Source organism: Phocoena sinus, chromosome 1 (genome assembly GCF_008692025.1).
Source record: "Phocoena sinus isolate mPhoSin1 chromosome 1, mPhoSin1.pri, whole genome shotgun sequence".
Classification (NCBI taxonomy): Eukaryota; Metazoa; Chordata; class Mammalia; order Artiodactyla; family Phocoenidae; genus Phocoena; species Phocoena sinus.
The window spans coordinates 21,171,577-21,240,457 of NC_045763.1; the positions used below are offsets into that span (position 1 = coordinate 21,171,577).

At 50.1% G+C, this 68,881-nt stretch overlaps 5 protein-coding genes across 9 annotated transcripts in view; 3 read left to right on the forward strand and 2 right to left on the reverse strand.

The window, feature by feature from the left end:
* Positions 1 to 3,012: 3,012 nt before the first annotated feature.
* NR0B2 (nuclear receptor subfamily 0 group B member 2) lies at positions 3,013 to 5,133 on the reverse strand. Its single transcript, XM_032653153.1, has 2 exons — positions 4,584 to 5,133; positions 3,013 to 3,613 (listed from the first exon to the last, which is right to left on the reverse strand). Exons 1-2 carry the CDS (start codon positions 5,122 to 5,124, stop codon positions 3,372 to 3,374), a joined length of 783 nt encoding a protein of 260 aa, XP_032509044.1. The 5' UTR covers positions 5,125 to 5,133; the 3' UTR covers positions 3,013 to 3,371.
* A 10,703-nt stretch (positions 5,134 to 15,836) lies between these two features.
* Positions 15,837 to 29,652, forward strand: NUDC (nuclear distribution C, dynein complex regulator). Of its 2 annotated transcripts, none has more exons than XM_032609346.1 (9): positions 15,837 to 16,039; positions 18,832 to 18,909; positions 25,912 to 26,121; positions 26,207 to 26,272; positions 27,051 to 27,170; positions 27,244 to 27,438; positions 28,656 to 28,739; positions 28,835 to 28,953; positions 29,387 to 29,652. In XM_032609346.1, exons 1-9 carry the CDS (start codon positions 15,959 to 15,961, stop codon positions 29,436 to 29,438), a joined length of 1,005 nt encoding a protein of 334 aa, XP_032465237.1. In that variant the 5' UTR covers positions 15,837 to 15,958; the 3' UTR covers positions 29,439 to 29,652. The 2 variants fall into 2 exon arrangements, with proteins under 2 accessions (XP_032465237.1, XP_032465238.1); XM_032609347.1 differs by having other exon boundaries at positions 25,912 to 26,115.
* Positions 16,465 to 17,768, forward strand: LOC116757487 (cytochrome c oxidase subunit 5B, mitochondrial-like). The gene is given in 3 exon segments (XM_032639120.1): positions 16,465 to 16,473; positions 17,132 to 17,468; positions 17,471 to 17,768. Coding segments are annotated over 3 exon segments (567 nt in total). The 3' UTR covers positions 17,692 to 17,768.
* Positions 29,653 to 31,999: 2,347 nt separating the features above from the next.
* Positions 32,000 to 40,025, reverse strand: KDF1 (keratinocyte differentiation factor 1). Of its 2 annotated transcripts, none has more exons than XM_032644302.1 (4): positions 39,906 to 40,025; positions 33,802 to 34,872; positions 33,215 to 33,289; positions 32,000 to 32,658 (listed from the first exon to the last, which is right to left on the reverse strand). In XM_032644302.1, the coding sequence occupies exons 2-4, from the start codon at positions 34,838 to 34,840 to the stop codon at positions 32,576 to 32,578; spliced, it is 1,197 nt and encodes a 398-aa protein (XP_032500193.1). In that variant the 5' UTR covers positions 34,841 to 34,872; positions 39,906 to 40,025; the 3' UTR covers positions 32,000 to 32,575. The 2 variants fall into 2 exon arrangements, with proteins under 2 accessions (XP_032500193.1, XP_032500200.1); XM_032644309.1 differs by having other exon boundaries at positions 32,041 to 32,658; positions 39,966 to 40,005.
* Positions 40,026 to 64,281: 24,256 nt separating this feature from the next.
* Positions 64,282 to 68,881, forward strand: part of TRNP1 (TMF1 regulated nuclear protein 1) — a 6,220-nt gene continuing 1,620 nt past the window's right edge. For 2 of the 3 annotated variants that reach the window (XM_032646263.1, XM_032646256.1), the window contains exon 1: positions 64,282 to 65,243. In XM_032646263.1, coding sequence (XP_032502154.1) covers positions 64,362 to 65,072 — 711 coding nt within the window. In that variant the 5' untranslated portion in view covers positions 64,282 to 64,361 and the 3' untranslated portion in view covers positions 65,073 to 65,243. Of the gene's footprint in view, positions 65,244 to 68,565; positions 68,612 to 68,881 lie in introns of all 3 variants that reach the window. The other variant, XM_032646273.1, reaches the window with a different exon arrangement.

The window sequence follows — 68,881 nt, forward strand, 5'->3', positions numbered from 1 at the left end:
TGGCCGGAGCCTGGCCTCCACAGTCACACAGGCCTGAGTTCAAATCCCAGCACAGATGGTGATCAGTCCAAACCTTGCATACCCTGTCTAAGCCTGTTTCTTCCTCTACCCTCTCTGGTTGATGTGACACAGTTCCCATCTGATAGTGAAGATACTGATAGTGAAGACAACCTACCACCTTTGGAAACCCTGCAGTCTCATGGAGAAAGCATTATTGCCCTTATTAAATTGTATTATAGGAGGGGCTTCCCTGGTGGCGCAGTGGTTGAGAATCTGCCTGCCAATGCAGGGGACACGGGTTCGAGCCCTGGTCTGGGAAGATCCCACATGCCGCGGAGCAACTGGGCCCGTGAGCCACAACTACTGAGCCTGCCCATCTGGAGCCTGTGCTCTGCAACAAGAGAGGCCGCAACAGTGAGAGGCCCGCGCACCGTGATGAAGAGTGGCCCCCGCTCACTGAAACTAGAGAAAGCCCTCGCACAGAAACGAAGACCCAACACAGCCAAATAAATAAAATAAATTTATTTTTAAAAATTGTATTATAGGGACTTCCCTGGTGGTCCAATGGTTAAGACTCCACTCTCCCAATGCAGGGGGGGCCTGGTTTCAATCCCTGGTCAGGAAACTAGATCCCACATGCTGCAACGAAGGGCCCGTATGCGGCAACGAAGATCGTACGTGCCGCAACTAAGACCAGTGCAGCCAAATAAATAAATAAAAATATTTTTAAAAACTGTATTATAATTTTCTCTTTAGTTTTGCTAAATTTGTCTTTATGTTCCTCTAGAAGGCTTGGGTAGGGCACAGGGAGTGACTCAAAAGATACAGACGAGAAATAGAAGTGTATCTCCCCAGTCGTGTGTAGGGGTAGGGAAGAAATTTGCAAAAGAACAAGGTAGGCTAATAGGGAAGCTATTTGGATGATGGAAACATTAGGTAAATTGAGGGAAAAGGCTGGGGTGGAGAGTGGAGAGGAGCGCTTTCTAATGCCTGCTCAGGGTTAGGGAGGGTGGGTGAGAGGCGGGAAGACTCAGTCTGAAGTTCAGAGAGGAGCAACAGTAAACTAATGGGGGCAGTTGGTGAAAGGACATGAAAGATAGAATGACCCCAAATCCCTGAATCTGCAGGATTTGACTCCTATGGGGAGATGAGTCATCTGCTCTTGAAAGCGTCACGTTGACTCATGAGTCTGCAAGGTGAGATGGGCCCAAGGGTTGGGAAGGGCAGGGCAGGGACAGGTGTCAGGGACTGAGGTCTGGGTCTGGGGTTCTGGTGGAGGGTGAAGGGGTAGAGGGGTGCAGGGCTTGTTCCTGGGCTCTAGAGGACATCTCTACTTGGGGATATGATTAGGTCCTGGCTGGGGGGGTGTCGCTGAGCAGGACATGGCCTTTCTGAGAGGAGGGTGGATATTGGGGTCGCCGTGGGAAAAGGGAGTGATTGAGGCCCTAAATGCTGGACAGAGCAGTTTGGCCTGTACTTGCAGCTTCTGGGTAGAACCTGAAGTGTACGGACTCAGGTCCCCCTACGCTGGGGGCCACTTTTTCTTTTACTGTGAAATACGGAAGGTGGAGAGCATGCTCTGGTGTGTCCCCGCCATGGGTGGAGGGATGTAGGTGTGAACGTCTGGCTTGGGGGCACGTCTCCTCTCTGTGAATGTGTTTGCCGTATGTCGCTGAGTGAGTGTATCTGGACTGTGCATTTCTGTGCTGTGTGTGGGCCGATGGACGGTCTGTTTTGTGGGTCTATGTAAGCGTGTCTGAGTTGTTCAACTTAGTGTGCCTGTGAGAGAGGGTTGTAGGTCTGAGTTGTGTGAGTGTCTTCATTGTGGGGTCTGAGCTCTGCCATTCTGTCTCATTCTGGGTGTCTGAGTGGTGAGTGGGTGATTGGGTAAGGGACGGGGTGCCCTTGCTGCTGGCACTGGGTGCCCATAATGGGTACATGGCCGGTTCAGTTGTGGTGCCTTTCTTTGTGGCTTTAGGGAAAGGTCTGAGTGATGATGACTCCTAGACTGCTGTCCCTGAGTGAATGACCTCTCACTGAGTAATAATTAACTTGGCCCCGCCGTGAGAAGAATCCAAACTGTGGTGGTGAGGGGGGTGGGGCCTGGCTGGGACAGGCCTCATTGCTGGAGAAAGGAGGAGACCTGAAAGGGGGTCCTATAGGCATGTGTGTTGTTATCATTCCCTCCTGCCCACCCTGCAGGTCAGTGACTTTGACCTGAGTGATGTTCAAAATATTTAACGAACAGTGAGGCACAGACATTGACTAATCAGAATAGACACAAGCCATGCACTGAATGGAGCAGCCCCGGAAGCCGTGGCTATGCCAAGCGTTGCCCTCTAGCTGCTGGACATGGGGATGGATTCCAGGAGAAGGGCTGGCACAGAGGGGCAGGGGAGCTCCAGGCAGTGGCTATGAGCCAACTGTCATGGAAGTGTGTTTCGGACTTTAACAGCTGGTGTGGTAACTTAGCCTCCGTCTGCTCCGGTTTCCAAGCAGCCTCCAGGCCAGCCCTAATTGCCCTTGCCCCCTGCCATTGGGAGAACTGTGGACTAGACTCCTCTGTCCGCTGAAGGAATGGGGGAAGCAAATGATCCCAAACTGAAGAAATTCCTGTAACCTGTTTCAATTTGGAAATGGGCGGCTGCATTTTCCTTATTGGCTATAATTGGCAGTTCTCACTGAGGTGAGAGGGAGGCTGGGGCAGGAGCTGAGGGAGGGGTCAGCAGGGGATTTGAAGACAGGGAGAGACACTCCCTACCCCCTAAGATAAAGGCAAGGACATGAGAGGGTCCTGAACTGACACTGCCCCCTGAACTCGGACCCACGTGAAATAAATCTCACCCCAGAAATGAAATCATCATCCCACTCTGAAAAATTAAAATTCCAGTTTCCTGAGGTCTGGCTTCTGTGCCACTTATAGTTCCTTCCTCTTGGGCTCCCACTGACAGGGGCAGGGTGGCTCGGGAGGTGAACGGGTCCCTTCCACATGTACAAATTACAGTGTCAGGCTCCAAGTGTATCACACCTTTTATTACAAAACCCAATAACTTAAGTCAGTTCTGTACAAAGTCAATAGGACTCCTGGCCCAATGAGCAGTCGAAACTTCCAACCCCGTCCCAGGAAGGGATAGGAGTCTTGGCCCAGAGGCTGTGGGACCACCAAGGGCTGGCCAGACAGCTGGAGCACTGTGTCCAAACTGAGGAAGGCCAAGATGGGGTTGGGCTGAGTGAGGGCCCCATAGCCCACCTGGCTGGGCCGGGACCAGCTGCTCATGGGAAGCCTCTGGGAACACTGGGTCACCCAGGGAACGACCAGGCCTAATCAGTGCTGCCAGCCTCCACCCAGTCTCTGCTTGAGCTGGAGCAGGTCACCTCAGCAAAAGCATGTCTTCGAGGAGGCCAGCGATGTCAACGTCTCCAATGACAGGGTGAAAGAACAGGTCTCCAAGCAGGCTGGGTGGAACAGACTTGAGAGTGGAGGCCGTGAGGAGGACACGAGCCAGGCGGCTTTGGCCTGCTGGGCACCAGGGCTCCAGGACCTCCCACAGGGCCTGGCGCGCCTCCTGCTGCAGGTGCCCAATGTGGGAGGAGGCGTGGAGGCCTGGCACGTCTGCGGGCAGAGAAGGCACAGATGGCTGGTGAGTAGCCTACTCTGACACCACGGGGCAAGACTGGCCCAAGACCGGAGGCCACCGGCTTGGTCTTTGAGGCCCCATTACTACCTCCTTCATTTATTTATTTATCACTTCATTTTTCCATCCTTTATGGAGAGGCAGTATAGAGCAATGGTTAAGACACAGGCTGCCTGGGTTTGAATCCCACACTGTCACTTATTAACTGTGTGACCTTGGACAAAGTTACTCAATCTCTGTGCCTCGGTTTCCTTATTGGTAAAATTGGGATAAATAATAGTACCTATCTCCTAGGCTTGTTATGAGGTTTAAATGAGCTAGTATATGTAAAAGTCTTAGAACTGGACCTAACATATGGTAAGTTAATATGAGTATTCACTATGATTATAATGAATTATAATAATGCATTCTACGAGGGCCTTTGGTGAGGAATTCTCATCTAGATGCTCTCCAGATTACAAAGAACACTTCCTCTATCCGTTGCTCTCCCAGCTGAAGTTTATGGGGACTCCTCCCTCTCCTCCCCTACACTCCTTCATCTTTATTCCTCTTCTCTATGTGGTCTTTCTGAACCCACAGAGTTTCACCTTCAGAACTTCCCCATGCAGTCCGCTCATGAAGGCGTGACTGAGGCACAGCTGTGTCTGCCCACCCTCCCCTTCCCCACTTCCACCTTCCCTGAGGGTCAGGGCAATTTCTTAGGCAGAGTGGCAAGGACTAGATACTGATATGAATAGACCTGAGTCCGCATTCTTGCTCTGCCCCTACCTGGCTGTGTGGCTTTCACCAAGTCAATTAGCCTCTCTGAGCCTCTTTTGTGAGATGACTACTTGGTGATAATCAGGACCCAAAGTGATCACAGATGTCAAGCCCTTAGAAGGCGCTGTCCCTGGCTGGGCCCTGCCCCCCACTCCAGCTTGGCCCATCCAGGAATGTCTGGGAGCTCACCAGGGTTGAAGAGGATGGTCCCTTTCAGGTAGGCATATTCTTTGGGGCCCAGCTCCAGACTCCAGAAGGACTCCAGGCAGCACTGAAGCCACTGCACTGCAGCCAGTGAGGGCTGGGGCCGATCCAACACCTGGCCATTGCCTGCACCGCTGGTGGGCTCCTCCAGCAGGATCTTCTTGAGTATGCTGGGAACTGGGAGCTCAGCCACCTCGAAGGTCACAGTGTCTTGGGCCAACCCAAGCAGGAAGAGGGGGCCCCAGCAGCACTGCAGCAGCTGTCGCCGATCCTGGGGGGGCAGCTGGCAGAAGGACGGCAGGTTCCTGAGGAAAGCCAACGTCTTGGCCAGAACATCCAAGGCCTCCCGGCAGGTGCGATGGGGAGTACACAGCCGGACGGGCCGGTGCTGCCTGCACAGGCAGTGGCCACGGGCTGGGGGCACAGAGGGCCAGTCCCTGACGCTGGGGCTCAGAAGTGCATACAGAATGGTTGGGCGGCCTGCAGCACCCTGGCATGGGCAGGTCCCTGGCTGGCTGGAGCTCATGGTTGAGGATCTGTTCCTCCTTCCTCCAGGCTCTCCCGCCCCCTGCTTTGTGCTGTGGGTGCTATTTATATCCGCAAATGGGGGAGGGAGGGGGGAACCGCCCAACAACCTTGACTCCAGAAGTCATGTTCATTGAAAAAAAAAAAAGAAACTCACACTGACCCTGGCAGGACCGGTGGGGAAGTGGCGGGGGAGGGAGGCCTGGAAGCTCCACGTGGCCCTGATATCACTTCAGTCAATGAAGCAGCGGGTGCAGGGCACAGGGTCACCTGCCTGCTGGCCCTGCTGCCCCTTATCAGATGATTCAAGTGGATAAACAGGGTCATTAACCCAGCCTGTACCAGGGCACCAAGGCCTCAGGTGCACGATCAGCAGGTGGCCATGGCAGGTGGCCCTATTTGTGCCTGCAGGACTCTCGCTCAGCCAGGAAGCCAGCCCCAGAGCTGGACAAGCCTTGAATACAAGGCCCAGCCTGGAAGCGCCTTATCTCTCACTTGTTTGCCTAACCTTGGGGCCCTACTCCTGTTGTTGGTGAGGAATAGGCTTCGGGGAAGGGAGCCAGGATCCTGGGGGGCTGGGAGGACTTTGCCCACTGTGCAGTCTAGGAGGCTGCCTTCCTCTTCCTCCAGTTCTGGGGGGCCCTGCACGAATAAGGTCCTTAAGAGCTCTTTCTCCCCAGCCTGGATTCCTGGAGCTCCTGAGGGGCCATATCTGCTGAGAAGCCCTTGCAGAATGACAATGAAATACTGCTGTTTACTGAGCACCTACTATGTGCCAGGCACTTCCCACTCTAATATTCAGAGCTTCCTTATGAGGCACGATTCTTACTTTTTGAGACTCAAAAGGTAAAGTGACTTGCCCAAGTTCACACCACTAAGAAGAGACAGAGCCCACACCAGTCTGACTCCAAAGTCCTTGCTTTTTCCCCTGGACCCACTGCCCCAGTTGTGCAGCCAGAGCTGTTGACTACCTGGGCCCCTGCCTTGCTGCTGCTTCCTGGTCTGCTGATGTTGCCCACTTATGATCTGGGCAGAAACGTTGCTCTGCCACCAGCCATATGGCTCCCCTGTCCCAGGCATCTGTCTCAGATGCTGGGGCATGGGTTGTGAGAGCTGGTGGGAAGGTCCTTGGCTGCGTTATGTCTGTAGACCTTGGCAAGCCCAGCCTGGCAACCCTTCTGCTAACACACTGTTGGGCAGCCATCACCATCCCTGGCATCTGCTCCTGGCTCTATCACTTTTCAGTTATGTGACTGTGGGCTGAACCCCAAATCTCTGTGGGCCTCAGAAGCTTCATCCGGGACAACGCCTGCTTGCAGCGATGCTGTGAGGACAAAGTGAGATCCTACGTGTTGAATTCCAAGCAGTTTCTGGCATACAGTAGGAGGACTTTGCTCTCCCTTCCCTCTGACTAAGGAAGTAAGGCAAACAGGCCCCAGCAGACAGGCACGCATCTTTCATGCAATTACAATTGCATAATAATCTTCATTCTTACGTTTATAAAGTTCCTTTAATGCCCTTTTATCTTACTGGGTCTTCACAACATCCCATGGAAGGAGAGTTTACAGTCAGACTGTCTGGGTCCAAATTCTTCTTCATCACTTAACTGAGAGACCTTGGGCAAGTCTCTTTATATTTCTGTGCTTCAGTTTTCTCATCTTTAAAAGGGTAGTAAGAAAGCCCACGCATGAGCTGATACAATTTTGTAGGGCCTTCATTAAGAATAGAAAATCAGGTGTGAAAGTGAACATTTAATAAATGATAAAACAAATCAGTACAAAGTACAAACATCACAAACCCAGGAGAATAACAAAGTACTTTTTTTTTTTTTTTTTTTCGGTACCCGGGCCTCTCACTGTTGTGGCCTCTCCCGCCGCGGAGCACAGGCTCCGGACGCACAGGCTCAGCGGCCATGGCTCACGGGTCCAGCCGCTCCGCGGCACGTGGGATCCTCCCGGACCGGGGCACGAACCCGCGTCCCCTGCATCGGCAGGCGGACTCTCAACCACTGCGCCACCAGGGAAGCCCAACAAAGTACTTTTACTGATCAATTGCCTGACAATATTTGCCTACATATTTTAGCTGCACACTCTTTGCTCGCCTCTTCACATGTTAATGATATTTATTTTGAAACTGATGCAAACACTGAAAGGTTGCAGGTACAGTACAGGGAACTTTTTTTTTACCTTGAACGCTTTGGAAGTAAATTGCCAACCTGAGCCCCATCACCCCCAAATACTTTAGTGTGTAAAGCCTACAAACAAGGACATTTTCCTACATAACCACAACATAATCATCAACATCAGGAAATTAACATTGAATAAAACCAGGAAGTTAACATCTAATCTCATTGAACATCAGGAAATTAATATCTAATCTCTAGTTTTCGCCTTTAATGCTCCAGTGAAATCATTATAGTAAAAGGGCTCAGTCCAGAATCACACATTGCATTTCTTCGCCATGTCACTCTAGCCCCTACTGGTCAGGAAAACTATCCTTAGTCTGTCCTTGCCTTTCACAACCTTGAAACTTTTGAAGAGTTGTTATTTTGTCTCATGGCTTTCAATTGGAGTTTGTCTGTGGCTTTCTTGTGATTAGACTGTCCCTGGAAGTGATGTTGTGTTCTTGATACACCCTGATATATCAGGGAGGACACATTTCCATTTGTCCCAGGGTTCACTTGGTCACTTGATTAAGGGGATTTCTGTCAGACTCTTCTGTATACCAGTTACTCTTTCCCCCTTTTAAATGAATCAGTATTTCTTACTTTTTTTAATATATATGTATTTATTTACTTATTTGGCTGCACTGGGTCTTAGTTGTGGTACGCGGGATCTTTGTTGCCGCTCATGCGGGATCTTCCTTGCGGCATGCAGGATCTTTAGTTGCAGCATGTGAGATCTAGTTCCCTGACCAGGGATCGAACCTGGGTCCCCTGCATTGGGAGCGAGGAGTCTTAGCCACTGGACCACCAGGGAAGTCCCTGAATCAGTATTTCTTGAGGAGGTACTTTGAAACTATGTAAACATTCCTCCTCATACATTGAATGTACTTGTGTGTGTTTGTATTTAACTATGAATTCATGGTCTCCTATTTTATTCAGTGGCTTGTAGTCGTTACTATCGTTATTTATTTTGATGCTCAGATTGTCACAGACTTGGCCGATGGGATCCCCTTCAAGCTGGGGTCTATGTCCTTTTGACATGCCCCCATTACTCTTTGAACATCCTTTGTTTCCTAGTATATGAAGATATCACTTTTCCAGCCCCTGGAATCAACTAGTACTACGTGTAGCTCTGATTTAATCTTTTAGTAGAGAATAGTATTTAAAAACCATGATCGGGGGGCTTCCCCATGGGGGGCTTCCCTGGTGGCGCAGTGGTTGAGAGTCTGCCTGCCGACGCAGGGGACACGGGTTCGTGCCCCGTTCCGGGAAGATCCCACATGCCGCGGAGCGGCTGGGCCCGTGAGCCTTGGCCGCTGAGCCTGCGCGTCTGGAGCCTGTGCTCCGCAACGGGAGAGGCCACAACAGTGAGAGGCCTGCGTACCGCAAAAAAACCCCCAAAAACAAAAAAACCCCCACCATGATCTGGGTACCAGAATCATATTTAGAAACGACGATCTATTAATCGCTATTAGGGTGCCACTGCTTCCCAGCCCTCCCAGAGTTAGGGAATGTACACACACACACACACACACACATTTATACCTATGTTTATTTACACATACTGAAAAACATGAGTTCATACTATTACCTGTAATATTAATCCACTATAATGGGATTCATTCTAGTTTTCGCCCTTTCTATATTATACCTCTCTTCTCTGACACTGAGAAATCTGGTTTTCATTATTTTTAACTTATTTACGCATTGGATCAAGCCTCCATTTGTAACCAATCTGCCGTCTCCGCCACAACCCTCTCTGCTGTAAGATGCCTTCCTCTCCCCACTTGGGCTCTGATTCCTCGGGTCAGGTTGCCCCCTCCCACTCATGGACTTCTTCACCCTGCTGGGCCTGTCCCTCTATGCCAGGTCGCTGCTCTTTGAGGACACCCTCCCGCCCCTGCTGAGGCCACCGTGGTGCCCTCTTTCACTGGTGTGTGCTTTTACCTTGTTCCTTTCTACCCAATAGTTTTAGGATGGACATTTTCAGGAAGACAAAGGAAGAGAAGGAGGTAGAGCTGTCAGTGATTTTTAAAAATAAATTTCTACAGTGAGAATAGAGAGATGATTCTGTCTTTCCTCTTGCAATGTTAATTTTTTTTAAGTTTTATTCTTGATAGTAAGGAGATGTAAAACATGCCCTTTCACACATAGATGTATTGGGTTGGCCAAAAAGTTCATCTGGGTTTTTCCGTAACATCTTACAGAAAAACCCAAATGAACTTTTTGGCCAACCCAGTATTTGCTACCTGTAGTACTGCTTGTATGTTTGTAATCAGAATTTTTATAGATTCTACATTGTGTAATGCCTATGGGAAAAGAAAAACATGCATGGAACATTTATAATTGCATATGCTGCCTATTCCTTATAGGAGGGAACTTCCTTTTAGAGTTGGTGTCAATATGAAATGACAACTTAGTGATGAATGACCGAAAGAATTTTGCACAGATTTGCTTCTTGCTCCATACAAAGCCGTGTTTCTCCTCCACCACCCGCATACTTCCAGGTGCCTTGGGAGTAATTTATATTGGGAAGAAGGATAGAGTGGGAAAAAACAGTGATCTTGACCAGTTGTAGTTTAAATTTTTATTTTTTGCAAATTAAAAAGAAAAAAATATACATGTATTTGACCCTAAGAAGACATTGCTGGGACCTAAGAAGACATTGCTGCCTTGGAAGGGCCCATGCAAATGCAAGGTCCTGGAATTTGAGCTTCATTAGTTTTACAGCAAACCTGCTTCTAATAATGCGTTTCTTAGGTGCTGTGAGAACATAAAGTGCCTGGCACAGCAAGTGCTCTGTAAAAGAGGACAATTGTTATTGTTGCTGCTTTCACCCTTGTTTCCTAGAGGAAGAGGTTGAGGAAGAAGTTGAGGAAGAGGAGACCCAGAGGAGGGAGGAGAACCCTCACTGGGGGTCATGGAAAAGCTGGGCTGGAAGTTGGGATTCCGGGTTTTAAGTCTTGCATTTTTTTGCACTGTGAGGAACTGTGTTTTCTGAGCCCTGTGTGTGGCCTGAAGGCCAGAGTCAGCCCTGGAGGCCCTGGAGGGTAAGGAAAGGCCTCAGCTGGGATCTCCACAGCCTGGAGCCTGACTGGGGCCATTCACTCAGAGGGGTAGGAGGCCTCTTGGGGGAAGATGGTCCATCAGCTGCCCTCTATCTGAAGGGAGAGACACAGGAGTGTCTCCCTTAGGAGTCCCCAGTCTCAAGAGGAAGACACAGCTCTAGGAACCCCAGACCTAATTGGGGTGGCACAGGCCAGGCCCCAGAGACCCTAGTCTGATAGAGGAGATAAGCCTGGCTCTTGGGGGTCTTCAGTGTGATGGGGAGACACAGGCCAGCCCTGAGGAGGCCCCATTCTGAGGAGGGAGAGACAGCCCTGCTCCCAGTAGCTCTAACAGGGGAGCGTCGGTGGGGGGCGGGAACCCTACAGTGGAGCCATGGGGCTGAGTAGCTTGAATTTGGAAGGCTTTCTGGAGGAAAAGGTCATGACAACACTCTCTCATCTGTACAGCACTCTATGGTTTACAAAGTGCTTTCCCAGTAATTATTTAATCGTCATGTGACAACAGGACGAAGGTGTTACTATTCAAACAGGGACAACAACCATCATCATTCTAAACAGTGACACTTACTGAGCACCTACTGCCCAGTGTCAGGCATTGGGCTGGGCATCATCTGTAAATTAAAGGGTGCCCCGCAAGGCAATGTGGGTGAAAGTGCTTTGCAATCCTATGACCACGGTGCACACGTATGCTCTTGCTCTGTACAGAGGCCTGACTACTTGAGGATGCAGCTGGGAAACCCTGGGCAGCAGAGGGCCTGGGTTAAGGACTGGAACTGGGAGGCAGGGTCAGGACTAGATGCCTTTTCATACTCTGAACACGTCATGCAACTTTGTGCCTCCAAGCTGTTCCCTGTGCCTGGGATGTCTTTCTGTTACCCTTTCTGTTTGGTAAGTTCCTGGTCACCCTTTATGGTCTAGCACAGGCTTCACAGCTTTTCCCTCTCCACCTCTTTGGCAGAACAATTTGCTCACTCCCTGAGTTCCCAGGTCATCGGGTTCACCCCCCCAATAGAGAACTTAGCACATGGTGGTGTAATCACGCACTTACCTGCTGTTGATGGTGTTCAAATATAGATGGGGTCAGACTAGGGGAGGCTGACTTATCACCAAGAGGCCTTCCTGGGCAACGTTGATTATTTCAGTGAATTTACCGGGGCTCAAGATCAGGCCTAGGTCTCTCAGCGGGGAGTCACATCAAACAAGCACCTGGGTCTGATTTATAAAATCAGAATGCCAGTTCAGGGAGGCGGAACTCTGAGATGAGAAGTGGGTAAGTGTGTGGGCGCTGGACTCAGGCTGCGTGGGTTTGAATCCTGGCTCTACCCTTTCAGCTGTGTGGCCTTGGGCACATGACTTCATTTCTCTGGCCCTGTTTTCTCCTCCCCTAGATGGGGATAACAACATAGGAGCATTATGTTAAGTCAAATAATGTTTATAAAGTGTTTGGTACGGTACTGGGCACTTAAACTTTACCAACAAATTTTACCAATTTGTAAAATAAATTTTACCAATATTTATTGAAAAGTTATATAATGAGAGTCAACAGTAACAGGCACAGACCATTTATTCATTCCCCAAATATTTATTGAGGTTCTACATTTGAGGCTCTGAGCTGAATGCTCGGATGAATCAGACAGTTTCTATCTTTCTTGAAGTTTATATTCCAGGGAAAGGGGATGGATATAGAACCAAAATTTCTTTCTTTCTTTTTAAAAATATTTATTTATTTATGTATTTATTTTGGCTGTGCTGGGTCTTAGTTGCGGCACGTGAACTCTTAGTTGTGGCATGCATGTAGGATCTAGCTCCCTAAGCAGGGATCGAACCCGGGCCCCCTGCATTGGGAGCACAGAGTCTTAGCCGTTGGACCACCAGGGAAGTCCCTAGAACCAAAATTTCTTAACTGTATATTTCAATTGTGGTAAGTAATTACACAGGATGAGCACAAGGTACTTTGAAAGCAAAAATCATGGAGATGGAGACTTAATCTGTATATCAAGGTCAGTAAAGACCTCACAGAGGAAGTGGCATTTGGGTTGAGACTTGATGGGTGAAAAGGAGTTGCTGGTAAAGGCCTAGGAACTAGGACAGGGCATTTGAGGAAGTAAAAGCGGCCAGTGAGGAGGGAGCCTGGTGTGTGAAGGGGAGTGTGTGGGACAAGATGAGACTGGACAGGTGGGCAGGGCCCTGATGTTGCTGCTCCTCGGAGGCCATGGTTGGGAGCTTGGAATCTATCCTGAATGCAATGGCAATAGGGCTAATTTTTTTTTTTTTTTTTTTTTGCGGTATGCGGGCCTCTCACTGTTGTGGCCTCTCCCATTGCGGAGCACAGGTTCCGGACGTGCAGGCTCAGCGGCGTGGCTCACGGGCCCAGCTGCTCCGCGGCATGTGGGATCTTCCCGGACCGGGGCACAAACCCATGTCCCCTGCATCGGCAGGCGGACTCTCAACCACTGCACCACCAGGGAAGCCCTAATAGGGCTAATTTTAAGCAAGGGAATAACAAAACCTGGCTTATCCTTAAGAGCAATTGCTCTGGCTGCTGGGTGGAGGATGGATTACAAAGTGACAAGAAAGGAGGTAAGGAGACCAGAGAGGAAGCTGTCGGAGTCGATTTCAAGCAGGAGATGACGCTGGTTTAGACTGGAGTAGTCCCAGCATCTTGCTTCACACAGCAAGGTGAGGAGACAGAATCAAGATATATTTTGGAAGGAGAGCTAACAGGACTTACTAATGGATTAGATGAGGTCAGATTTTGGCTCGTCCAAATGCATAGATGAGCGGAGGTTTGGGCTTTTGCAAATTGGTGCTTGAAGGGGCCATTTAGCTCAATGGGGAAGAATTTGGGAGGAATTTGTGTGTGTGTGTGGGAGTATCAGTGTTGGCCATGTTGGTTTTTAAAAAAAAAATAATTCTTGAATATAATAGAATATCTATTAAGAGTTCAAATTTCAGATTGTCTCATAAAGTTATAAATTTTTTATTGTGTTAAAATATACGTAACATTACACTTATCACTTTAACCATTTTTAGGTCTATAGTTCAGTGGCATTAAGTACATTTACATTGTTGTGCAACCGTCACCACCATCCATCACCAGCCATGTGAGTTCTGAGATATCTGTTAATCGACCCAAGTAGGGCTCTCCAGGAGCTCAGGAGAGGTCTGGGCCAGAGGCATCATGCAGTCACCTACAATGCTGCGGGCAATTAAGCCTGCGTGCCGCAACTACTGAGCACACATGCCACAACTAGAGAGAAGCCTGCGCACCACAAAGAAGAGCCTGCGCGCCACAACGAAAGATCCTGCATGCCTCAACAAAGATCCCGTGTACTAAGGGATCTTAGCACTAAGACCCAATGCAGCCAGCCAAATTAAAAAAAAAAAGAAAAGAGATCACCTACAGAGAAAGTATAGATAGAGGAAAAGAGGAGGGGATAAAGGACAAAGCCCCCAACAGTTATAAATCTGAGTAAGTCAGGACACTGAGAAAGAGTGTTCGTGAGGTGGGAAGAAAACCAGGTAAGTGTGGTGACATGGAAGCTCTATGAGTGTGCTAGGGCTGCCATAACAGACTATTACAGACTGAGTGATAAACAACAGAAATTTATTTTCTTACAGTTCTCAGGGCTGGAAGTCCAAGATCAAGGTGTTGGCAGGTTTGCTTTCTCCTGAGGCTTTTCTCTTTGGCTTGCTGATAGCTGCCTCATATGGTCTTTCCTCTGCTTGCTTATGAGTCCCTGGGGTCTCTTCCTCTTCTCGTAAGGACACTAGTTATATTGGATTAGGGCCCCACCCTTACAAACTCCCTTAACTTTCATTACCTCTTTAAGTGGCCCTATCTCCAAAAGCAGTCACACTGGGAGTTAAGGTTTCAACATAGGAATTTGGGGGAAATACAGTTCCGTCCATAACAGAAGCCTAAGGAAAAAGAAAATTATTTCCAGAAGGAAGAAGGGGTCAACTGTGTCAAATGCAGGTAAGTCAGGGGTCAACTGTGTCAAATGCAGGTAAGTCAAGTAAAGCAATAGTGGTCCACTGGCTTTGGCAATAAGTAGGTCATTGTAACCTTGGTCAGAGTATTAAAAAAAGACTAATTAGAGTAAATAAAGAAGAGATGGAAGGTGAGGAAGTGGAGAAACAAGCAATCTTTTCAAATTTTGCTGCGAAAGAGAACTGAAAATTGGGGTGGTAGGAGGAGAAGGTGGGTTCATAGAATAGTAAAAAAAGAAGTGACGGGCTTCACTGGTGGCACAGCAGTTAAGAATCCGCCTGCCAATGCAGGGGACACGGGTTTGAGCCCTGGTCCAGGAAGATTCCACATGCCGCAGAGCAATTAAGCCCGTGCACCACAACTACTGAGCCTGTGCGCCACAACTAATGAGGCCCATGCGCCACAACTACTGAAGCCTGCGCATCTAGAGCCCATGCTCTGTAACAATAGAAGCCACTGCAATGAGAAGCACACACACCTCAACGAAGAGTAGCCCCCACTCACCACAACTAGAGAAAGCCCACGCACAGCAATGAAGACCCAACGCAGCCAAAAGTAAATACATAAATAAATTTATTTAAAAAAAAAGTGACATTGAATTGCGTTTATAAGTTGAAAGGGATGATCCAGAAGAAAGAAGATTGTGATGCAGGAGATTTAGAAAAGGATAATAAAAGTAGAATCCCTGAAAAGACTAAGATGATGAAATTCAATACAAAAGTAAAGTGGTTGGCCTTAGATGGCTGGGACCCGTCCCGCACATTAATAGAATTGAACGTTGAATAAAGCACTCATCACATAATTTGCAGGGACCAGTTTAAAATGACAATGTGGAGTTTCTTGTTCAAAAATTATTGAGAATTTAAGAGGACTTCCCTGGCAGTCCAGTGGTTAAGACTCCACGCTTCCACTGCAGGGGGCAGGGGTTGGATCCCTGGCCGGGGAACTAGATCCCGCATGCCTCGGGGCCAAAAAAAAAATTTCAGGACTTCAGCAGAAGAGATTAACCCAAACACAGAGCCCTTATAAGCTCGGGGACCCTCCAGATTTGTATGGAGTATGTGATGATGCCGGAGGTGGGCTGTCATTCGGGCAAGTCCCTTCTCCTTTCTGGGCCTCAATTGACTCATTGAAGGGTTAGAAGAGATGACTAAGAACACTTTCCACTTCACTGTTCTACAAGCTGGGAGGTCATTCCCATAGGAACAAAGTTCGTGCCTTTTTAGCTTCCAAACCCGCAGGAGTTGGGCCCAGGGCTTTCTGGAAGGCTCCATAAAAAGCGTCTGGTGACCATAGCAACTCACACCAAACTCAGGGGCCCTCGTCTCCGCCCACAGCTTCACTGACGAGCTCGTTGATTGGCTTAGCAAGTTGACCAATGGCCGGCGAAGCGGGCTGTTTGCTGCGCGATCAATGGCTGCAGGCCGGAAGAGAGGCGGGAAGAGAGAACAAGCAGGCGGGCCTGGGCGGCTGGGCGTGTGCGTGTTTCCGGCTCCGCTGCGGAAGGCCGAGAACTAGAGCGGCTGGACCGGACGCGACCCTAAGGAGCGGAGAGCGCGGGACGCGTGTGCGGAGCTCAGATTTCGGAGTGAGGCTAGCGGCCGGCACGATGGGCGGAGAGCAGGAGGAGGATCGGTTCGACGGCATGTTGCTGGCCATGGCGCAGCAGCACGAGGGCGGCGTGCAGGAGGTAACGGCCAGTTCGGCGTTGGCTCGGCCTGGCCCACCCGGGATGCCCCAGCCACGCTCTCTCCGCCCTTCTCTGCCTTCAAGGGCCGAGATACACCGCTGGGCCTCGCGACCTTTGGGATCCCCCCCGCATTCTTGCTGCACTCCAGCTTCCGGCCTGGCCTCCTTGCCTCAAGTCTTGCCCTCGTATCAGTCATGGGACCCCGGGGCCCCTCAGTAGTTCCGGTCTTAGCAGCTCGGCGTCCCTGCACCGGCCCCTGGAAAAGATCCAGAGTCTTGGGATCTCTCCCCGCCCCCCACGCTTTTTCTCCCACATACTTCTGGTCCCGTTTCTTTTCTGCTGGCCGCTCCCGAAGAGCATCCTTTAGGATGAACTGTTCTAGACATTGAGATTTGCATGTACCAAGACTTGGAATGAGCGGAAGAATGTGTGCGGTGTGTGGGGGTGGGGGTGGGGTGGTGATGTTAACACGTGGTCTTTTTAGGGCTTGAATGAGGGAATAGGAGACCTGTGTTCACAATTGTTCTACACCACCTATCAGCTTGAGACCGTTCCACGTCTCCAGGCCTCAGTTTCTTTCTTTGAGACAGAGTTACGAATCCTTATTTCCTGAATTTGTAGGAGAGTAGTCTTGAAGTGAAGGACAGTGAGGAATTCTCAGTAATCAGGCTTGAACATTCAGCAAGTATCTGTTGAGTGATTGATGTGTACAAGAACACAATTCATGCGTGGTGACCAGACCCGATAACACGTAGTGTATGAAGGATAAAAACCAACTAGTCGAGATTCTAGAGTTGGTTGTTTTGAACCATGGAAAGTTCAAAAGGTAGAAAAGCCTATCAAAATCAGTCTTTCTATAAAGAAACTGAAGGAACTTGCCCAAGATCATCCAAAAGGGTCCTGACCTAGAGGGGACCAGAATCCTTAGGCCAGTGTGTGCTTTCCACAGACCATTTCTGATTCTGTGTCTCTCTGGGGACAAGTTTTCATGGAGCTTTCCATTCCCATTCTCTCATTTAGGTGCCTGTGGTGGCCAAGGACTCCTAAGCCCTTTGAGGTGGGAAGAGTGCTATTAATTTGGAGATGTGAAAGGCTCCCATCCCCCACCCCCCTAAATTGTTGACACAGTTGGATTTGGGAGTGAGTTTGTTTTTGAGTGAATTGAAAAAGTGTCTAGAAGCAGGAATTGAAACCATTGAGATAAATTCTAGCATCAGATTTAGAACCACTCACTTGGGCAAATCAAAGGGCTTAGTTGGCGTGAAGGCTTCAAGGTTACTGTGCGGAGCTGAAGCGCTGGCCACGCAGGCCCTGAGGGTCCGCGGTCCCAGTAGAGTCTCCGTGGTGCACTCTATGGCGTCTGGAGGTGGTGTCCCTACTGATGATGAGCAGGCCACTGGGCTGGAGAGGGAGGTCATGCTGGCTGCACGCAGGGACTAGACCCGTACAATATGCTCGCCCCAAAGGCAGCCTCAGGTACCAATGAAGACCCTAATTTAGTCCCCTCCATCACCAGTAAGCGGATAGTGGGCTGCATCTGTGAAGAAGACAACAGTGCTGTCATCTGGTTCTGGCTGCATAAAGGCGAGGCCCAGCGATGCCCTAGCTGTGGAACCCATTACACGCTGGTGCCCCACCAGCTGGCCCACTGAGCCCCTGCACTAACTCACTCAAAATGTGATGTAAAGTTTCTTCTTTCCAATAAAGACTAGCCATTGCATTGGCTTCTCCTCCAAAAAAAAAAGGGGGGGCTTAGTTATATGTGCTAATCTTAGGTCACTACTAGGTCTTTTCATTCAGCAAAAATTTTATTGAGCATGTACTCTGAGTCAGATCTGGTGCTAGGCATTGGGGATGTAGACAAAGTCATGGTTCACAGTGCCTGCTTGTGAGGAGTTCACTCTCCCGCAGAGGGTCTCTTGCTCTGGGTGAGACACTGCTAAGCACCTCACCTCCATTACCTCCTTTGGTCCTCACAGAGGATCCTCACCTATATCCCTAGAAATAGGTCCTGCTGCTGGTTCTGTTTTATGGAGTTAAGAAGCTTTCCCAAGGCCATAGAGCTAATGTGTATCAGTCTGATACCCAGACCAATGCTCTTAAATGACTTGGCTGCACTGATAACCCAGCCAGAGTTAGTTGGTCTTAACCTTCTTTGTTTTTTTTTTGTTTGTTTGTTTTGTGGTATGCGGTCCTCTCACTGCTGTGGCCTCTCCTGTTGTGGAGCACAGGCTCCGGATGCGCAGGCCCAGCGGCCATGGCTCACGGGCCCAGCTGCTCCGCGGCATGTGGGATCTTCCCGGACCAGGGCACGAACCCGCGTCCCCTGCATCGGCAGGTGGACTCTTCCCCACCAGGGAAGCCCCTTTAACCTTCTTTGAAGTGGTTTCATTTGTTCCCCTCCTCCTAGCTCTGCCCTAGTAACTCAGCCAGTGCCACTCTGGATGGGCTTTTTATTTTGTGGAGAGGAAAGCTGGATCCCAGGTGTTTCAAGCCCTGGATGCAGAGGAGTGTCCAATATCCTCAGGCTGCTTCTAGCACCACAAAAAATGTGGAACACATATACACATGCACACAAGAAATGAGAAATCTGCCTTTCAGGTGATCTAGGTAAGGTTAGGCTAGGCTTCCTGGCAGAAGTGACTAAGTCAGGGCCTGTTTTCTCAGTGGGGAGGCTCGGGGCAAAACAGTCCAGTCCCAAGTTCCCTTCTAGACTAAGGAAGTTAGCTTCTGTGTAGGTGAGGGGCTCCCAATATGGCATCTCTACAGCTTTGGTCTTTGTCTTCTTTCAGCTCGTGAACACTTTCTTCAGCTTCCTTCGACGCAAAACAGACTTTTTCGTTGGAGGAGAAGAGGGGATGGCAGAGAAGGTGAGTGTTGGGGACCACTGTCCCTTGGGCAGCTCTGTTTCTCCAGAAGAAGAGCTTACTTGGCCTTCCTTTGGCATAATAATAACCTATAGCAGAAGTAAAATGCCAAGGGCAAAGAGTCGGGGAAGGGAAGCAAGCTGTCATTTATTGAAGCCCCTCTCCTTGCCAAGTGCTTTATCTGCCCTATCCCCATGGTCCTTTAGAAGTTTGAGAGGGGCAGATGTTACTATCCCCATTTACAAGTGAGGAAATTGGTCTGAGTTACGGGAGAGCCAGGGTTGTCCAAATATTTGAGCTGAGTTATGGGAGACCCAGGATTGGAGCCAGAGTCTGTTGTAAAACTGCCTTCTGCCCCTGACACCATGCTTTTTGGTTCCTTTTCCATTGAGGTTTTATCTAATTACCTAGCTGGGAGATGAGAGTAGGCAAATGTTAGAAATTGAGCTTAGAAGACAGAGATATAGGAAAACTCGAAGCCGGCTATCCCAGTCTTCCCAGATGCTATAAGCAAAAGTTCAAGGATTTGAGAATTGCAGGGTTTAAAAAAATTCTTTTTTTAAATTGAAATAGTTGATTTACAATCTTGTGTTAGTTTTCAGGTGTACAGAAAAGTGAGTCAGATATATATATATATACACACACACACACACACGGAGATATATATATATATACTTTTTCAGATTCTTTTCCATTATAGGTTATTACAAGATACTGAATATAGTTCCCTGTGCTATACAGTAGGTCCGTTTTTTTTTTGTTTTTTTGTTTTTGCGGTACGCGGGCCTCTCACTGTTGTGGCCTCTCCCGTTGCGGAGCACAGGCTCTGGATGCGCAGCCTCAGCGGCCATGGCTCACGGGCCCAGCTGCTCCGTGGCATGTGGGATCTTCCCGGACCGGGGCATGAACCCGTGTCCCCTGCATCGGCAGGCGGACTCTCAACCACTGCGCCACCAGGGAAGCCCCAGGTCCTTGTTTTTTATCTGTTTTATATACAGCAGTGTGTTAATCCCAAACTCCTGGATTATCCCTCTTCCCCTTTCCCCTTTGGTAACCATAAGTTTATTTTCTGTGTCCGTGAGTCTATTTCTGTTTTGTAAATAAATTCATTTGTATCACTTTTTAAGATTCCACACATGAGTGATATCATATGATATTTATCTTTCTCTGACTAACTTCAGTTAGTGTGATAATCTCTAGGTCCATCCATGGTGTTGCAAATGGCATTATTTCATTCTTTTTTATGGCTGAGTCATATTCCTCTGTGTGTGTGTGTGTACACACCATATCTTCTTTATCCATTCCTCTGTTGATGGACATTTAGCTTGCTTCCATGTCTTGGCTATTGTAAACAGTTCTGCAGTGAACATTGGGGTGCATGTATCCTTGAAGACCATGTTTTTCTCTGGATATATGCCCAGGAGTGGGATTGTAGGATCATATGGTAGCTCTATTTTTAGTTTTTTAAGGAACCTCCATACTGTTCTCCATAGTGGCTGCACCAATTTGCATTTCCACCAGCAGTGTAGGAGGGTTCCCTTTTCTCCACACCCTGTCCAGCATTTATTATTTGTAGACTTTTTGATGATGGCCATCCTGACGGATGTGAGGTGATTCCTGAGAATTGTGTTTTGTGGTATGGGTTCTGATACCTTGAACATCTTCTAATTCCTTAGGTTGTGATTATGTTTTTGAAGATTGGTAAATGATGTCACCTCACTGAACCGTGATTTTTATAACCTTGATATTTGTTTTCACTTAAATTTAAGAGACATAATAACAAGAAGGAGATTTTTTGCAAACTGCTTTCTGTGGCTTCAGGGTTCTAACAAGCTGAAATGCTTGATAATGTGTCTTGATGGTCTGAGGCTACTCTGTTATAGACACTTTGGCCTGGAGTAGGAGTCCTGGGTTCTTGGTCTAGCTGTGTGGCCTGGTTGATTTCCCACCAATTCTCTGGTCCTTTTAATCTTCACATCTGTAAAATGAAAGAAGGTGGACTCACTGACCTGTAGGGCCCTTTGTGGCTCAAATACTCTTTCTGTATTAGCACTAGCACCTCCCATTTTTCTGTGGGCCACGACCTTGTAATATCTGCATTCATTCATTTGTAAACTAATGTTTATTGAGCACTAAATACTTTGCCTGTGTTAGCTACTGTGACAGAGCCTTCAGGATTATAGAGGTGAATACAGACAATGGTCTTTGTTTTCATGGATCTCACAGTGTAGCCCCCTTACAAACCGCCCCGCCCCCCCCAAAAAAAGACAATGAAGAAGTGATGGGTGTTAGGGCGGAAGTGATGGGTGTTAGGGCGGAAGTCCTGGGAGCATAAAATGGGGACTAACCTAGGTTGGGGGCTCAAGGAAGACTTGATGAGAAAGAGGTGCCTGAGGTGTGAAGGATGAGTAAGATCGCAGGCGGAAGGGAGAGAGATGAATAATACTGAGAAGTGGTGTCTCAGGTGTCACGGGATGATGGTGTCACTGCTGCGTACTGGATGTCCGCTGGTCCCTCTTAGACCTCGTTACGCTCCTTGGCTCTTTGTTCCCTTAGAGTCAGCTCTTTCCCAGGAGGTTGGTCCGACTCTCAGGCAGGCAGAAATCTGTCTAGCCTTCCTGCCTGGTCTCCATTTGTAACACCGGTAACTTCTTTGTATTGGGGACCTACTGTGCACCAGGCCGCCAGATGCATCGTTTCCAAGTGCGTTGGTTAAGAACATGTTCTCTGGAGCTATAGGCAGATGTGAATGGGTCCTGGTCTCCCCCTCTTCCTGCTTGACAGCTGTGTGGTGTTGGGTGAATCACTTTCTGAGCCTCATTTTTCTTCCCTGGAAGAAAAATGGAAGAGGGGATAATCTTTCCCTCACAGGGCTGTTTTAAGGATAAAAAGAGGTCATATAGTGTGGCTGGCACATGAGGCTCCAAGTTCACAGACCCTTTTTTTGGACCTCTTGGGGCCAGATGTGTTTTGGGGTTTAGAATTCATCGGATTTTAGGAGGCAGTACAGTGCATATATTGTACATTACGTACAGTAGCCCAGTCCAGGGCCCGAAGCAGCATCATGTAATGAAACATTAATATTTCTACAGAGAAATGTGTAGCAATATTTATACCAAGTGGGAGATATGGCTCCCACTGTAAATGACTGTAAATACCTTCATGCTACAAACTTAGAGAAATACAAAAATACTTTTAGTTTTTATAGCTTTGGGGCTAGGCATTATGGATTCAGATAAAGCCATAATGATTTAATCAGTATGTTATTGACATAGGAAGAGACGAATGGACTAGTGAAGCAGAATAGAGAATCCAGAAAAAGTCTAGCACGTATGAGGATTTAAGATGTGTCCCATAAGGTAGGTAATTCAGTTCAGTAGGCAAAGGACGATTTAATGATTCATGCTGCTACAACTGGCTACTGGTAAAAAAGCAAAACGTGTACCATACTGTAACATCTGTTTTACTCATATCTAAAAATGAATTGCAGATCAAGAAGAGCTTAGTAAGGAAAGCTGGGAAACTATGTATAACCTTGTGTGGAGGAGACCTTGCAAGGATAGAAACCTGGAAACTACAGAATAAAAGGTAGCTGTTTGCTTCTTCTAACATAGAACACATGTGTGGCAAAAGAGACGTAATGACATATGAAGTCAGTTGAAAAACAATAGATCTGGAAAAGCATTGCAGAGGACATAAAATTTAATAGCCAACTTAATATGCAGGTAGTCTTGTAAATTGACAAGAAAAGGATAAACAGAAAAATGGGCAGTTCCCTGAAGAACATGTGAAAAGATGCTTAAATTCAGTAGTAATCAAGGAAATGGAGGAGAAAGAAACAGTGAGATGCCCTTTTTTTTCTGGTCAAACTGACAAAAATATTTTTTTAAAAATTGCTTACAGGGATGTGGAAAAAAGGGTACTCTTCAGACATTGCTGGTAAAAGTGAATTATCATAGCTGTTTAAAAACTTATTATAAAAGATGTTCAACATCACTAATCATTAGAGAAAGTCAAATCAAAATCACAATGAGATGTCGTCACCTCACACCCATTAGGATGGCTTCTATCAAAACCCCAGAAAACACCAAGTGTTGGCAAGGATGTGGAGAAATTGGAACTCTGGTGCACTGTTGGTGGGAATGTAAAATGGTGCAGCTGCTGTGGAAAACTATGGCGGTTCCTCAAAAAATTAAAAATAGGGCTTCCCTGGTGGCACAGTGGTTGAGAGTCCGCCTGCTGATGCAGGGGACGCGGGTTCGTGCCCCGGTCCGGGAGGATCCCACATGCCGCGGAGCAGCTGGGCCCGTGGACCATGGCTGCTGGGCCTGTGCATCTGGAGCCTGTGCTCCGCGGCGGGAGAGGCCACAGCAGTGAGAGGCCCACGTACAGCAAAAAAAAAAAAAAAAAAAAAAAAAATTAAAAATAGAACTATCATATGATCCAGCAATCCCACTTCTGGGTGTATACCCCCCATAATTGAGAGCAGGGTCTTGAAGAGAGATTTGTACACCCATAGCAACACTGTTCATGATAGCCAAGAAGTGGAAGCAACCCAAGCGTTCATTGATGGATGAATAAACAAAATGTCATGTATACACATAATATTATTCAGCCTTTTAAAGGAAGACAGATAAGAGCACATATTGAATGATTCCATTTATATGAAGTTCTAGAACAGGAGTGTGTCTTCTCCCTCAGATGTGTCCCCCTGCCCTATGGTCAGGATCAGGACCTCATGCCTTTGGGTTTAGCTTACATTTCCCTCTGGGGTCTCCCGGCCAGGCTGGTGGGAACCACCCTTTGCTCCCCTATCGCCCAGCCTAGGTCAGGGAGCGCTGTGTTCAGGTATGCCCACTGAGCAGTCTGGGGCTGTCTTTTAGAACTGGCCCAACCCTCCTTACCGCTTCCCCACTCTGCTGGTCTGTGGTTCCCAAAGATGTGTCCAGTGACAGAAGCTTGGCTCTGACAGCCTGCCAGTTGGTACTCCTGCGTAGGCTACGTGCTCCCAGCGATCTCTACGTGGGGCTGGGCCTGGGTAAAGCTGGTGGGAGGAGACTGGGAGGAGGGGATCAGAGGCTGTTGTCATTGGCCTTGACTGTGCCTGGTGGTTCAGCTCTGCCCTCATCTAACCTCCAGGAGCTAGGAAAGAACAGGACGGAATGGGACGTAACATGATTCACTGGAGCTGGAAGAGGGGATGGCTCCACTCCTGCCTCCCCTTGGCCACTCATTGGCAGATGGCTTGAGTTCAAGGTCCTGATTAGGGACTTGGGACCAAGGCCCCGTGGTGGAACAGCCTCTGCTGGCGTAATTGTGCCATGACTGATCCCTTCTGTTGAAGCAGAATGGCCTTCAGGTGGCTCATTTCTTTCTTACACACACCTCATTTTGTTAACCCATTTGGTTTGGGGGTTCTTTTGGTACCGTTTGACCTTGAAGAGTGTGGAGCTACTGAAGTGTGGCGTGAGGTTGGAGGTTTAAGGGTAAGAGGAGGAACTGGCCTCAAATGAATGAGAGGCCACAGGGCATTTGGCAGAACCCTAGATCTGGGAGCCCCTGGCTGACTCCAGTGACCCTGAGCCCCACGTGATTCCCCCCAGCTCTTGCAGATCCCTTTCTCCCTGCAGCTGTGGCTCAGAGATTCTTGAAAGATGGTTTGTTGACCGCTGATCATGTGGTGGGTGCCCTGTGAGGCCTCCTCCAGGTGTGTGGGTTGACACAGAGTTGGGTTTCCTAAGTTGGGTAGATTCCTAGGCCTGCCAGAGGTGAAGAGGTGAAATTCAAGAGACACGTGAGCTGGTCCTGGAGGATGAGTAGGAGTTTGCCAGGCAACCTGGGAATTGGGGCCAGGACACTATAGGCAAAGAATAGCTATGTAAGACTGCTTTTAGAAATAAGATAGAAGCACAGAGAGATGACCTCAGGGTCACACAGGTAGGAGTAGACCAGGATCTCAAATGTAGGTGTGACTCTCATGTATGCACAAGAATTGGCCAGGAGGGCTTGTTACAAATACAGATTGCTGGGTCATATCCCCAGAATTTCTGATGCAGGAGGTCTAGAGTGGGGCCTGAGATTTAGCATTTCTAACAAATTCTGGGTGGCGCTGTTGCTGTGGGTCAGGGGAGCGCACACTGAGAGCTGCTGGTGTAAAACATGAGGTAGAACCATTTCTCCCATCGTATTTTCATAGCAGAGAAGGTGCTTCTCCCCACCTTCCACCAGCTGACACTGAGTTAGCCTCAGCCAGGTGACACATGTCATGAGAGCTGATGAAACTGGGGCTCAGAAAGTGTCAAAGTTGTTTACTTGTTCAAGGCCACAGAGCCAGACAGGTGGCAACAGTATTGGGGTTGCTCTTGGGCAACAGGAGGACCAGCTAGCAGGATGTGCGTTGGAAGCATCCTGGGAAGGTTTCATGGGAGAGGTAGGATTTGAAATGGATAGCTTGCAGGCTGAGGAGAGGAGGAGACTACCTTTTCCCTCAAGAAAGGTCTCTCTGGCCTGAGAGCTGGGGAAAAGCTGCTCAGAGGGGCTGAGGCTGGAGCTCTGCTTCTAACAGCTTCACTCCACAATGAAGGACTTTTCAGAGCACTTATCATTTGGTCTGCACAACATCCCTGTGAGGTAGGGACTCATCCTTGCTGATAAGGAATCTGAAGCTCTTAACAGGTTAAGTAATTTGCCAAAAATACAGTAGCTAGTGCGTGACAAAGCCTGGATCAGAATGCAGTTTGTCCAGCTTCAGTGTTGGGTCTTAGTCCCTGGACTGCCTTGTTTTTTTTAAAGTGGTCGCTGTTTGTTGAAGCAGATTCTTTGCAGGTATTCTTACTACAACTCAATGATATAGGTGTGTATTAAATCCCATTTTGTAGATGTGGAAACTGAGGTTCTGAGTGCAGTGCCTTGCCCAGGCACTCAGCAAATAGGGATAGGACTGGCCTCACATCTTGGGACATGTCCCGTCCCCTGATGCCTCATTGCCTTCTCTTCCTTCCTCAGCTTATCACACAGACCTTCAACCACCACAACCAGCTGGCACAGAAGGCCAGGCGGGAGAAGAGAGCTCAGCAGGAGACTGAGCGGCGGGAGAAAGCGGAGCGGGCAGCCAGGCTGGCCAAGGAGGCCAAGTCAGAGACCTCTGGGCCCCAGATCAAGGAACTGACTGATGAGGAGGCCGAGAGGCTGCAGCTGGAAATTGACCAAGTAGGAGTGGGCTTCTCTCCCCTGCCCCCCTGATCCCCATTGGCACTAGAAGTGGGTACCCTCTTGCCAAATGTTTTGCCCTTTGCTACAGAAAAAGGATGCAGAGAGTCATGAAGCCCAGCTCAAGAATGGCAGTCTCGGCTCACCAGGGAAGCAGGTGAGATGGACTGGGGCCGCTCAGGACTAGCAGGGGGCTTGGGAACTTCCGGGGACTCTTCAGCCTTTCCGTTTCTCTGGAAAGCCTTCCCCTTCCCCACCCCACCCCTCCTTAGCTTTGGGAATCCTCCCCATACTTCAAGATTCCACACTGGACCAAAGTGGGTTAAAAAAAACAAAACAAAACCCACTGGCTTTAAGCCTTGGCAGGAAAGCCCAAGAGCCAGGGAGGGCAGTGCCTGTCCAGGCACCATTTGGGTGGGCTTGGGTCCGTGGGCCCAGCCTGGCCCTTCATGTGGATTACTCTGACACGCCTGGGGCATGTTCCCCTCAGGGCTCCTCCCATTGACTTGAGTCCAGCTTCCCAGATAATCCTTGGGGCACTCATTTGGCTTTGCAGAGGTTCTGGTCTGAGACTAGGGTCTCAACCCTAGAGACACAGAAAAAAGAAGTTGATCATTTGTCAGCCTGGTTTTATTTTAGAACAGCCCTACTGACGGCCACCTCATGACCTGTTCTGTGCTGGGCTTTCTTCCTGAGTCCTTTGGCTTGAACTGCCAGCTGGGTGGGTCCCGTGGGCCCATCTCTGACTGTCACCGTCCCCCAGCTGTCACACGGTCTAGCAGTCTGAGCTCAGGCTCCTAGTGGGCCGTGGACTGGGCAGGGAACAGGTCTGTACTGTTCTGTGGCTGTATGCCCAGTGCCAGCCCTGGGCCTGGCCCAGTGGGGTTCAGTCTAGGTCTGTCAAGTAAGTAGCTGAGCACCCCAACTGTGAGCAGGAGGCTGAAGAGGCTGAGGAGGAGGAGGACGAGAAGGACAAAGGGAAGCTGAAGCCCAATTTCGGCAATGGGGCAGACCTGCCCAGTTACCGCTGGACCCAGACCCTGTCGGAGCTGGACGTGAGTGCAGGGGCTGGGGCTGAGGTGAGGGAGCCAGCCCGGGGCCCCTCCTGACTGCTCCTGCCCCGTGCAGCTGGCAGTGCCCTTCCCCGTGAACTTCCGGCTGAAGGGGAAGGACGTGGTGGTGGACATCCAGCGGAGGCGCCTCCGGGTGGGGCTCAAGGGGCAGCCGGCGATCGTGGACGGGGAGCTTTACAACGAGGTGAAGGTGGAGGAGAGCTCGTGGCTCATCGAGGACGGCAAGGTGGTGACGGTGCATCTGGAGAAGGTGCGAGAAGCCCCGTCTCCTGGCCTGTGTTGTGACTTAGGGAGGGGGGCTGCTCATGAACTCGGAGACCGTGCTGGGGCCCTGATGGACATACCTTTTTTAATCCCCACAACGAGACTTTTAAAGTAGGTCTGTCTAGTTTTAGAGTCAGGAAAAGGGTAGCTCAGAGATTTGCCCAGGCTTTTGCTTCTAGGAGGAGGTGGAGTTGGGATCAGAACTGTCCTTAGTACCAAAGCCTTTTCCTTTCCATTAGGTTTGTACATGCATTCAATTCAACAAATACTTGAACACCTACTACGTGCCAGAGACTGTTCTAAGCACTGGAGAGAGAACAGTGAACAACACGTAGAAAACTGTGCCCTGAGGAAGCCTATGTTCCCTCCCTTACACCCTCAGAGAGCTGGGATTACAGACACCAGTAAACGAATGTGGTCTCTGTAAAGTGCCAGGGGTCCAAGGAAGGCATCCATGGCACATACCACCTGACCCAGCCTACCTGACTGGCCTTGGCTGCCTCTGTGCCCTTGCACTTGCATTTCCTCCCACCTGGAATGTCCTTCCCTGCTTTTTAATGTGGTTTACTGCATGTCCATAAAGGCCTAGCCCATCCATGTATTGCTCTGACCTCTCCCTCCATGCTGGATGAATATCTCCCTCTGTACTTTTTTTTTGGTATAAATTTATTTTATTTATTTATTTATTATTTTTTGGCTGCGCTGGGTCTCGTTACTGCACATGGGCCTTCTCTAGTTGCGGCCAGTGGGGGCTACTCTTCATTGCGGTGCGCGGGCTTCTCATTGCGGTGGCTTCTCTCGTTGCGGAGCATGGGCCCTAGGCGCCCGGGCTTCAGTAGTTGTGGTGCATGGGCTTAGTTGCTCCGGGGCATGTGGATCTTCCTGGACCAGGGATCGAACCCGTGTCCCCTGCATTGGCAGGCGGATTCTTAACCACTGTGCCACCAGGGAAGTCCTCCCTCTGTACTTTATTCTTTCCGTTATCATGCTGATGTGTGACTGTCTCCGTGTCTGTCTCCCCCAGCCACTGGGGAGGGCAGAGGTCTTGTTCATTTGCACCCTAGGTCCCAGTACAGGCCTTCACAGGTCCCCAGTGCAGGACGTGGATGGGAGAGAGTTTGGTGCTGGAAGGGTTGGGTGGTTGTTCCCAGGGCACAGAGCAAGCCACCACCCATCCCCCGGTGGTCCTCCTCTTCCTCTCAGATCAACAAGATGGAGTGGTGGAGCCGTTTGGTGTCCAGTGACCCCGAGATCAATACCAAGAAGATCAATCCTGAGAACTCCAAGGTGAGCCCTGGCCAGTTGGAGGAGCTTCGGTTGGGAGGTGAGGGGCCTAGGTGGCCCCAGAGCTTCACCCATCCCTGTCAATGCCTGCCCCCCAGCTGTCAGACCTGGACAGTGAGACCCGCAGCATGGTGGAGAAGATGATGTATGACCAGAGACAGAAGTCCATGGGGCTGCCCACCTCAGATGAGCAGAAGAAACAGGAGATTCTGAAGAAGTGAGCAACTGAGAGATGGGGGTTTGGGGAAGGTGTCTGGGGCTTGGACCTGGGTGACAGCAACGAGTGTGTACTGAGCGGAACACAGGAGCTGCCCTGCCCCTTCCAGGATGAGCCAGCCAAGTTTATGGCTTTATAGCCTTGGCTTGCCTCCCGTAATCACTTGGTGAGGTCATCTTGAGGGCAAGGCCACCTCAGGGTAGGAAGGGGTAACAGGCGGTCATTGTCACCGACAGAAAAACAGTGCCAGTGTTGGCACCTCAGCTTTCAGCCTCAGGTCCTCCAGTGGGCCTTAGAGAGAGTCCTTGGGGCCTGGCTCCAAGTTGCTCAGCGTTCTAAAGAGTTTAGACCTCATGTGGGGAGCTAAGAGAAAGGGACTAATTTGGGGGAGAGGGATGGCCTGTTTCACCTTCTTCCTACTTTCCCTCCCCAGGTTCATGGATCAGCATCCAGAGATGGATTTTTCCAAGGCCAAATTCAACTAGCCCCTGTGTTTGCCTCCCTGAACTCTTGGGGCTGAACTCCCAGCTACCCACCTTCCTTTCCCACCCTTCCCTGGGACTTGTGGGCCTCAGGGCTGGGGCAGGCATGGGGCTGGCCCACACAGGTCTGAGGGCATCATGGGAAAAGGGCTGGGGCCTTGGGGGTGTCTTGTTCCATTTGGCCTGCTGTTACACATTAAAACTATTTACCCAATTCCACCTGTGTCCTCTCTTCCCTCTGGCCTTTCCCTGGGGGACAGGCCTCTTATGGCTGATGCTGGGGTCTGGGGGCTTGTCTTCTGGCCCAGGTTCTGCCATGTGATCAAGGGCAAGTCCTTGCCCCTCCCTGGGGCTCGGTTTCTCATTACTTAAGTGGAGGATTTAAACAAGGCTTTTAGTCTGTGTATGATTCTGAGCAAAAGTGGCCAAAGGGACCAGAACATATGTCAGATTCTCACAGGGGCCCATGACTCAGCAAAGTTTAAGACCAGCCCGGCTTGATTCCATTTTCATCTCTAAGACAATTTCCCACAGCAATGGGTCTGTCCTCTAGCCCTGGAGCAAGTGTTTCTAAAACTACACTCTTATTTCCCAGGGGCAGAGAGCAGCAAAGGCTGGGGAACCGCCCAGGCCTCAGATTGGCTGTGTGTGTGGTGGGGATCTGGCCGGGAAGGCAGGGTGAAGCCCAGTGGAGCCTGTTGTGTGTCTCTGACCTGGACCTCTGCAGATTTTAGGGCTTCACAGAGTGAGCCACCGAGGGAGTGCCAGGGCTGGAGAGGTGTTCCCTTCGGTCCACATCCAGCCACCAGAGCTGACCCTTTGGTGGGAGAGTACAGGTCACAGTGCAGGGTGCCACAGAGGTCATGGTTACAGCAAGAATGTCTAGGTTGGCTTGGCCAGGGTGCTATGCTCTGTGGGCCGTGGGTGACCCCTGAATTTCTGGAACACAGCATGTCTGTCCTTTTGGCATTTCAGAATAGCTTGTTAAAGATTTAAAGAAGGTATGCAGTGTTTGGCTTTGTCTGTTTACCAAACTTATAAACCCTCTTTTCCGGGAATGCCAGTAGTAGTTCCCAAGGCTAAGCTTGGAAAATTGCGCTCTCGGGCCAAGGCTAAGGTGGAAGGACTGTGGCATCACTCTCCTACTCTGTCCAGCAATATCCCTGAGCTTCAGTACCCTGTGGTCATTTTTTCTTTTCTTTCTTTCTTTATTGGATGCATTGGGTCTTCGTTGCTGCACGTGGGCTTTCTCTAGTTGCGGTGCGTGGGCTTCTCATTGCGGTGGCTTCTCTTACTGCGGAGCACAGGCTCTAGGCATGTAGGCTTCAGTAGTTGTGGCGTGCGGGCTTAGTTGCTCTGTGGCATGTGGGATCTTCCCCGACCAGGGCTCGAACCCATGTCCCCTGCATTGGCAGGCAGACTCTTAACCACCGCGCCACCAGGGAAGTCCCACGGTCATTTTCTTTACCTTCTTTTTTTTTTTTGGCCATGCCATGTGGCATGGCATATGAGATCTTAGTTCCCCGACTAGGGATCGAACTCACGCCCCCTGCAGTAGAAATGCAGAATCCTAACCACTGACCACCAGGGAATTCCCGGCCTGTGGTCATTTTCAATCGCAGAGGCCTTGACCTGGAAGAGACAGCAGAGCCTAAGGAAAGGGGCCAGTTTTATCACTGGTACTGGGCCCTGTGGTCATGGCCACAAGGGACCATCCTGTGTGTCCAATAGGAAACTGAACAGACAAGTACAGTTTGTCCCGTCCCTTTCCAAAGGGTGCCCATGAGGGCAATAGAAGGTCGGGGGTGGGGGCACTGCAGGTGAAGTGGGGCAGTGAGGGATCCTGGACACCTAGCTTATCATCAGTCAAGACTGGGCTGCTGGGCCTGCTCCGGTCTCACTGAGAGAACAGACACACCCCTGTGTGTGAGGAGTAGCCAAGTAAGGTCCTTCTGAACCCAGCTGGGCTCTGATGTCCAAATGGGGGGAGCCTGCTTCTACCCCAAGCAGGTCAGCTTGCCAGCTTGGGGGCACAACTGCCAAGAGGCCAGCTTCCGGATACAGAGCCACAGTTACTAGCTGCATGACCCACTAAACTCCTTGACACCTCTGAGCCCCAGTACCTGTGAAAGACTGACCCGCACTCCTGGGAGTGCTGAGCAGACACCCGTGACCCTGAGTGCTGTCCGCATCGGGGGGGGTGGAGGGAGCAGCAGGTCTGAGGTGGGGTGGGCTGACGTGTGCTCCGGGATTTGCGGAAACTGCAGGGATGGCCAGAAGCAGGCCAGCCTACAGGCAGTGAACTGGGGCAACAGAGGGAGTCCAGGCAGGCCTGCCTAGAAGGACCTCTCAACAATGACAGAAACCACTTGGTAAACCCTTCTCAGGCACAGACACTGTAACTGGCTCTATCTCCTAGAACTCCCCGTGAGCCTGAGAGATGGGCATCACTGCCTTCTGACCTCAGCCCCACGACACTAAGCCAGGCTGGATACTCTATGCTGTCTCCTGCTCCGGGCAGCAGTCAGGCAAATGGGACGGAAAGGACAGTATCACAGTCAAGATGAGCAGACAGATGTCTATTAAGTTTTGTACTATAGTCATGTTAGCATGTAGAACATCAGCCGAGAACCTAACTGCTCAACAGAACGTAACATGGATTGGGCACTGCCCACAGAATTCCCGAGGCCCTGCCTGCCCCCAAACCCAATCCATTTAAGACAAGCTTCTTTTACCTGTTACCTTCCCTCCCAGCTGTTCTGGGGAGGGGGAGGTTTGCATGATTGGTTATGGGGTATATGTTACAGGGGGAGCATGTTATGGGGGCAGAGTCAGGATCCAGTTCCAGAAATTAACCCCTCAGTCTTCGCTTTCCATGACCTAGGCTTCCTGAAGACTGTGGGCAGGAAGGAACAGGCCCAGGCAGGGGTCAGGCCAGCGGAGGACCCGGGGGATGTGGGCACCGTGGCCCAGTGAAATGCATGTGGTCCAGGAACCAGTCAGCCAAGGCAGGAGGAGCCAGAGTGGGCACTGCTTCTGGGCTCATGGCCTCCCTCCCACAAAGAGGGTTCTGGTCCCTCTCTTCATGCAGTAGATGTGCTTCTCTCAGAAGGGGTTGCGGCCCCTGGGCCCAGTGCGGGTTAGCAGTAGACCTGGAGCAGGGGTGCCCCTGAAGAGTCTGTGTCGGTGCCCTGGAAGGATGAGTCGTGGCTGGCTTGGTATCCTGAGGGGAAAGGGAGCAGGAAACAGAGGCTCAGAGGTGGGGAGGGGCTCATGCAAGTCCCTCAGGCAGGGAGAAACCTGTTGAGAAGGAGCAGAGGGGGACTCGAGCCTGGGTCAGTCTGATCCTGGCTGGGTGATCCACTCAGTTTCTTGACCCCTCTGAACCCCAGTCTCGCTCTCTAAAGGGTAATGACCCTGCTCCCAGGGCTTGTAAAAGCCAAGAGGATAGCAGTAGAAACCACACATGGTGCCTTCTCAGCACCAATGGATGGCCCCCCTCACCCGCCCTCCACTTTCCTCTCCAGTGACCTGGGTTTAGATGCAGGTTCTGGGCACCTGCCCCCCTCCCCTCTGGTTCAGGGGCATCCCCCTGAATCTCTCCCAGCTGAACCTTTAAGCCAGTTTGCAGGACTGGGATGGGGTATAAGGCTGCTCAGGCTTCTCGTCCCTTTCTGATCCCATCCTCACCCACCCCAGGAGGAAGCTGAGAGAGGGACAGGTGGGGGGCTGCTAGGGCAGTCCCCTCTCCTCTCCACACTTTCATGTCAGGACCAAACCTGGGGCTCCATAAGGCCTCAGCTTCCTGGCGATGGCATCTGCGGTCGTCTCCTGGGAGATCTGCACTGTGAGTTCTAGGGAGGGAACATGAAGGGGCAGTGGTCATTATCACATCCTTTCAACCCTATTGCCCACTTCTGCCCCCAGCCCATTGAGAGAGGGGCCAGAGAGAGAGAGAGAGAGAGAGAGGAGAGAGAGGGGGAGAGAGAGAGAGAGAGAGAGAGAGAGAGAGAGAGAGAGAGAGAGAGAGAGTGTGTGTGTGTGTGTCTGTGTCTGTTGGTCTGTCTGTGCAGGGATGAGTGGGTAGATAGGGGTTTTGGTTAGGCCAGGCCAGGCCAGAGGTCCAAATTCGCATGGGTTCCTGGGTCCTGTTAACTAGGCTAGCTGGTTGGGCCTGAAAGCCACTCTGGCAGGTGGCAGCAGGGGACAAAGAACCTGTTAGGGGATGTAGAAGAGTGGAGAAAAAGGAGGAGGAAGAGCTGGGACCGGCTGAAGGGGGACCCACAGTGGCCAAAGACCCCAGTGCAACCCTCCCTGTCCAGAGCCTCCTCTACTCTGCCCCTCAGCCCTGTGGGGCCCCACCTACCATCCTGGCTGAGCCCTGAGCCCACCATGGTCTCATGGCCACTGTCAGGGGCAGGGGCAGCGGAGGCAGCCACCCTGGCCGAGCGCCCCTCTGTGGTCTGCGGGCGGGCACGGCTCTTTCGGGTACTGATGCGAATGATGCCGCGTACCAGGCGGCCCTCAGCGTCCTGCTCATCCAGGTGGTAGTCCTGGGTGATGCTGCTGATAAGGTCCGATATCTTACTGGTCTTCTCCAGGAACACAGTGTCTGAGGTGCACTTGGCCAGCTCGTCGATCTGGTGTACACTGAACAGCTCTGTCAGCTTCTTGAAGATGAGCACATCGATCTCTCGGCTGGACATGGAGCCACTGCCTATCTCGGGCAGGTCCAGGTCCGACTCGTGGAAGGAGTAGTACTCCTCAGAGCCTCGGGGACTGCTGGCAAGGGTGCTGGGCAGGCTGTGCCGCGTGGGTGGGGGGTCGGCCAGTGGCTCCTTGCAGCAGGAGTCCGCGTCCAGGGCTGGGGAGGTGGTGCTGCGGTAGGGATACACAGGAATGCCTTTGAGCTTGACGTCAGGGTAGCTGAAGCTGCTACCCATGGCAGACTTGAGCCGATGGCCATCCCGCCGGCTGGGAGGGGCACGGTCAGGGCTGGGGGGCACTCCGTTGTGCTCCTTGACCCAGTTGGCTTCAGCAGCCCCTTCAGGGGAGTCCCCAGCGGGCAAGCAGGGGCTGCAGCCCCGCACACAGGCTCCACAGCGCTGGAGGCAATCCCGGCAGCGGCGGAAGCAGAAGGCAGCCCGGCACCAGTCCCACACCCAGGGTCGCCAGAGCAGGCAGCAGGCTGGGGCCTCAGCAGCCTGCTCAGCAGAGCCAGAGATGAAGGTAAGGCTCTCGGGTCCATGGTGGCCGGGGTCCTTGGGGTCTGGCCTCCGGGTGCGGCGGCTCGGTGGGGCCCAGGATGGCTCGTCATATGTCTCCAGGCATAGCTCCGTTGGCCGCTCCCAGGGTCCCAAGCGTGGGGGCCCAGATGATGGGCGGGGGTGTCCAGGGCGGGGCATGGCTCACCGCATGGTTTGCCGTAGCCAGGCACCTGTGGGGGAGAGGCCGGGAAGGAGTCAGGATCAGAGGTCAGCAGCGAGCTCCTGCGCTATGACCTGAGGAGCTTCAGACTTCTGGTTTCTGAGAGCTCTGGGATGTGGATGGGCCCAAGTGTGCTCACGAACCCTGTCTAGTATCCCCTTGCTCCCCAGAGAGGAAGCTCTCTCTGTGGTCTAACTATGTATCAGAATCTCCTAGGACTTCACACCCGTTGGGATGGTTACTATTAAAAACAGAAATGACAGGCATTGGAAAAGATATGGAGAAGTTGGAACCCTTGTGCATTGCTGGTGGGAATATAGAGTGGTATGGCTGCTGTGGAAAACAGTGTGGAGTTTCCTTGAAAAGTTAAACATAAAATTACCATCTGATCCAACAATATCACTTCTATGTATATACTCAAAATGATTGAAAACAGGCACTCAAACAGATATTGGTACCCCAAGGTTCACAGCAGCATTATTCACAATAGGCAGAGATGGAAACAACCCAAATGTTCATCGATGGAGGAATGAATAAACCAAATGTGGTCTATACACACAAGGGAATATTATTCAGCCCTAAAAAGGAATGAAATTCTGATACACGCTGTAACATTGATAAGCCTTGAGACGTTACGCTACATGAAATAAGCCTGACACAAAAGGACAAATATTGTATGGTCCCACTTATATGAAATATCTAGAACAGTCAAATTCACAGAGACAGAAAGTAGAATGGTAGTTGCTGGAGATGGGCGAGAATGGAAAGTTAGTATATAACGGGTAGAGTTTCAGTTTGGGAAGATGAAAAAGTTCTAGAGATGGATGGTGGTGATGGTTATACAACAGTGTGAATGTGTTTAACGTCACAGGACTAACCATAACGTTAAAATTACTTAAAAAAATTAAAATGGTAAATATTATGCATGTTTTACCACATAAAAAGAAAAAGCTCCTGGGATCTCACTTTCTGGGCAATGGTCTCCCTGAGTTTCTTCCCACTGTTGGTAAGCCCAGCAGCACAGAGCCTCTGAGGCTGCTCAACAAATGCCTTTCCATTGACTTGCTACAGAACCTGATCATTACCACCGTCCCTTTCTTCCCCTCCTCTTTCAAATCAGACACGGGAATCAACAGGTCCCCGGTCAATGTTTCAGTATGGCTCAGATTTGCTCTCCTATCAACATTTAACATCAAGCACTGTTTTGCTTCCTTTGACTAGACGAGAAAGCCAAGCCTCAAAATACATCTTCTTTCCCTTTTCGACTTGGTTGCTAGCAATCTCAGAGCTAAGATTTCACTGAACCTGGCCCTGTGTTAGGTACAGAAGAACCAAAAATGAATGGACTATAGGCGCTGTTCCTGTGATTCACACATGGTTTTGTAGGGAAAACAGATGCTTAAAAGCTCATGAGCTGGAACGTTTAGGATATATGGGGCATCATGGGAGTAAACAACTCTGCCTGCGGGAACATTACATAGTGATGTACTTGGGAGGGTCCTTGATCACATGTAGGGGTGTGCTGGGGAGTCACTATCCTTAGCCTGGATTTTCTGAGACATTAATCTCTTAACTTTTTATTTATCCCTGATTTAATGGCACTAGTGTCCTAGAGCTGGTGACGTGAAAGGAACCTGGGACTGGGCATCAGGATATCTGTATCCTAGTCCCAGTTCTGGCTCTAATAGGCAATGTGCTTTGGGCAAATCAATGCTACCTCCCTAAACTGGCCCACCACCATCTCTCACCCACATACTGTCAAGGCCCCCATTCTGGCCACCTCTATTCCCTTCTACTTATGGCAGCCAGGAACAATTTAAAACAACAACAACGACAACAAAACACAAATCTGGAGAAACTTGGCAGACACTACTTATCAAATGATCAAAGTTAACATTATTAATAATGGGACAAACTGACATGATGTGTCTCCTGATACTATGCACTAAAATGGACACAGCATCGCTTATGGAGTAGTCCTGCCAAAAATGTATAACCTGAATGTAATCATGAAGAAACATCAGACAAGCCCAGGTTAAGGGACACGACTCTAAATGGACTGTGTGATCCTGAATTGAATCCTGGATCACAAGGAGAAATTGGATAATCGGTAAAATTTAAAAATAGACTGTATATTATTTAATAGTATTACGTCAATGTTAAATTTCCAATGTTAAATTCAATGTTAAATAAGACAATGTTCTTATTCTTAGGCAACATACACTGAAGCATTTAGGGGTAAAGAAGCATGATGCCTGCAACCCAACCTCAAAGGGTTCCCCCCAAAACAGAAGGTATATGTGTGTAGACAGAGAAAAGGAGGGAATGTTAGCCATGGTGAATGCGGATGAGGAGGATACAGGAATTCTTTAACTATTCCTGCAACTCTTCAACCCATTCCCCCAGCCCCGCTTGGTCCTTCTCCAAGGACACTCCAGAACCTCAAGTCAGATGGGAGCCCCTCTCCCCACAGCATTCTGCTGGGCTCTTGGTCAGCTGAGTTGGCTTTGGACCAATTGTTTGAAGATAAGCCTATATGACCCCGAGGGGCAGGGACTGTGTCTGATTCCTTTCTGCATCAGTGTCTGGAACAGGGTTGGTACAGTAAGTACTTCAGGAGACTGATACATTCTGTGTGACCTCTGGGTAGAACCAGGACCATTAGGTAGAAAGAGAAAGGACTTAGGCTCTAGGCTGACCAGAGTGGGGGGAGCAGCAGTCTGGCGAGAGTAAGGTGAAGTCCCCCTCCAAAGGTGTGCAAACTGAAATTGTAATAGGTGACTTGGAAGTCCCTCACAATCCAGAGAAGCAAGCGGTTAAAAACCTTTGCCTGGGGCTTCCCTGGTGGCGCAGTGGTTGAGAGCCCGCCTGCTGATGCAGGGGACACGGGTTCGTGCCCCGGTCCGGGAAGATCCCACATACCGAGAAAAAAAAAAAAAAAAAAAAACCTTTGCCTGGGTTTGAGCAATGTTGGGGTGGGTATGGATTTATTCATTCACTCATTTAACGAATATTTACTGAGAGCCTGCTGTATGCCAGACACTTCTAAATTCTGTGGATAAAGTGGTAAAACAGACAAAATTCCCTAACCTCAGGAGTTTGCCTTCTAGTGAAAGAGTTAATTATTGAAAGCTTACATTATTCTCAGTGCTTTAAATGTATTCAACTAATTAATTCTCACAACCCTATTTGTAGGTATTATTGTCGTTGTTGTTATACAGAGGCACAGAGAGCTTAACTAAGTTGTCCAAAGCCACACAGCTGTTTGAATGCAAGTGGCCTGCCCCAGACTCTTATCCACTACCCCCTCCCATCTATTATTTGGGAGGAAGGGGGCAAGGTGGTCAGCTGCCAGCTCCATGGGTGAGCCTGTGCCCAAGGAGGGCCTGCATAGGGAGAGCCCTGAGTCTTCCAGGCTCAGCCCTTGGATCAGGAGGGTGGGCACATCTACACTGTTTGAAGCACACTGAGCTCTGGGGTACCTGGGGTTTGTAAGAACAGCAAGAGGTTATTGTTCGTGGTCTTGGTTACTGTCTCCTCCTCTACCTCCAAGGCTTTAGCAGTCGCTACCATTCATTAAATTCATCCAACAAATATTTTCTGAGCACCTACCACGTGCTCAGCACTGTACTGAATGCTGAGGAAGCAGCAGCAAATGGGCCAGAAATAGGCTCCAGCCCAAGAGGACTTTTGCTTTATTTAACACTCACAATTGCTCGGTGAGTATTATATCTCCACTTTACAGGTCAGGAATCTGAAGCTCAGAGAGGTGAAGTGACTTGCCCAGAGACACCTAGCTGGAAAGGAATGGAGCTGGATTTGTACTGTGGTCCGCCAGACTCTGGAGCCCCTGTACTTTGCTCTGTGCCACACATCTCGAGGAGGGGGTGGGGCGGGGTGGGATGGAGGAAAGGGGGAGAAGACCTGGGGTAAGGACAGTGCTTGACTTCAGTTTTCCCCTCCTTTCTAGGCCCTAAACCCTCCTAAAGTCAATCTCAACCCATTTTGTCCTGGCTATATCTCCCCCTCACTGCTGCTGCCCCCACCTCCAAAATCCTAGGAACACCAGTCTCTTGGTTTAGCAGGGGCTCCTGTTGTGGCCTGGGGTAAGACTCCTGGCCTCAGTTTTCTTGTCTTTAACAAGGGGAGTGAGGAGAATCTTCAGGGGCCACCTTGAGGTTTAAATGAGATCTTACTGCTCAGGGGCCTTAGAGCTGTGCCTGGCATCTGGGAGGGGCTGGGTCACTGGGCGCCCCAAGGCACTGCAGGGATCCTCCTCAGGGTCAGAAGCTCCCAGGCCCCAGGCACACCCTCCCCAAACTTCTAATTGATGCTCTCCCACTCCCCCTTAGTCCCTGAGAACACACACACGCCGAGGTCTGTCCCCGTCCCATCCCCTTCTTCCGAAGGTGCTCAGGTCAGGACCGGTCGCACCAGCCTGTGTCCCACCCACACGAGTCTTGCACACCCGGCCGAGAGGGGCACCCCAGCCCTGCTCACGAAACAGCCGTCGGCTCTCGTGCCTGGCATCCGTGCACCCTTGATCTCCTGCCCCAAAGGCTCAGCCCGGGACTCCCGCATCCGCGGGCACCTTGTCCCGGGGGCAAGGGAGAAGCAGACCCAGGCACTGCCGCTCGGCCTAGCATAGCCCCTACAGCAGCAATGCCCTCGGGGCAAGCACCAGCTTCTCCAGATGCAGGGGCCCTCTTCCCGCGGGCGGACCCAGCCTCTCGACACTGTTCCTCAGGGTGTGCACGGCCCCCTCTCCCCTCCCGCCCCCGCCTCCCCGGCAAGCACGGCTCCCACCCCAAGCCAGCGCAGCCCTAAGGGCGAACACGGCCCCCTCACCCCAGTTTGCCCGCCCAGCCCAGGGGCCCGCTCAGGCCGCTCCCTGGCCCGGCCCGGCCCGCGCACCCCGGAAGTGGGAGGGTGGCACCGATGGAACCGGCCCCGGGACCCTCGCACGCTCGGGCGTAGCCTCGGGGGTCTCTCCACACCGGTGCCGCCTTGGTTCGCGCCCCCTCGGGCCCGCGCGGGGCTTACCTGTCCCGCCAGGTGAGCCGCCTCCAGCTCGGCCCTCCCCCCGCCCCCCTCGCCGCTCACCTGGGGCGCAGGTGAGCGTCTCGCGGGAGCTCTGCACGGGTCGCCGCTGGGGACACACTTCCTGCCTCCGCGAAGGGCCTCCGCCGCGCACCTGGGCCGAGGCCCCGCCCTGGGAGCTGGGCGGGCACTGCAGCCGGCCTCTGGCCGTCGGTCCGCGGACTGCGAGAGCAGCGCTCGGCCTAGTCCGGGTAAATGAGGTGTGGCGGGCACGGTGGACAGACGCCGGGGCTCAGTTTGCTTTTCTGTTAAATGGACAGATGGGCCCAGCAATCCCTGAGCTGCTGCGGAGGACTTGCCGGGCCTTAAAGGCTAAGCTCAAAGGGCATGTCTCCTGAAACTCCTTCCCTGACCCCTACGCCTCTCTGGTTTTCTCTGTACTCTTTATCATAATACTCAGCACACTGTTTTCTTGTCTTCCGTCTCCTCCTTTAGCCTCTGACTAGGGTATGCTCTTGTTCCCAAATGCCCCGGGTGCCCAGAGCAGGACCTGACACATCCTAGGCGCTCAGCAGATATTCTCTACTGATTGAATCGTTGGGACCTGATTTCTCCGTTTGTCCTGAGGCAGAACTGGGGGACTGGTTCCTCTGCTCTGATCACTTCACCTTCTTTTTTCCAGGAAGTCTGCAGAGGAAGACAGAGGCCTCTGCTCTGGGGCGGGTGGAGGAGGAGACTGGGCTGTGCAGTCCTGAAACATCCCAGATCAGCAGAGTTGGCCACAATGGGCCCTGATCACCGCATCCCATGGGGTCTCTGCAAGAGGCAACATCATTGGGTGGCAAGAGTCAGGGGTTGGATTATTCTGGGTTCCTGCTTCCCTTAATACCAACTTAATAACAACAATAGCACCAATAAACAAGTGACTTTTAGGGAACATCTTCACGATCCATGCTAACCCCCTTACTTGCATAGTATTATTTAGTCCTTACACCTGAGGATAACACCTCAGGTGTTATCATTCCCATTTTACATGTGAGGAAACTGAGACTTAGGACGGGGAAATTATTTGCTCAGGCAGTTGGCCCAAATGGTGTGACTTTGGGCAAGACACTTCCTTCTCTAAGTCTCATCTGTGGAGATAATAGTACCTCTCTCCAACTGGGTGAATTAAAAAAGATAATGGTTGCAAAATGAGTTAAAGGATACAGGAAGAGATCACTGGGGTAAGGACTGGTAAGTGGGAGGAATTCAGTACTGCCTAGCCCTTTTCCCTCCAGGTGTACCAAAGATACACAACCTCCTAAGCCTAGATGGAGATACTGCCAATTAGGACAGTATCTTTGCCCTGTTTGAGTTGCCTAGTCCTCTCCTTGCCCAGCCAGGGTGGGACACTCCTTGGAAGCTAATTCCCGTGGCAACTGGGGGGTTTCCTTCCCTATCTCACCTCTCAGGACACCATTGTCTCATTCCACAGGTGCTGTGCCATGTGCACAGAGTAGATGCTCAATTTCCACCAGAGACCCTCCTTGGCAGTCCCTCCCACCGATCTTGTTCACATTCTCACCTGGGGCAAGTGGCTGTTGTACCTTCATCTGGAGCTCAGAAAGTGAGTCACATAGTGTACAATTGAACATCTGTGTGCCCTAAGACCCAGTAAGTGCATTCCTGTGTTACAGACACAAGAATTTCACGCATATGCCAAGAGACATGTACCAGAATGGTAGTAGAAACATTGTTCACAGTGGCCCCAAACTGAAAACATCCAAATGCCGTTGACAGGAGGTAAAGAAATGTGGAATAATTACATAGCAGTAGAAAATGAGTGAAAAATAGCAGTATGGCTGGATCACGGTGACATAATACCGAGTGAAAAAAATGCAAGTCCCAGAAGAGTGCATGTGGAATGGTATCCTTTTCATAAAGTTCAAATACAACTAGAAGTACTATATTTAGGCATAATATTGGGTTGAACCATATGAAGTTGCTGTTTTTGACTTGTTTTGACCTAAAAACAGGGGGAGAGGGCAAATTCAGAAGGTTAAACGTAATTTATGTGTGAAAAAAAAACAAAAAAAAAAAGGCAAGAGAATGAGGAACACAGAATTCAGAATAGTGATTGCCTGGGGGGTGGGGTAGTGGAGGGGTCAGGAATGGTGGGGAACCATAAGCAGATTTAAGTTTTCGTGATGTTCTGATTCTTGTGTTGGATTCAAGGACTTTCATTTTATCATGAATGAATGAATGCGTGAAAAAAATAGCAACTTATGCTGTAACTAAATAATTAAGGGCACGGTTACTTGCCAGGTTTTCAAGGTAGCAAAAATCCAAGCATCTGGAATCTTATTTAGTTTTCCCCCATTCATGTATTCATTATTTTTTTTAAAGATTAAAGTATAATTTACATACAGTAAAACTTACCTTTTTTAGGGTACGGTTCTGTGAGTTTTGAAAAATACATACAGTTGCATAACCACCACCACAAATCAAAATATAGATCAATTTCATCCCCCCCCCCCCCCCCCCCCCCGTGAATTTCCCTAAACCCTTCTGCAGTCAGTTCCTCCCCACTATCTCAGCCCTTGGCAACCACTGATCTTTCTTCTGTCTTCATAGTTTTGCTTTTTCCAGACCATGTTTAGTAAAAGTACATTACAAAATTCTGATTCTGTAGTACCTAAAATGCTGTAGATTAATAAGTAGGAACATGATGACTGAAGCAGCTCAGAACTACTTTCTTTGTCTAGAAAGGAAAAAAAAGAAAAAAGGGGAAGGAAGGGAAATATGATCTCTGAACCTCTGCCTGCACTTGCTGATGTGTGAGGGAACCTTTCTCTGGAGCCCCTGCCTCTCACCAGCTGTGGGGCCCTGGAGAAGCCACTTCCCTTCTCCTCATCTGTAAAATGGAGATGATAGTAGTTCCTCCTCCAGAGTGTTTTGTGGAGTACTTTGCAAAAGGCACAAGTTAGCTGGTATTTTAATCATAGCCACACTGAAACCTCTCTCCTCATCTGCCCTTCTCCCTCCCACACTCAAATACACTGGGCCTTGTTCCCAAGGGCCCATACCCCTGCCACAGTGTATACTGAAAAACTCTGTCAAAAACTGATGACAGTGTAGGTATATACCCAAAAGAACTGAAAACAGGGACTCAAACAGGTACTTATATGCCAGTGTTCATTGCAGCACTATTCACCATAGCCAAACGGTGGAAAACTCAAGTGTCTGTCAACAGATGAGTGGATAAACAAAATACAGTATATACGCACAATGGAGTATTATTTAGCCGTGAAACGAATGAAGTTCTGATACATGCTACACCATAGATGAACCTTGAAGACATCATGCTAAGTAAAATAAGCCAGACACAGAAGGACAAATACTGTGATTCCACTTATATTAAATATTCAGAATAAACAAATTCATAGAGACAGGGATTAGAGGTTTCCAGGCGCTGGAGGGAGGGAGGAATTGGGAGTTATTGCTTAATGGGTACAGAGTTCCTGTTTGGGATGATGAAAAATTTTGGAAATAGAAAATGGTGATGGTTGCACAACAGTGTGAAGGTAATTAATGCCACTGAATTGTAACTTGAAAATGGGCAAAATGGCAATTTTTCTGTGTATATATATATATATATATATATATATATATATATAGGTTGTTGTTTCTGTTTGTTTGTTTACCACAATTAAAGAAACCCCAGGGCTTCCTTGGTGGCGCAGTGGTTGAGAGTCCGCCTGCCGATGCAGGGGACACGGGTTCGTGCCCCGGTCTGGGAAGATCCCACATACCGCGGAGCGGCTGGGCCCCTGAGCCATGGCCGCTGAGCCTGCGCGTCCGGAGCCTGTGCTCCGCAATGGGAGAGACCACAACAGTGAGAGGCCCGTGTACCGCAAAAAAAAAAAAACAAAAGAAACCCCAATGGGCTTCCCTGGTGGCGCAGTGGTTAAGAATCTGCCTGCCACTGCAGGGCACACAGGTTTGAGCCCTGGTCTGGGAAGATTCCCACATGCCGTGGAACAACTTAGCCCGTGTGCCACAACTACTGAGCCTGTGCTCTAGAGCCTGCGAGCCACGACTACTGAGCCCGCGTGCCAAAGCTACTGAAGCCCGCGCGCAGCAGCGAAGACCCAATGCAGCCAAAAATAAATCAATTGAAAAAAAAGAAAAGAGAAGATTAAAAAAAAAAAAAAAGCCCCCAATGGAATTCCCTGGAGGTCCACTGGTTAGGACTTGCTGTTTTCACTGCTGAGGGCCTGGGTTCAATCCCTGGTCGGGGAACTAAAATCCTGGCTTGGCCAAAAAAAAAAAGCCCCCAAACTGATGACATTCTTTGAAAACAAAACAAGGTACCTTATGGGTCCAGCATTTAGCATAACAAAGGAGAAAAGTCTATTGGAGTGAAGTTTCCAGATAATAGTCCTCCTCTCCTGTGCACTTCTCTTTACAGTTTACAAAGCAAACACCTTTAAATTTGAACCTTACAACAAAGGATCAAGCCCTAGAGGTAGCCATGGTCATATTCATTTTACAGATGGGGAAACTGAGGCACATCAAGGTCCCAAGGCCATACTGTGAGTTAGTAGTGGAGCTGGGTGGGAACCCAGTCCTTCTGGCTCCCAGTAAGAAACACTGTGTCCTCCTCCTGGCCCTTAAAGCTGTGTTTGGGCTTCTTTCTAAGCAGAAAGTCCTGCCTTTCTAACCACCTGAGTTCAGTTTTCCCTCTTGGCCACAATTGGGGGCCATTGTCCTGATCCTCTGCTTCCACTGCTGTTGCTCTGTTCTGATCGATGTTTACTTTTCTGGTCTCCTTCCTTGGCCACCATTCAGGCTCCTGGACTGGTGAAAGAATGAGGGGGAGAGGGAGGTGTCAAGGATGTCTGGGGTTCTGGCTTGTGCTAGTGGATGGATGGAGATGACTGGGGAGGGCAGGTTTGGGGTATAAAAGTATAAACATGGAGTTAGACCTGTTGAATTTAAGGATTTGTGAGATGGCCAAGAAATATCATGATTGTATATATGGATGACATTCACAGTGATACTCAGAAGCTATAAGACCTGCAGCTTTGGGCGTAAGGAGAAGCAGTGGGTCAGGGGAGTGTGGGCAGTGGAGTGTGGATCCGTGGGTATGTGCTCTGTGCCTCTGGTGTGCTTCTCCCATAAGGGGCATTAGGGGGCAGCACTCAACGGCAGAAATTACCAGAACTTCAGAGTCACAGGATCTAACTTGGAGTCCTAGATATACCCCTGTTCAGCAGCAGTGTGAACTTATCTCTTTGAACCTCAGCGTTTCTCATCCTAAAATGGGATTCATGTGAGGTAGGCCAGAACGGTGGTTCAGAGTTTGAACTCTGGAGCCAGGGAGCCTGAATTTATGTCCCAATTCTGCCACGTGCTAGCTGTGTGACTTTGACCACGTTACTGAACTTCTCTGTGCCTCAGACGCCTTGTCCACAATGTTAAAGTAGTAATAGTTTCATGTGGTGATTACTACAGAGGCCAGCACATGGTAATTAAATGACAGCTATTTTATTTTAACCCCTTGTTCCTGCCCCCCTCTGCCTCCCCAGCTATTCTGGGGCCAGGACTCTCAGAGGCCAGAATAAGCAGGAGAACACATTACTATGACTGACCATAATCATCTACTATGTGTCAGGTATATTATTCCCATTTAATCCTCACAATAACTAGGTGAATATAGATCCCAGCTCCTTATTTTATAGCGAAGAAAACAGAGGTTCAGAGATTTAAGCCTCTTACCCAAGTTCACACAACTAGTTAAGGGGCAGAGCCCAGAACTGAGCCCAAGTTCTTTCTGTTCAGAGCCTGAGCTCTTTGCAGTGGCTCCTCTGGATACCACTGAAACTGGGCTCTGGAGATTGCCCCAGGCCCCAGCAGAATGGGGGAATTCTCCCCTCAAGAATTCCCTTCTGTAATCAGCTCTAATTCTACTTAACCATACCTCTCTTTCCCAGATATAATTTCCTGGAATTCTGAATGGCATAAATGGAATGGAACCACCTGAAAGGGAACCCCATGGGAATAGAATGATGGAGGATGAACAGAATTGGAACCTGGAAGTTGAGGCTGTCTTGGCTCTTCTGATTGGTCAGTCTGTCTATATTTGTCAAACAGTGGGCCAATGACCATTCAGAGTTGCCTCTCCCCTTTCCTTCTTTGGCTAAAGGATGGTTTTCCTGGAGGCTGGAGAGAACCAGGGGAGTCCTGGAGTTATGCTGGGGAATGTTGGACAAGTAAGCTGGGCTCTGGGCTGGGCTGATAATGTGGTTAGAGGTGTAGTTGGAGCCCTGGAGTTCTGAGGAGCTGGGCTATAAGTGCTTTTGGAACTCTAGGTTGGGCTGTTGAGAGGGAGACCCCAGGTCCACCTGACACTGGGGGAATTACTGGGGCTCCCTGGCTTTAATTTGCATGGCACCCAGTTGCTAGGCCTGGAGGGAGCTGCAGGCTAAGAAGCCGTCCTGTACCAGGTTGAGCCAGTGGCTGCTCTTTGGTTCTGAATTTGGTTCGAAGCTCTAGTAGAGGTATTTTCTGCAGCGTCCTCATGCTGGAAGAAACTTCATCCAACTCCTTCAGTTTACTGATGAGGAAATAAGCCTCCTGAAGAGAATGGCTTTAGCTGAGGTCACATAGTGAATAAGCAGTGGGCCCTGGAGGAGGTGGTGTCAAGACAGGCTCGGTTCAAATCCTGCCTTTACCGCCTAGTGCTTTGTGAGCTGGGGCAGCAACTCAGCCTCTCTGGGCTTTAGTTTCCACAACAGTAAAATCTATTCATTCAGCCCTTCTCTTGCCTAGCCTCTACCTCACCCCTAGTACTGCTCCCTCACTCTCTTACACACATACACACACAACACAACACACACACAACACACACACACACAGAGCGGCTTGGACACACATAGCCGATGCTGAGTCTCCCGGTCCCTCACAGGGAACAATAGGCAGCTCTGGTCACTGAACACCACCCCCAGTTTCTGGCTCTCTCCGCCCACCCCCAGCCAGTCTCACATCCCCTATTAAGCCTTCCCAGAGAGGCCCCATCTAGAAGGCTCTCTCCCTGAGTTACCGCAGAAGGCTGTCTGAGCCCTCCTCTGATGCTTTCCCTCTCCCAAGACAGGAGCTCCCAGAGAGTAAAGTCTAGTCTGATTCATCTCTGAGTTCCCAGCACCCAGCTCAGGACAGGGTCCAAGGGCTATGGCTGGGAGTGTTTGTGGGAGGAGTAAGTGAAGGAATCCCCTCCAACTCCTCCCCTTTCTCGGGAGCCCTCCCAAACCACTGATGTGGCAGAAAGAACCCTGGAGTGGGGGCTTACATAGACCTAGGATGAAAACTCAGCCCAGACTCTTCCTAACTGTGGGTACTTGGGACATGACCTCACTTCTCCAAGCCTCAGTTCCCTCTTCTATAAGTAGCCTTTCTGGGATGCGGATGTGTAAGCTGAGAACTGGAAGACTTAGACAGAAAGACCTAGAGGAAGAGTCTTCTGGGCAGAGTAAAGAGCTGGTGCGAATGGCATAAGATGGAGATGAGATTGGCATGTTCGAGAAACAGAAAGGAAGCTAGCATTGCTGGAGCGCATTGAGCAAGGGGAGAGTGACTGGTGGTGGGGTGGAGACATGGCGGGCACTGGACTGCACAGGGCTCAAAGGCCACTGAAGAGTCTGTCTTGTAATCTAAGTGATATAGGAAGTAACTGGAGGGTCTCGAGTGGGGGGTGGTGACTTGATCTGACTAATACCCCAGAAGCTTCACTCTGGTCCCTGTATGATGATTGCTAGAGAGTAAGAGTGGAGGCAGGGAGTCCAGTGAGGAGGCTTTGGGAATAATCCAGGCGAGAGTGACAGTGGCCTGGACCAGGGTGTGCCTGGGAATGAGGTGAGAAGTGGTCGGATACATGATATATTCTGGATGTGGATCCCACAGGACTGGATGTGCCAGACATTGGCAGAGAGGGCTCAGGATGGCCGTTGGTTCAGTTATCTATTGCTGAGAAATAAACCACCCCAAAACTTAGTGGCTTAAAATGATATATTATTTCTAAAAATTCTGTGGTTCAGCGGGGGTCAGCTGGCTAATTCTGCTGGTTTTGCCTGGTGTTGCTTATGGGTCTGCATTCAGCTGGGAGCAGCGGGGGCTCAATTACCACGAGGGCATCGCCTCTCTCAGGACCTCTCGTCACCTGGTTTCTTACCATTCAGAAGTCTGCTGCACAGCTCCACGAGTACGTGCCTCAGGGTAGCCCGTACTATGGATCCACTGGCAAAGAAGATCTTTAAAGGAGTTTTAGTAGCTGAACTGTGAGCATTTTTTGGAATATATTTTTTGTTTGAGAAGAAGAACACAAGCCAAGATTTCAGGCAAACAATGAACAAGAAATTCCCCTTCATCTTGGAAGTTTATTACAAATCCGTTGAACATTCTGGAATGTTACACAATCAAGAGCAAGGTCAAGAGAAGTGGCTTAACAGCAAAAATTAGAAATTTGACCATCGATCAAGGTTTGCCCTATTTAATAGTATCAGGCAAGATTAAAATTCCAAAATTGACATGGATGGATTTTAGAATATTTAAGGTTAAGTGTAAATTCTAACTAAGCCAGAGGTTTTGTTCTTTGGACTAACTGTGAAGAAATTGATGGAAGGTTTGTTTATTATAAATGGAGTTTTGTGTACTACTCAAAATAAAGTGGTTCTCCTTAAAAAAAAAACTCCCCTATGATTCTGAATACATAAACCTTTCAAAATAGATAAAATAGTAAAACTCCTATTTTAAATATTTATTACATTTTTTCTTTTCCATTATAGTTTATTACAAGATATTGAATATAGTACCCTGTACTATACAGTGGGACCTTGTTGTTTATCTAACTTATCCCCCTCTCCTTTCCCCTTTGGTAACCATGGGTTTGTTTTCTATGTCTGTGAGTCTGTTTCTGGTTTGTAAATAAGTTCATTAATATTTTATTACATTTTAAGTCACACATTTAAAATCATATTATCTAAAAACATATTAACTAGAAATATTGCTTTTATCCATTTTCACTTTACCTGAAACAGTATTCAAACTCTACATAAATGTCTCTGGTATTTACTACTAGAGCCACTCTGGAATAAAATTCGTCATAAAATTCAAAAAACAAGCAAACAAAAAAGAAGTCTAGCTGACCTTCACAGCGAGGCACCTGGCTTCCAAGAGGACAAGCCCCACTGTGCAAGTGTTTATTGGCTCTTTGCTTACTTCACGCTTCTTGGCATCCCATTGGCCAAAGCAAGTCATATAGCCAAGCCCAGAGTCAGCATGGGAGGGGACACACAAGGGCATGGATATATGGAGACCTGCTTCATTGGAGGCCACGAAAGTAACAGTTTAGCACAACCCCCTGGGTTTGTGGTTTAAGGAAATGGGTGAAATTCAAGGGTAGAGGGGAAAGACAGGGTTTGTCGGAAGTGGTAGGGTGGTGGTGCAGTGTCCCGCCCCCCAGATCTCCCAAGTGAGCCACTGAGGAGAACAGTAGGCTTGGGAGAGCCAGCAGCAGTGGACAAAGTCCCCGGCAAGTATGGTGAGGCAGGGGAGGGGATGGTAATCAAGGTAGAGAACCTGAAAAGCCTCTAGGCCATTCCCTCACTCAACAGGCATCACTGAGGCCCTACTCTGCGCCTTGCCCTGGTCTGACTGCTGCAGACACAGAGAGGAGTAAGACTTGGCATGTGACCTTGGAAGACAGATCATACCCACAGGTGCCAACACAGTGTGAGAGGTGGCAGCTTAGTGCTGCAGTGGAAGGTTGTCCAGGGCATTTTGGGGTCTCAGGGGAGGGATTCCAGGAGTGGTTCCCGATGGAGGAGTACTAGAAAAATAAATAGACAAGACAGTGGAGCTGGAGTAGATAGAGGTCAGCCTGGGCCCCAGCCTGGGCCGTGGCAGTGGAGAGGTGAAAGCAGGCCCACAAGGAGGCTCTGGGAAGACCACCTGCAGATATTATTCTCCCCATTTTATGGATGAGCAAACTGGAACTCAGAGCGGGTAAGTCATTCAACCGAGACCCAGCTGCTCACATCCTGGGCTTCTTTCCACACTGTCCAATTCTTGGTGAAATCATAGGGATGGTTGGGAAGGGGAGGATTCTCTCTTGAGCTTGCAGGGATGTGCCCAGGGGCTGGCGTGGGAGCTGCTGTGGAGTGCCCCTCTCTGGGTCCTGGCTTTGTGCCACCTCCCCTAAGTAAGGTAGAGCCCTGTGAGGAGACATTAAGGGAGGTGGTGACACAGACTGGGGATGGGTAGACCCAGACTTGGAGCCCCCAGTCTGAGCAGGCTTGCCCTCAGGCCCCTCCTGTGGAGTCCCACCCTCAGGGGCCCTCTGTCTGAGGGACAAAGGATGGAGGGCAACCGTGTGGAGGTCAGAGGCCTAGGCCAGGGGAGAGCATGGGGTACCACTGACTAGGGCTGGGATGGCTTCCCTATAAAGTGAGGAAAGGTGGGGAGTTGCCAGGTTTAGCCCTGGGGGCTCAAGTGAGGGGATAGGGGGGAGGCTGAGAGCTTAGAGTCTTGCTTCAACCTGAATGACCTTGAGTTTGTCCCACTCTTCTATGACCTTGAGTTTGTCCCACTCTTCTAGGCTGGTGCTGTGGGTCCCAGCGCTCCGCCAAGTAGAGCCACTAGCACAGGAGCTCAATAATTCACGAGCCAGCTGGGCTCTGGCCTCCCTGCAGAAGGGAAAGGCAGCCCTGCATCCAAGCCGACCCCCATCCAAGCCCCACATCCAAGCTGTTCCTTCCTCCCAGCTTGTCTGGGGGTGGCAGTGGGGGCAGTGGCTGCTGAGCCCAGGCCTAGATACAGGAGGAGGGGGCACATGGAGGAGATGGAGGTAGTGGGAGGGGAGGTCCTGGCATCTGATGCGCTCACAGCAAAAGCTTCTTTTCCTTGGAGCCAGAGTGCTCTGCAGCAGGTGGGGCCGGGGAGGGAGGCTGGGGGGAGGGGAAGGCAGAATCAGAGAAAGACCTGGAAAGGAAGATAGAGACACACCTAGAGAGAGTCAGAAAGAGACAGAAGCGAGAAAAAAGGCTGAAGCAGGTGTAGTGGGTATGAAGATGGGTGCACACAATCAGGTAGGGAAGATACAGGCTATTTTTAAAAACCCACTCAGAGCCCTCATTCCATCTGGCTGGTGGGAAATCCAGTTTCCATTATTGTTGGACTCTCTCAGCCCATGACAGCCCGTAGGATTGGGCCAAGGCCCAGAGGCGTTACAGAACCAGACATGAACAAGGTCCTTCAGTCTGGTCACCAGGCCTCCCTGGTCACCCGACCAGCATGACCCTATCAGGTCAGGGACTGTGCCATTCAGTGCCAGCCATGCTTGGCACATGGAATCTTTGGTGATCTAAGGGACATTCAATATGGGGTCCAGTCTTCTGAATGCCACTTGTCCCCTTGAATCCAGGGCCTAGATCCATCCATTTCCTGGGATCGGGAAGCCTGAACGGCCACTCCCACCCCTTATCTAAGAGGTTGAGAAAGAGCCTCCCACTGTGGTCCCCGGAAGCTCCGGGCAGTTTTCTGTCCCAGAGCCATACCCTTGCATCATCCTGGACCCTGGGTCTGGGAATCTGTCCCTTAGCAGAGTCCTTGTTCCTTAGCATCCTGCAGCTGAGAAGCTGAGGCCAATGCAGTGGTCCTTCTGGAGCCTGGAGGATGATCCCCAGAACCGCCACCAGCCACCCCTGTGGTGCTGGGGATGGCAGACAGGCAGAGCAGGACCCTCGTTGTGAGTGAGCAGGAGGGACTTGATCCAGAGCCAGATGGTCATTAAAGTATTCAGAGCAAATTTACCTGTGCCTGTGGTCAGCCAGGACCTACCCTGGTCTTTAAGACCCCCCCACCCACCCACCCATGACCTGGTCCTTACATATTTTATTGTAAAAATTTTACTATGAAATATACATATAGAAGAATATATGTGTGTATATCCATGTATATATACATACATATAAAAATATTAAATATATGTATTATTTAAACAGTAAAAAGGAAGACACCCACCACTAGTTTAATGGGACATTTCAGTACTTCTGAAGCTCTCTGTATGATCCTCCTCTGTGGCCTCCCCTTTCCTCATCTTTCCAGAGAAAAACATCCTGAAAATAGTGTTAATCATTCCCTTAATGGTGTTAATCATTTGGGCTGATTTATCCACTGGACAAAATAAGCATCGTACCTAGGAGTCTCAATACTTTTAGGGGGTCCACAAAAACGTTTTAATTTCTTTTGTAATGAGAGCTGATTTATGCTGTACACTTTAAACTTGTACATAACTGTATGTTAATTATATCTCAATAAAACTAAAAAAAAAAATCAGAGATGATTGAATAAATGGGGAGAAGAGACATTTTCCTTATGGAATTCCAAATATATGTAGATAACCTCCCCTCCAGGAGGGGGCACTTTATCAGCTTAATGGTGCTTTATACCTAGTTTGCTGAGAATTCGTTTTTCTTTCTTTTTTTTAGTTTGCTAAGAATTTTTTTTTTTTGCAGTACGCGGGCCTCTCACTGTTGTGGCCTCTCCCGTTGGCTCCGGACGCGCAGGCTCAGCGGCCATGGCTCACGGGCCCAGCCGCTCCGCGGCACGTGGGATCTTCCCGGACCGGGGCACGAACCCGTGTCCCCTGCACCGGCAGGCGGACTCTCAACCACTGCGCCACCAGGGAAGCCCTGCTAAGAATTTTTAACATAAAAAATTGAATTATCAGGTGCATTTTCTGTATAGATTGAAATATTCACTTGGTTTTCCTCCTCTAACGTTAATATGATTAATTACACTAGTAGATTTTCTAATGTTGAATCAAACTTCCTAGAATAAACTCATCTTGGTCATGATGTGTTTATTATCATTTTTTATGTTATTATTATTATTTTTGGTTGCACCGCGTGGCTTGCAGGATATTAGTTCCCCGACCAGGGATTGAACCCGGACCTCAGCAGTGAAAGTGCTGAGTCCTAACCACTGGACTGCCAGGGAATTCCTGTGTTTATTATATTGTAGATACATTGCTAGATTTAGCTTGTTAATCTTTTGTTTAGGGCATTGACATCTATGTTCTTAAGTAATATTGTTCTGTAATTTTTCTTTCTCATACTCTACTTGATCATTTTTGATATAAATTTTTATTTCTCCACGAATTTGTCTATTTTACCTTTGTTCTAAATTTGTTGTCATAAAATTGTTTCTAATATTCTCCAGTTATCTTTTAAATCTCTGCTATAGCTGTAGTTCTGTAGTCCTGCTCTTCAAATTTAACATTGTTTATTTGTGCCACCTTCCTTTTTTTTTTTTCCCTTGGTCAATCTTGCCAGGAGTTTCTCAGTATTGTTTCTGTGTCAGTTAGGAATTAGATTCAGCTGGAAGTATCAGACACCCCCCCCCCGCCCCCACCACAGCACAGCAGCTCACTGTTCTACCATCCCTAGAGTGAGGCCCTGGTCTTAAGGTCCTTGATGGCATCCACCACATCTGTGTTTCTGACAGCAAGGTGGAGAAAAGAAAGAAAAAGGTAGAGGCTGCGGGTCACTTCTTCCCACTGGCTGCTTAACATCTGAGTGCCCCAGGCTCAGTCTTTTGTCCTCGTCTCTCCTCTGCCTTCTCTCCTCCCATGGTCATCTCATCCAGTTAAATACTGCCTATCTGACTCCGAGTTCACACCTGCAACCCAGCCCTCTCTCCTGAGCCCCAGACATATAAAGTCAACTGCCCACTCGAAATTTCTGCTCAGATATCTAATTGACATTTCAAACTCAACATGGTCAAACTTTAACTCCCTAGAAAAGAAAAATCCAACAAAATGCTGGAGCTGGGAACCCAAATGGTCCCTTTCTTCTGAATGCTTCCTGATTGCAACTTGCAGTTTGATTGCAACTTGGCTTCCCCTCCCCAAATAGAATAATCTTCAGCTCCTAGCACTCCATTGTTTAATGGAACTAAAGCAGTATTAAAAAAAAAAGGCAATTGAGTAGTATGGAATAGACTAGACCAAGGAATATCGGCCTGCCTCACATGTAATTAGGGTGAATATTGCTTGTGAAATTTTTGTCTGCATGCCGGGTTCTGGTGTAAAAATGTCTTTTTTTCTTCCAGTTCTATGGAGATATAATTGACACACAGTGTATAAGTTTAAGGTGTACAGCAGAATGGTTTTTTTTTTTTTTTGCTGTGTTGGGTCTTCCTTGCTGCGCGTGGGCTTTCTCTAGTTGCGTTGAGCGGGGGATACTTTTCGATGCGGTGCACGGGCTTCTCATTGCGGTGGCTTCTCTTTTTGAAGAGCACGGGCTCTAGGAGCGCGGGCTTCAGTAGTTGTGGCACGCAGGCTCAATAGTTGTGGCTTGCGGGCTCTAGAGCGCAGGCTCAGTAGTTGTGGCGCATGGGCTTAGCTGCTCTGCGGCATGTGGGATCCTCCCGGACCAGGGCTTGAACCCGTGTTCCCTGTATTGGCAGGCAGATTCTTAACCACTGCGCCACCAGGGAAGCCTGGCAGGCGGATTCTTAACCACTGCACCACCAGGGAAGTCCTGATTTGTCTTATATACGTCATGAAATGATTATGTTGTGAAATGTCTTATTGTGGGTTAAATTTAAAAATTTTGACTGGTCTAGGTCTCAGGGTTCAACAGGTGCTTTCAGGGCAAACACCAGCTACAAGACTCATTTACTCTTGAGGAATTGCCCTTTCTTGTCACTTCTGACCTCTGTTAATTCCCTTACTTTGTAGTCAGCTCACTGATGCTTCACAAGAAAAATTTTAAAAATTTATCCATCACTTTTAAGTGCCATATGTGAGGAAGCATTTCTCTGATCCCCTCTTCTGCCATTTTGCTGGAAATGCAGCTCTCTTCCTGAGGGTCTATCCCATCTCATTCCATTACCACAGCTCATTATATTCCAGCTTCACTTGCCTCCTTTGTGTTCCCCAAATGCGCCAAACTATCCTGCAAAGAATCTTTGCACTTCCTGTTCACTCTACCTGGATCGCTTCTCCCTAGCACTTCTAAAGCACTCCTTTGCTTTCTTCATCAATCAGGATTTGTTCAATTATAAGTTCAAATAGCTCAAAATAGCTTAAGAAAAACAGGAGAATCTATCGTCTCACTTAAGTGAAAAGTCCAAGGGTACCTTCAGGTACAGCTGGAATCAGGTGCTCAAGTGATTTCCATGCTCATCAGGTCTCTGTTTCTGGGCTCTCCTGCCAGGCACCAGGCCCACACTTCCTTTGTGGTGGCAAGATGACTGCCTGCAGCTCCAGGTTTATAGTCTACTTGGTCAACAATTCCTGGGCAAAGAAAGTTTCTCTTTCTCAATAGTTCTAGTAAACTTCCTAGTACTGAGTTTCACTGGCCAGGTCAGGATCATAACCCCATTCCTGGAGATAGGCTGGGGTCAGCCCCACAAGAAACATGCACAGAGCATATAGGAGAAGTGGTTCCCCCCAAAATATAAAGGCATTGTTATCAAAAGTAGGACATAAATGGTGGGAAGGCAAAGCCCACAGCTGCCCACTCCAACATCCTAGACTTCTCTATCTAAAGTATATTGCTGGGGTTATGCCCTACCGTATCACCCTGTTTTCTTCCTTCAAAGTATACATGTAATGCAATCTGAAATGATATTTGTTTTGATTCTTTATGGCCTTCTCTCTTCCTCTGGATTGAGCGTGCTCAGAGGGCAGGGACCTTACCTGTCTTGATCACTGCTATATTTCTAGCACTTAGAAGTGTCTGGTACATAGTAAGTGCTTAATGAAGGCTTGTGGTAGGAATGAGTTTGCTGGACAGCCCATCCTCTCTTGCTGTCTTAAGAATCTCCCATGCAGGGACTTCCCTGGCGGTCCAGTGGTTAAGACTCCATGCTTCCACTGCAGGGGGCCTGGGTTCAATCCCTGGTTGGAGATCTAAGATCCTGCAAGCCGGGCAGCATAGCCAAAAAAAAAAAAAGAATCTCCCACGTGAGTTTATTAGTGCAAGGCAGCCACATTTCCCCTTCTACTAGATCAATCCCATCGCATACAAAGGTGCTCCTAGCAGCTCCCATCTTACAGAACCCCTGTTCAACCCCCTTTCTTGCCAGCTACCACCCTATTTCTCTGCTTTTCAAAACAAAGCTTACACAGAAGGATGGTCTGTGTTTGCCATAATTGCTTCCTTAATCTCAATTTATTGCTCTGCCCACTTTTCTGTTTCCCCCCTTTATTGACAACCATCCCTGCTCAGGCTCCTTTGCTGGTTCGTTCCCATCATCCTGGCTTCTAAATGTGGTGTCTCAGACTTCTGTTCACTTCTCCATCAATACTTTCTCCCAAGGGCACTCATCTTATCCCACGGCTTCAAGTGCCATCTATGGATGACTCCCCAAATTCAAGTCTCCAGCTCTGACTCTCCAGTGCTGATTTCCAGAAGCTTCTATACACCTGCCTACTTATCATGGATATCCAACTTGGGTGTTGTGAAATAATAGAAAAAATATGTGTATTGTTGTCTGCCCCCAGTTCCTGACACAGAGCTCCTAAACCCCTTGGAATTTCTAGAATATTCTATTCTAACCAGGTGACTGTTGGTGGGTGCCTGAATAGCTTCAGGAAGGGAGCTGGTCACCAGAGAGACGAATGCATGATTAGAAGCTTGGAACTTTCAGCCCCACCCCCACCCCAACCTCTGGGAAGGGCAGAGGGGCTGGAGATTCAGTTAATGATCCATCATGCTCATGTGATGAAGCCTCCATAAAAATCCCCAAAGTACAGGGTGTGGAGAGCTTCTGGGTTGGTGAATATACCCACATGCTGGGAGGGTGGTGCACCCCAACTCCATGGGACAGAAGCTCCTGTGCTCAGAGATCCCTTCCAGATCTCACCCTACATATCTCTTCATTTGGCTGTTCATCTGTATCCTTTATAATAAACTGGTAAATGTGTTTCCCTGAATTTTCCAGCTGTTCTGGCAAATTATTGAATCCAAGGAGGGGGTCGTGGGAACCTCTGATTTGTAGGTAAGTCAGACAGAAGTTGTGGATAACTTGGGGGGAATCTACTACTTGTGATTGGTGTCTCAAGTGAAGGGCACTCTTGTAGGAATAGGTCCTTAACCTGTGGGGTTTGTGTTAACTCCGGTTAGTGTCAGAATCGAATCACATTGAATTGCAGGACACCCGGCTAGGGTTGAAGAATTGGTTGGTGCAGGAAAACACACACACACACACACATTTAATGACCAGAAGTGTCAGAAGTGAAGGATCCTATGAATAGAGGATTGAGAATAGAGAAGAAAAACAGAAAAGATTTTCCAAAATAGGCATCCAAAACAAAATTCTTTCCAAAGGTTTACCTATCCTCTATGTGTGTAGACCTTTACTAACTAGTAAAATATATTTTTTTCCCTTTCTGTGTTACTTTTTTTTAAATTGAGTTTTGCTTCTCTGCATCAGACTGATACAGAGAGCACGATTTTACAAGTCAGACTTTCATTTTCCAGTGCACAGTAACTCAAACCATAACATCTGAATGCTGCTGTGCTAATGTCAGTTATTTTAAATAATCTTTCCATGTTTTTTTGGGGGGGGGCCCACGCTGTGCGTGTGACATGCGGGATCTTAGTTCCCTGACTAGGGATCGAACCCGTGCCCTCTGCAATAGAAGTGTGGAGTCTTAACCACTGGACTGCCAGGGAAGTCCTCTTTCCACCTTTGAAACTGAATGTATACCCCTTGCAAGGTATATTCTTTCTTAGTTAGACTAAAAAATGGGAAGATACAATGGGCTATTACTATAGACTTCTTTTGTTCTTTTTTTATTTTTTTTAAATTTAATTTTATTTGTTTATTATTTTGGCTGTGTTGGGTCTTCTTTGCTGGGCTTTCTCTCATTGTGGTGAGCTGGGGCTACTCTTCGTTGTGGTGCATGGGCTTCTCATTGCAGTGGCTTCTCTTGCTGCGGAGCATGGGCTCTAGGTGCGTGGGCTTCAGTAGTTGTGGCACGTGGGCTTCAGTAGTTGTGGCTCGCAGGCTCTAGAGAGCAGGCTCAGTAGTTGTGGCATATGGGCTTAGTTGCTCCACAGCATGTGGGATCTTCCCCGACCAGGGCTTGAACCTGTGTTCCCTGCATTGGCAGGCGGATTCTTAACCACTGCGCCACCAAGGAAGTCCCGACTTCTTTTGTTCTTATTTTTGTAATGAAGCAATTATCATGCAGGGGGAAAAGAAAAGAAAACCTCTTGACCTTGATTTCTCTACGAAACCTGTTCCTCCCCTGGTCTTTCCCATCTCAGTCAAGAGTACCACACCTAATGGTACCTCACTCACCCCCTCACTAATCATCCACAAGTTCTCTCAGTTCATCTCCAAATAAAATCCAAATCGTCTCTCCTCCCACCTCTTGCCATTACTCCTGGCCTGGCCTCCATCCTCTCTCAGCTGGATTACTGCAGTAATCTCCTAACTGGTCTCCCTCATCCTCCTCTTGCTGCCTTTCAGTTCATTCTCTACATGGCTAACAGCATGACCTTTTAGAAACAAATCAGATCATGTTGATCCCCACTTAAACCTTTCAAAGGCTTCCCCTGCACTTAGAGTAGAACCCCAAATCCTCACCCTGGCCTCCAGACCCAGCTCCTCTGATCTCAGCTCTCCCCATTTTCTGGCTTACCAGGCACTGAACACACTGATCTTTCTGTCTCAGGACCTTTGCCCATACTATTTTTTCTGCTGGGAAATCTCTCTCCTCAATTCCACATAACTGACTCCTGCTCATCTTTTAGGTTTCAGCTTAAATGTCACCTCTTAAGGAGAAGCCCTCCTTGACTCCCCTTTCTATCAGATAGCCAGATTTTTAAAAAACATTTATTTATTTTACTGTGCCAGGTCTTAGTTGTGGTACGCGGGATCTTTGTTGTGGCGCACGGGATCTTTGTTTTGGCACGTGGGATCTTTAGTTGTGTCATGCGAACTCTTAGTTGTAGCATGTGAGATCTAGTTCCCTGACCAGGGATCGAACTCGGGCCCCCTGCATTGAGAGTATGGAGTCTTAGCCAGTGGACCACCGGGGAAGTCCCGGGGAAGTCCCTCATGTCACCAGATTAGACCTTGTTCATGATTTCTAGGGAAGCACTACGGCCTAGTGGTTGAAAACAGGCTCTGGAGGCAGACTGCCTGGGTGTTGAATCCTAGCTTGGCCACTCCTTGACCATGTGGCCTTGGCCGCATTTACTTAACCACTCTGTCCTTCAGATTCCTTATCTGTAAAATGTGGTGTGTTAATAATATGCCTCAAAGGATAGGTAGTCTGTACATGGCCCAGAGTAAGTGTTAGGTAAATATTGGCAGGTGTTTTATTGCTCCTTCCTGGCACATTTCTTGGGATTTAATTAGTTTGGTTTCTGAAATGTAAGCTTTGTGGGAACAGGGTTTGTGCTTTTCTTATTTACTGGTGTGCCCCTAGCACCTTGCACAGTGGCTGGTACATGGTATGTGTCTAATTACATTGCGGAATGAATGCACAAAGGCAGACTCGAACTCACCCCTTTTGGAGCTTACAATCTAGAGAGCATGGAATCTAACCTTGTCCTTCTTACCCTTCAACACCTGGCCACTTTAGAGCTGTGAAAACTGAGACCCATAAAGGTGGGGTGATTCGAGTAAAGCTTCAAGGCGGAAGGGGTATTGCTCTTTCCAACTTTCTAGAGGGAAGTAAAACTCCTACTTGTCAGAAACGTGATGAAGCACCAAAAGCACATGGAACGAACAGAGCCCGACATCCGTTGTGAACACAAGTCACAGCCTTTTATTCTAGGAATAGGAACCAGGGCAAATTTTTCATCACAAGAGAAATTTTAAAAGAAAAGGAAGAAAAAGGAAACCTGTGAGCTCTCTGGTTGGAGTAGCAGGATGGGTTGCAGTGCTGTTGACTGAGATGGCTGACACTGCAGTTGTGACTTCCTGGGAAAGATATCCAGTGCCCTGTCTGAGCTGCTGTCCGCCCCCCACCCAAACATGCTGTTCATGCCACATTTAGGAATCCAGCGGCTTCATTTGACAAATGTGGGAACAGAGGCTTAGCAAGGAGAAGGGACTTGCTCTAGTCCACATGATGAATTAAACTCAAGTTTTCTGACTTCTAGCCCAAGATTCCTTTAAGCTCTAATTAATATAAAAGCTCTTAATATGAGAATGGAGAGAAAGGGGAGGTGAGGGGGAGGAGAAGTTTGGAAGAAGGAAGAGGTGTTGGATCAGGTGCCCGCTGGCGGGCAGGGGCACTGACAGGTATGTGGGGCAACCAGAGTCCTTGGGGGGAGGGCAGGGGAGTCTGCTGAGGAAAGAGGAGATGGAGGCTGGGGCCTAGCTGGGTTATTTTCAGAGCTGCTATCTTTGTCTGCATCTGCTAAATTATTAAACTGATATCACATCCTAGAGGGTGCCAGCCCAGGTTGCCAGGAAGAGACTGAAAGGGAGGGGTTGGATCTCTGAGCAGAGGCCTTGAATCTTCTAGGCTGGGATAGAAGTTGACTTTTCAAGCCTTAACCTCCTGCCCCACCCCACTCTCAGCTGATGGAGTGGATCCTGCTTTGGGCCACAGCTGCACTTGCCATTCCCTCCGTAAGGTTCTGTCTCCGCCGGCTGCTGTCCTGGAAGGAGAGTGTGTATAATGGACAGGACTCTGAAACCAGGTCCCCCCGGGCTGCCTCTTCTCTTTCAAGGTCTCTGACTCAGACCACAGAGAGACATGACTCGCTGTGAGACCTTGGACAAATCCTTGATCTTTGTATGTCTTTGTGCCATAAGTATTAGTGGTTCCATGCCTCAGGCCCTGAAGTTCACAGAGAAAAAGTGCATTTCTCAGGGTTGTGCAGCTAGGAAAGAACTGAGCTTCAATTCAAATTCAAGTCTCTCCAATTCCAGATGCCTTTCCTCTCTATTCTTTTTTTTATATTTTAGTATTTTCTCTATTTCCTATCTTTCCTACAAAAGGAATGCATAACTTTGATGAAGATCGGAAAAAAAGAATAATCATTATAATTTAAAAGTGTATTTTCTAGGGCTTCCCTGGTGGCACAGTGGTTAAGAATCCACCTGCCAATGCAGGGGACACGAGTTCGAGCCCTGGTCCGCGAAGATCCCACGTGCCATGGAGCAACTAAGCCCATGTGCCACAACTACTGAGCCTGTGCTCTAGAGCCTGCGAGCCACAATTACTGAGCCCGCGTGCCACAACTACTGAAGCCTGCACACCTAGAGCTCGTGCTCCACAACAAGAGAAGCCACTGCAATGAGAAGCCTGCGCACTGCAACGAAGAGTAGCCCCCGCTCGCCGCAACTAGAGAAAGCCTGCGTGCAGCAATGAAGACCCAATGCAACCAAAAATAAATAAATTAAAAAATAAGTAAATAAAAGTGTATTTTCTAATTCCTAATGTTATGTTTGCCAGGCTGGTTGTGCCCTAAGAGGTGGTTGGCTGTGTCCCCTGCCCATTCTTGGGAGCATGGAGCTCAGGGCAATTAAGGAAGCTGGGAAGGAAGCTGGCAGATGCCAAAGCTCTCTAACCTCTGATCCTGTACACGTGCTGTTCCTACCCTGAATCCTTCTCCCTTCCTGTCCCTCCGCCATCTGTGCATCCATCTCACACTTCGATTCATCCTTCAGGTCTCAGTTTAAATGCCGTCTTCTGCAGGGAACTCTCTCTGATCCCCTCCCCACCCAGCTCAGTGTCTGCTCTGCGTTCGCACAGCCACTGTGTTTCTCCTATCCCAAGAGATACCTCACTGAACTGCAGTCACCTGTGTCCTCCCTAGGCTGTGTGCTCTCTGAGGGCAGGGCCCCATCTGATCACTGCTGTACCTTCAGCAGCCAGCTCAACAGAGAAGGTAATGATCAAATTTGTTGAGTGAGTGAAATAAAGAATGAATGGATAAATGAATGAATGAACAAGGGGACTTCTCTATTCTCAACTAGCTCTGTCTACCCTTGTATTATTTTTCAATTCAAACAAATATTGTTTGAGTGGCCTTATGCGGCCAGGCACTCTACCTAACTTCAGGGAATCTCATGCTAAGCAAAACCAGTCTAAGGAGAGACTGTTAAGTAACTAAACTATAAATAAATACATACTTATATATGACTAGTGGGAAATGCCATAGAGGATAGGAACAGGGGACATATCAGAGAACAGCAGGGAGGTGAGCTATGACTTTGGGGTGGGTCACATCTGTGTTTGAATCTTTGGCCACTTATCAGCTGTGTGACCTTGAGCGAGTCTCTTCACTTCTCTGGGCTTTGGTTTCTCATCAGGAACAAAGGCTGCTGATGCCCCTCCTTTAGGGGTACTGTGGAGAGAGAATGTTCATCTATTCAACAAATATAGTTTGAGTATCTCCTTCTATTCAGAGAAACAACTTGCCCAAGGTAACCCAGATGGGCAGTGTGTGTGGGATTTGAACTCAGATCTGACTGGTTCTCTGGATCTGGCTGATGGTGGGAGGTGGGGATAAGTCCTAGTCTTGTTCCTCTTGGTTCATCCCCAGAAGTTGGGAGCAGTGATCTGCCTGATGCAGGCAAAACACCTGTAGATCTCCCCACGGTGGTGGGGGAGGGATCTTCGGCACAGAGAAAGACACAAAGTTTGATGACACAAAGGAGACCATTCAAAGGGATGAACCATTCAGCAGGGCATTCCGTCATCCCCATTGAGCCCCTCTGACTCCCTGAACCCCATCCTCCTCACTGAATTTCCCTTCTTCTCCCTCTGTGAGCCTCTAGCACCAATGCACCCACTAAACCCCTCTCCCCTCACTGAGCCCATCACATTCACTGAGCCCCTCCCTCACTGAGCCCCTCCCCTCGCCCTGCACTGAGCCTCCGCTACTCCCGTCACTGAACACCCTCCCCCTCACTCCCTCCTTCAAAGTCCTCCTCCCTTACCCTTCACTGAGCTTGACGCCCCCTCATGGACCTCACCGTCCTCTCTGAGCCCCTTCTGAGCTGCCTCTCAGGAGCCGAGCTGTCTCGCCCACGAATCCCAATCACTCAATCTAAGGCACTTAAAAGCACTTAGAGAACATGATGCGGAGGTGGGGCGGGGTGGTGTGGGGGTGGGGTGTGCTCTAACGTCCTCCTTCTCCTCCACATCAAGCCAGTGCAGCGCCCCCATCAGCCTCCTCTTCAGCCTGGGGCGGTAATCACACTGGCCACACTTTCGGCAGGTCCCCTGAGCCCACGGTCTGCTGCAGTTCTTCCCAATTGGTCTCAGCTGGTTTCTGGCCCTCCAGCCCCTGCCACCGCCCAACACAGAGCTCTTTCCTTTCTGATGGCACTTTCAAGTGGATGGCAGTGCCATGTTGTCTGGGTCAATGTTTGGAGGGGGTATGGCAAGATCACTTCCGCTGTGGGAAAAATGGCTAGAGCTCAGTTCTATCGTTTTGCCAGTATGACTAAAGTCCCAGTTAAGCAGGGTCCCCTCAATGACAGTGAGGAGACCCAGGTATCTGAGTTCCCAGAGGGCATGAATGGATGAGCTTGTCGCTTTCGGCGGTCCAGATTGAGCCACGGACCTTGGGCAAGGCTCCACTACACCTTCTGGATCTGTTTCCCGCTGTGTGATAGGTGTGGGGACACCTACTGGGAGGAGCAAACAGGAGCAGGGGCTTGGAAAGAATTTTGCCCACTGAGGGGTGGGGCTCCCCTGGGGGGCCACCAAGATTTGCGAAAGCCGCGCCAAGCTCAGCAGCAGTGCTGAGGTTTGTTCTGCAAGTGAAGGGCTTGCCTGGTGAGGAACCAACACTGCCAGATCCCCACTAGGAGGCCAGTCGCCCCTCTGTGTTAACCTCTCCATGGTCGCAGGGAGATTGGAGAAGGTGGTCCTGGTGAAGTTTGCGGCCCAGGAGACCAGGTAGAGCCGATTCAGCCAAGGGGCAGCGTTTGGTATGTGCAAGGAGACAAGCCTCCTGAGTTGTGTCTCAGGCTTTCACTGTCACATAGTGTGGCTTCAGGCAAAAGCCTACCACAGGTGGGGACTGGAGTCCATGATTTATAAGCACTAGCTACTAGAGCTTATGACTCAGGGGCCAGGCTAGAGAAGATGCGGTCCCCTTTCCACCCAAAATTTGGAGGAGGTGGATAGGGACTGGATGCCCTAGCAGAGCAGCCTGGGTCGAAGGACCAGGGAGCTGAAGGGTTTGGGCAGTGTCCTGACGGGGCGGGGCAGGGGAGGAGGGTTCAGGGCATGCTAGTCTTTGATTGGCTGTGCTGCCCTTCGCTCCGCCCCATGGCCTATAAGACGCACCCACGGTTGCCTTGGCGCTAGTGTGGGTGCTGCGGCCGCGTCTCTGTCCGTTTTGAGGCCTCCGTCCTTCCCAGCGTGGGGGACAGCCGGCCAGACCCGCGGACCTACTGCTGCGGACCGCCGGGGGACGGGGGATGCCGGGCTGCCGCATCAGCGCCTGCGGCCCGGGGGCCCAGGAAGGGTCAGCGGAACCGGGGTCCCCATCGCTGCCGCCCGGGGAGCGCCTATTCTCCCCTCAGCCCCCGTCCCCAACTCCGACCTTGACCCCGACCCCGGCTCAGGCCTCACCGCAGCCCGAAGTGGCCCAGGAGTCGGTGGGCTCGGCCGAGGGGCAGGAGCTGCAGCGCTGGCGCCAGGGCGCTAGCGGGGGCGCGGGGCGCACCGGGCCGGCAGGGGGCGCGGGCGGCGGCCGGGGCGCGGCGGCGGCGGCGGCGGCGGCGGCGGCGGCAGGGGGCCGCGCGCTTGAGCTGGCCGAAGCGCGGCGGCGACTGCTGGAGGTGGAGGGTCGCCGGCGCCTGGTGTCGGAGCTGGAGAGCCGCGTGCTGCAGCTGCACTGCGTCTTCCTGGCGGCCGAGCTGCGCCTGGCGCACCGCGCCGAAAGCCTGGGCCGCCTGGGGGGCGGCGTGGCGCAGGCCGAGCTCTATCTGGCGGCGCACGGGTCACGCCTCAAGAAGGGCTCGCGCCGCGGCCGCCGCGGCCGCCCGCCCGCGCTGCTTGCCTCTGCGCTCGGTCTGGGCGGCTGCGTGCCCTGGGGCGCCGGGCGCCTGCGGCGGGGCCACTGCCCCGAGCCCGATTCGCCCTTCCGCCGGAGCCCGCCCCGCGGCCCCGCCTCCCCCCAGCGCTGACCTCCGCGCCGGGACCTTTGGCCACCCCGACAGGCCATTGCGGAGATGCCGACCGACGGATTGTGGACGCCGGCTGGATGGACGGCGTCACCGACGCGGATGGACAGATTGCCCGACCCCAGGAGGAGACAGTCGGGGGGCCGAGGGCCCAGTAAAGAAGGCTAAACTGAGGTGCGGTCTTAGCGGCTGGTGCACCCGTGGGGCGGGGCGGTACAAGGCTCCCAGACCTCCTTCCCCAGGGCTTCTGGAGTCCGCTGGGTCCTTAATAAAGCTGTCCGCTTTCTGTTGCCGCCACTCCCAGACCTCCGGCAGAATGAGGTAGTAGCACCAAGTCCCCATTATAGAGTTGAACAAATGGAGGCTGCTCAGATCCCAGAAGGGGTTTGCCAGCAAACTTTTACCTGTTGGAGCCTCCTGCACTGACGCAGCACCCCACCCTCACCTTCCACCAGCGCTACATTTCCTGGGTCCCTTGGGGCTGTAAGAAGAGTCTTGCCCTTGAGGCTGCTGCTTTCTGGCACTACCCTCCGGGAGGCCAGAATAATGAGGCCCCAGGATGGGGTGGGGGCTGGCACAGCGATGTACCTCTGAGTTTTCCTCTCCTAAGCCCCTGTTTCCCATTCGGGGAGATGGAATCCCAGAGAGGCTATGGATTTGCTCCCATCATACTTATACTTAGGACGTTCCACTTCTAGGAGACAGGTCTTTTCTCAGGCCCCCATGCAGCTTCGCTAAGAGTACAGTCTGACTCAGATGACCAGGGTGGGGTGTTTGGTGACTGCCTGAAGCTTTGCCGGCTCTCCTAGGGGCTCCCTCCCAACCTGTCACTAAGATGGCTCTGCCAGGGATGGAGCCAGGTGACATCCTTTAACAGGCCCCAGGGGGGCAGATATGTCATTGGCTTCTAGATTCTAGAAAGTGGGGCCTTAAAGGGCCAGACCTGAAATGAGATCTGCTTCTCTTCCTTTCCACACGCCCTTCAGGCCCCCCATTCCCCTGCCTCACTCAGCTGTGAATGGCCTGGCTGCTGCTTTGCTGCTCACTGGCTGAGTTGACTGCAACCTCACTTATCAGTCTGTGATGTTGGTATCTTCACCTCTTGGAAGGGTTGTAGTGAGGTTAACACAGGGCAGAGGTCTGTCTTTTTCCATAAATCATGGAAGAATGTTTTATTCTCTTATATCACACCTAGAAACAGGCACTGCTTTTGCTGACGGAGCCTAGGAGCTGATTTAAAGTCCTGTTTACGGAGTGGCAAGGTCAGGTCAGCTAGGGACAGAACTAGGTCCTAGGCCTGTGTGTGTCCTTCTCGCAGTTTCTCTTTGCTGTCCAGGGGCAGGGACTAGATAGAACTGGTGTCAGCTTGTCTGCCGTGTGACCTAGAACAACTCTGCCCTGTCTTTGGGCCAGTTTCCTCAATCCTTCTCTGAATGTAGCTGTCCCTCCTCATGTCAGGGCTTAGGAATGGCGAGAAGAGTGTAGAATGAGATAATTAAGAATCACAGGAATCTGGTGTAATCCCAGAGTTCTCAGGGTCAGGTGCACTGCTCTGAAAGGTAGAGACCCAGGGGCCCTCACCTGTCCTTCCCCCAGCTAACTCTTCCTCTCCCCAGACCAAACTTTTTGCCTGGTTTCTCAGCTAACAGCCAGGACTTCCTGAACCCATTCTAGCTGGGGAAGGGAAGTCCAGGAGGAGGTCTCACAGACTCTGAGAGTTTGTGGACTGGGAGAGCAGTGAGGGGCCCTGGCATCCTCTGGCCTCCCCAGAGGGAGAGGACCTTCCAAAGCTACTTGGGTCATTTGGGGTCTAGAGGCCCAGAAAGGACAAGGGCTCCCTGGAGGTGACACAGTGAGGAGCTCAGGCTTCAGTGCTGGGCTGCAGCCAGGACTGATTGTTTTCTGGGTTGCATGGGAGAGGGACACTTGGTCCAGAGAAGCTTTTAGCTAATGGTGTAAAGTGCTCTGTGTCACCACAATTTTGCCTTTCTCTGGGATTTATTGGTAATCAGCTTTGTCCTGATTTTGGTGTGGGGGGGCGGGGCGGGTAGGGAATTAGAGATAGCTCTTGCTGGAGAAAGTGGTATATGTAGGAAATGGAGATTGGTCCTAGTGTCACAGGCAGCTCTGTCCCCTCCCTCCACTTCCAGATGTCCCACGCTTCTCACTAAGGGCCTCGGCCAGGGCACACAGTGTTCAGTGACTTGAACCCCAGCTCTTGGTTCAGTGCTCTGTCCACTACTCCTCAGCCAATTAATAAAAGTCACCTTCCCACCACTGTCTGGCCCACCCAGGGCCCCTCTAGAAGGCTTCATATTCTCCTCAATCAACAAACATTGATCTTTGCTCAGTCCAGGGGCTCAAGAAGCAGCCCTGAATCAGAGGGTCTCTGTTTTCAAGGACTTGTGTCTCTCAGCCTTCTTCTAGGCAGCCTGCCCTGGCGATGTTGGAGGGCTGTTTTTAGGCCTTCACAAGTAACTATAGCCCCTGGTTATATACTGCATCCCCACCCTGCATGGCTTCCTGAACACTTTCTAGATGGCCCAGCATTCTAGCCCTGGGGACTGGACTGAGTACAGGGGATCCTGGGGGATCTGTGCCGTGAGGACATTGATTGCCACCAGTGAATGTGGAATGTCAGCTGAGGGAAGTGAGGGGCTGGAAGACCAGTTCAGGGTTTTAGTCAGGCCCTGCCCCTCCCCTGGATGAGCCCTTTCGCTCTCTTGGCTGGTCCCTGACAAGTGAGGCGCCTCTAGGCGGCGCCACCAGAGGGCAGTGTGGGCTGCTTCTCCGGGCGTGCGGGCAAGGCCTGGAGCAGGCTGGGAACCCACAGTGTCCCCGCCTCCAGCCAGCCTCTTCCCTTGTTGCCCAGGCTTCTCAGGCTTTGAGCTTTAAAGGTCTGGCAGAATGTGTGGGTGCTGGTGGTCACTTAGAGAAGGGGCGGGCCTCTGACCTCAGAGGGAAGGACCATCAGGAAAGACTTTCTTGGAGAGAGAGGCTGCCCCTGTTGGCCGTCACCGTTTGAGTAAAAGCCCAGAGTAGTTTCACTCCTCCCAGATTTGTTACACTGATAATTGATCAGAACACCCCATCCTGCCGCCGCCCCCGCCGCCACCTGGGAATCAAGGTGACTTCCTAGAGATTAGGCTGAAGCGACAATTCACAGCTAAAGTGCTCCAGGTCTGCAGTGGGCAGTCTCTAGGAGGCTCCCTTCCCCTAACAGCCAGGTCCCTGGAGAAAAACCCAGGGTCCCAGTCTTCTCCAAGCTGAAGGAGAAGCAGAGCCTTTACCTCCTCCCATGCTTTACAGCCGGCACGGGAGGAGGTATTTGGGAAAGCTGGGAGATCCCCAGCCTATTTCTTCCCACATTAGACCTTGACCGCACGCTGGCTAGGAGTGATGGGCGAAGGGACTCCTTGGTTATGGCATAATACATTAACCACCGCCTCTATGTCAGGCATTGTGGTAAGCACTTTACACCCGTTATCTCTTGCAGTCCTCCCAGCTACTCTGCAAGGTAGGAGTTAGCCCCATTTCCACAGGTGAGGAAACTGAGGGTCGGGGGGGGGGCAGGTGGCTTGCCCAAGGACATAGAACCTCTGAGTGGGGGACACCTTAAACATTAGGCTATGTGGCTTTTCATTTATCAGGCTAATGAGGGTTTCTGAACTCTCACCCTTTGAGTCTGGGTACAGTGAACCCTGGTCCTTGGTTCTGGGGAGGGATGTGATCAGACATTGGAGGGGTGGCAGAAGGTGGCATCTTCTGCCACCCCTCCAAGGTCTGGGCACACCCCCAGAGGCTGGCTCCCC

Coding starts and splice junctions, on each gene's coding strand:
- NUDC (XM_032609346.1), top strand. CDS start 15,959: ATGGGCGGAGAGCAGGAGGAGGATCGGTTCGACGGCATGTTGCTGGCC. Junction 26,273..27,050: donor TCGGCTCACCAGGGAAGCAG/GTGAGATGGACT, acceptor AACTGTGAGCAG/GAGGCTGAAGAGGCTGAGGA. Junction 27,439..28,655: donor TGACGGTGCATCTGGAGAAG/GTGCGAGAAGCC, acceptor TCTTCCTCTCAG/ATCAACAAGATGGAGTGGTG.
- KDF1 (XM_032644302.1), bottom strand. CDS start 34,840: ATGCCCCGCCCTGGACACCCCCGCCCATCATCTGGGCCCCCACGCTTG. Junction 33,290..33,801: donor CTCAGGGCTCAGCCAGGATG/GTAGGTGGGGCC, acceptor TTCCCTCCCTAG/AACTCACAGTGCAGATCTCC. Junction 32,659..33,214: donor GAGGCCTTATGGAGCCCCAG/GTTTGGTCCTGA, acceptor CTTTCCCCTCAG/GATACCAAGCCAGCCACGAC.
- NR0B2 (XM_032653153.1), bottom strand. CDS start 5,124: ATGAGCTCCAGCCAGCCAGGGACCTGCCCATGCCAGGGTGCTGCAGGC. Junction 3,614..4,583: donor GACCATCCTCTTCAACCCTG/GTGAGCTCCCAG, acceptor CTCTGCCCGCAG/ACGTGCCAGGCCTCCACGCC.